The sequence below is a fragment of the Panicum hallii genome, chromosome 5 (genome assembly GCF_002211085.1).
Source record: "Panicum hallii strain FIL2 chromosome 5, PHallii_v3.1, whole genome shotgun sequence".
NCBI lineage: Eukaryota > Viridiplantae > Streptophyta > Magnoliopsida > Poales > Poaceae > Panicum > Panicum hallii.
The window spans coordinates 48945288-49016239 of record NC_038046.1 but is presented as its reverse complement, the minus strand read 5'-3'; the positions used below and the strand labels follow the sequence as shown (position 1 = coordinate 49016239).

The 70952-nt window shown below is 44.7% G+C and overlaps 5 protein-coding genes across 9 annotated transcripts; 3 read left to right on the top strand and 2 right to left on the bottom strand.

The window, feature by feature from the left end:
* The first annotated feature begins 1303 nt into the window (after nt 1–1303).
* Nucleotides 1304–2538, top strand: LOC112894564 (formin-like protein 7). Its single transcript, XM_025962314.1, has one exon. It carries the CDS (start codon nt 1502–1504, stop codon nt 2057–2059), a length of 558 nt encoding a protein of 185 aa, XP_025818099.1. The 5' UTR covers nt 1304–1501; the 3' UTR covers nt 2060–2538.
* A 15586-nt stretch (nt 2539–18124) lies between these two features.
* On the bottom strand, nt 18125–52389 carry LOC112893134. 5 transcript variants are annotated; one of them, XM_025960306.1, is made up of 15 exons: nt 52282–52389; nt 36038–36658; nt 35080–35294; nt 25118–25188; nt 20788–21183; nt 20467–20711; nt 20182–20382; nt 20016–20108; nt 19827–19925; nt 19412–19747; nt 19169–19324; nt 18847–19086; nt 18728–18776; nt 18594–18626; nt 18125–18408 (listed from the first exon to the last, which is right to left on the bottom strand). In XM_025960306.1, the coding sequence occupies exons 5-14, from the start codon at nt 21173–21175 to the stop codon at nt 18619–18621; spliced, it is 1815 nt and encodes a 604-aa protein (XP_025816091.1). In that variant the 5' UTR covers nt 21176–21183; nt 25118–25188; nt 35080–35294; nt 36038–36658; nt 52282–52389; the 3' UTR covers nt 18125–18408; nt 18594–18618. The 5 variants fall into 5 exon arrangements, with proteins under 5 accessions (XP_025816091.1, XP_025816092.1, XP_025816093.1 ...); XM_025960307.1 differs by lacking the exons at nt 36038–36658; nt 52282–52389 and having other exon boundaries at nt 35080–36020; XM_025960308.1 differs by lacking the exons at nt 35080–35294; nt 36038–36658; nt 52282–52389 and adding an exon at nt 26646–27388.
* LOC112892702 lies at nt 42998–46051 on the top strand. The gene has a single exon (XM_025959829.1). It carries the CDS (start codon nt 42998–43000, stop codon nt 46049–46051), a length of 3054 nt encoding a protein of 1017 aa, XP_025815614.1.
* Nucleotides 46763–50509, top strand: LOC112892701. Its single transcript, XM_025959827.1, has 7 exons — nt 46763–47322; nt 47491–49154; nt 49416–49589; nt 49673–49879; nt 50020–50110; nt 50191–50289; nt 50390–50509. The coding sequence occupies exons 1-7, from the start codon at nt 47320–47322 to the stop codon at nt 50507–50509; spliced, it is 2358 nt and encodes a 785-aa protein (XP_025815612.1). The 5' UTR covers nt 46763–47319.
* Nucleotides 51952–55587, bottom strand: LOC112893135. Its single transcript, XM_025960310.1, has 6 exons — nt 55434–55587; nt 55209–55294; nt 53022–53078; nt 52869–52916; nt 52705–52761; nt 51952–52567 (listed from the first exon to the last, which is right to left on the bottom strand). The coding sequence occupies exons 2-6, from the start codon at nt 55254–55256 to the stop codon at nt 52514–52516; spliced, it is 264 nt and encodes an 87-aa protein (XP_025816095.1). The 5' UTR covers nt 55257–55294; nt 55434–55587; the 3' UTR covers nt 51952–52513.
* Nucleotides 55588–70952: the final 15365 nt, after the last annotated feature.

Genomic DNA, 70952 nt, shown 5'->3' with positions numbered 1-70952 from the left:
ACCCACCACCACCGCCACCTCGAATCATCTGCTCCCATCTCTACCACATTGCAGAGCCTGCATGCTCGGGACTCGGGAGGCCGGGAGGGGATGGGAAAATTGGGAGCTAGCTGCTGACCTCACCTGCCGCTTTGGCAGCTACGCCTACGGGCGTACACCGGGCACGATTGCGCCATGTGCAACGCGCGTTCTGGAAGAAGGTGGAGGATCCGGAATGTATGGGCTGTAAAGCTTTGCTCCAAACAAAAAGGGATCTGTTCCGAGGTGTAAATATTGTCGCGTTTTTCATGTAGTAGGATGGAGAATCGATTTATTTAACCTAGTATACTACTAATAACATAAGAGTAATCTTTCTTCTTCTTGTTGTGGGCAGTGATGAAGATCTATCTATGCATGGCTGAATCAATGTCGATCCGCTGATGGCCAACGGGTCCGTTGGCTGGTCTCGTTGAGACCGTGTTTTCAACCAACACGTACGCTATCATGCTGAGTCGCGTCCTTTTCTTTTTGTGTTGTGGATGGAAGACTACTAGTCTGCGTAGGGACAACTAGCCGAGCACCACCAGGCTGGACAGCGCGCACATGCGTCCTCCCGGACCCGCGACTGTAGCTAGAGGCCGAGAGCATCTCTCCCAGCCGCCGACCGACAATGCTCCACGCCACGCGTGCCCGCCCGGCCGGCGAGACATGGCACGCAGGCAGGAATGCCCGCGTCGTCCCGTCCGCACGTGTAAAACGAACAAGGCTAGATTCCATCCTGGTGCGGTGGTGCCTCCGCGCAGCTTCCGACCCGCCCCTGCCCCGTGGGGTTCGTCTCCTGCCAGAGTCTTTGCCCCTGCTTGGACTCGCCATCCCGCAGCTTCGACACTGGAGGCGGAGCACATGTCGCGGTAGAGTAGCAGTTGGTCGCAACGCTGGGTGGTCTGGTCTCACGGTCTGACAACTGAGCTCGCGCCATCTGGAGCTGGAACTACTCTGGTAGGGCCATGCGGAACATGCATTACTCGAAGGCAGTTCTAGCGAGTCCAATGTTGCAAGTATCCGTTGGTTGACTGGAGACTACGTTGGTTTGATCCCCCATCAGGTGTTTCTGAAGATTTCTGGGAAGAGCTGTCACAAAACCAACACAAAAAAATAACACACCGTATAGCAGCCAGCATTGCATCGGCTTTATTCACCTGGAAGCCTCAGATTTGTCCAGTGTTCAATTTCAAAGTTGAGGCCTGAAGAGAGGCCGGCCCCTAGGTTCACGAAACAAAAAGTCTCCAGGCGAAGCCGCCGCATCTGTTCTAGCCAGTTGACGCACGCAGGCGCGAGGAAGGGGAGGCCAAAACGAACGTGCGGTTACGTGAAAGTGACCAAGTGCGAGCGGGGACTAAACAAAAGGCAGCCAGCCGACCACGCCATCCTCCTTCCAAATTAAGTACCCCGTCACTCCACTCCACACACTCCCGTCCCAATCACCTCTCCCTTTCTCCCCCCTGTCTCCCGCACCACCACCATGGCCGCCGCTCACCTCCTCCTCCTCCCAGTCCTCCTCGCGCTCCTCGTCGGCGCCAATGCCGCCGACCCGGCGCCGGCCACCATCGTGCTCAAGGACGGCACCACCTGCACCCTCTGCGCGTCCTGCGACAACCCCTGCAACCCCTCCTACTACCCGCCGCCGTCCCCGCCCCCGGCGCCCGTCACCACGCCTTGCCCGCCCCCGCCCTCCTACCCCGCCCCCTCCGGCGGCGGCGGCGGAGGAGGCGGTGGCGGCGGCCCCATCGTCTACTCGTCCCCGCCCCCTCCTGCGTCCACCGGAGGTGGCTTCTACTACCCGCCGCCCACCGGCGGGTCCCCGGGCGGCGGGGGCGGCAACAACGGCGCCTCCCAGCAGGGCGGCGGAGGCGGAGGCGGCGCCTACCCGACCCCGCCGCCGCCCAACCCGTTCCTGCCCTACTTCCCCTTCTACTACTACAGCCCGCCGCCGCCGCACTACTCCGCCGCCTGGTCGCCGGCAGCGACGCTGCTGGCAGTGATGCTCTCCGGGCTGCTGCTGCTGCTGCTGCAGTGGTAGATCTGCCGAGTGAGTTAGTGAATTGTTCCTTCACTTACACTAGAGGTGGTGGGTGGGTGAACTGAACTGGTGACCGATTCGTCTTGTGTATTCTAGTAAATTTTAATTGTAATTTTGATTCCATTTTATTTACCCCTTCTTCTTTTCCTTTGTGATTTATATGTGTCGGTCGGTACAAAAACTTCTAGTAAATTGTACAAGGAGGGCAACAAAGTAATGATCTATAGCATGACCATACTCTCTTCTAGAAGATCTAACTGCTTTGATCATGCCAAAGAATAACCCCTTTTTTTTAAAAAAAAACCCACAATGAACCTAAAATATGCCAATGAAAAGAATGATGGGTTTCCCCAGCTCGCTTGGTGATTGTTCTGGAATTTGTCCATTGAGGTGCTTGCCAGTAGGGAAAGCCGTCCTGTGTTGATGCCTGTCAGCCTGTGAGATAAATAAAAATTCAGAAGTCCATGCTTATTTTTCCCTGTGCCTCTCTTTTACCGTTGGAGAGACCATGCACATGTGCCTCGTCCACCGACAGTTGTGCACGTATATTTTTTTTTGTTACCCATTTTTATTTTCATCGCGAGGTGTACTGTTGAGGTCCGTAGATCTCTGTGGCTGAGAGGAAATCATGTAAATCTGCCGCCTCGGCAGAGGAAGGAAATGTCTGGTCCCGGAGAAGAAAAAATTGAAGTGGAAGACACAATAATCTGGCCGCCTACCCACTTTGCCAGATGCCTCGAAGTGCGCGAGCAAGCATCTAAGGTCCAACCTGTAATCTCCGCCGCCCAGGCATTTGCAAGCATCCATGGGGAAAAAAAATTAAAATACTGTAGTGCACTGTTCTCTTATCTAAAAGGTTTAGATCTAGAGGAAAACATTAGATTGGGCTGACCAGACCATGCACTGATTGATGCCTACGCCAGCCTTGCTTCCACGGTGTTCATTCCTTCACCTGTAGTGCACGCATAAAAAAGGAGAAGAAAAACGTTGGTAACGCAGTATCTTTTTCTTTTAAAAAAAGGTGTATACCTGTAGTGCACGCATAGAAAAGAACGTTGGTAGTACAGTATCTTTTAGGTCCGAAAAGCTGCCTTAGCAGTAAGGTGAAGAAAAGGAAGAGGGAGGCTCAGCCTTGGACATGCCTTCTTTCTTTTTTCGTTTCCATTATTCTCAAGCGTGTAGAACAAAAGGATCTGGTTTTTAGGGCCTGTTTAGTTCCACCAAAACGTAAAAACGCAAAACGCAAAATTTCACTGTAGCAAAGGAATCTTGCTAATTTGAAGTACTAAATGAAGTCTATTTGCAAAACTTTTTGCATGGATGGGTTGTAAATCGCGAGACGAATCTAATGAGCCTACTTAATCCATGTTTTGCAACAGTGATGCTACAGTAACCATCCGCTAATTATTGCTTAATTATGGATTAATTAGCATCATTAGATTCGTCTCGTGATTTACAACCCATCCATGCAAAAAGTTTTGCAAATAGACTTCATTTAGTACTTCAAATTAGCAAGATTCCTTTGCTACAGTGAAATTTTGCGTTTTTGCATTTTGCGTTTTGGTGGAACTAAACAGGCCCTTAATGAAAAGGATTGCATTGTTTATGCATTTAGTGGAATTAGCCATCAGTTTAGTGAAAGAGGTTTATATGCTACTGATCTCTTGATACTAGGCCAATGCACAGCATCACATGTATGGGTGAATGCTTGATAGATCAATCAGCCTTTCTATGAAGCAAAAAGAGAATAATACGTCTGACCAACATATTAATATGTGATTGCTATTTACATTGTTGATATTCAGATATGATGTGTTTTAACTTGTGTTAAATTAATTCACTGGAATTAACTTGTGATTGCTAACTTGGAGTTTCACAAAATAATGCAAAAACTTAAAATTAACTGGTGAGACTTGGTGAAATCTGTGATGTTCGTTGTTTGCAACATTTTTATGCCCTTTTTACATAACAGTTGATGTCAAAAATATGTAATGAAAATATAACTTCGAAGACACTGCTTTTGTTTAAGGTCGTAGCTTCAAGCATGTGAATGTTATGTAAAAAGGCCATAAAATGTTGCATACAATTAACGTCACAGATTTCACCAAGTCTCACCAGTTCATTTAGTTTTTGGATTATTTTGTGAAACTCCAAATGTGTTATATGTATTATTTATAATGCCCCTCTTCTTTCGTTATTAGTACAATTTAAAACCAATGCTAATACCCTGTTTTATTTTCCCTACCCTACTGAATTTTACACTTCTTTCCAAATAAAGGCTCTTTATTTAATTTACACTTTTTAACAAGACTTCTGCAATATATATGTTATGAATGTTAAACTATTGTACATGATGTTCTATATATTGTGAAATTTTTCTGATTTCTACTAAAGGGGTTGAGAAACCTAGATGTTGCTTTCCCAAACATAACATGATGGTGTCAATCAATTTCTCGGAGGAGAGCGATGCTGGAAAATAGACCCGTGATGAGACCCATTTCAGGAATTCCAAAGGATACATCATGGGCCTTGCTTTGGAATTCCTGAAATGGTCCTCATCATGGGCCTTGCTTTGGAATTCCTAAAATGGGCTTCATCATGGGTCTATTTTCCAGCAATCCCCCACCAATACTAAAGTAAGAATAAGAAGGATACATGATTAATGTACTGTAGTATTATTAATATACCAGCGTTTTAGCATAAGTCCTATATGGGTTGAACTTACACCTCGAACATCAAGATTCATTTTCCTGCGACCGGAGAATGGACTAAGCCTTGAATTCCCATCTTTAGTGCAGTTAAACTTCACGTGAAGTCATAAATGATACTAGGCTACCAAAGTATCACCTAACCGGAGCGTTAGAGGTCTGCTCCCATATCTTTTAGTGAGTTTTCGATGAGAGCGTCCTGTCTCAAGAACTGCGACCTACAGTACTCACGTAGGTATTCCCCTTCAAGAATATCCTGCTGTCTGATATCTTTTAATGAAAAATATTAAGGCTTTATGCTAACATTCCAAGCAGTAAAGAGTACTATAGTTGTCATTTGTACATGGGTACATTCTTTATTATTTTAGTGTACTCTTTGAGTTACGCCCTCAACTTGTTCTTCCTATTTTCTTCTTTACGGGATCTCCGATCACATAAGGATAGGTTACCATTGTGGCGTAACATACTCAAATGGGCCTCATACCCATGTCCTTAGACATCACAGAAATCACAATCCTTTGATAATCCCTTTGTAAAAGGGTCTGCCAGATTATTTTCAGTTCTCCTATAGCTCAGCTTTTACTCCGGAGTTTCTCAATTTTCTGACAGTTTTGAGCCTCCGCTTAATATGCTTGTTGGACTTGGAATTATCCTTTGTATTTGTAACCTGAGCTAGCAATGTTTGGTTATCGCAATACACAATGATTGGTGGTACTGACTTCTCAAGCAAAGGCAAGTCCATAAGTAGCTCTCTAGGCCATTCAGCCTCATTAGTGGCAGTTTCCAGTGCTACAAGTTCTGCTTTAGCCGTTGATTTTGTCAAGACTGTTTGTTTGCAGGACCTCCACGCAATTGCAGCACTCGTTAGAGTGAATATATAGCCACTAGTAGCTTTGATCTCATCCTCATCTCAGATCCAATTGGAATCACTATACCCCTTTAACATAGATGAGTATCCCCCATAATCTCAAGTACCTCTCAGATAGCGACACACTCGCTCAAGTGCTTTTCAATGATCATCTCCTGGGTTTGACGTGAACCGGCTCAGTTTGCTCACAGCATAGGAGATATCTGGTCTAGTTGCACCAGCTAAATACATAAGGGATCCAATTATTTGTGAATATCTCAGTTGATCTCTTCTCTATCCTTCGAATCTTTGAAGTTTCACACTTGCATCATAGGGAGTTGGAGTGATCTTACATTGTGCAAAGCCAAAGTGGCTAAGGACCTTCTCTGTGTAATGGGATTGACTCAATGTAATCCCATTCTCATTTTTCATCAATTTAATATTTAGAATTACATCTGCTGGACCCAAGTCTTTCATATGAAAGCATCAAGATAAGAAAGACTTGATCTCATCAATCATAGCGGTGCTAGTCCCAAATATAAGTATGCCATCGACATACAAACACAAGATAACACCTTCACCCCCACCATAACAGTAGTACACGCACTTATCTACCTCGTTCACGCTGAATCCTGCATATGTTAAAGTGGTGTCGAATTTTTCGTGCCACTGATTAGGTGCTTGCTTTAGGCCATACAGAGATTTAATTAATTTGCACACTTTGTTCTCCTCTCCAGGGACCACAAATTTATCAAGTTGCTCCATATATATTTCTTCCTCTAACTCTCCATAAAGAAAAGCTGTTTTTACATTCTTTGATGGACATGTAAACCATAGGAAGCTGCTAGCGCTAGCAGTACTCTAATTTTGCAATCCAGGCTACTGGAGAGTATGTATCAAAGAAATTCTCTCCTTCCTTTTGAGTATAACCCTTGGCCACAAGCCTTGCCTTGTACTTTTCAATAGTACCATCAGACCTCATTTTCTTTTTAAAGATCCCATTGCATCCAACTGGTTTGCACCCGCTTGGACAATCAATGATCTCCCAAGTCCCATTGGACATGATGGAGTCCATCTCACTAATGACCGCCTCTTTCCAATACTCTGCATCAGAAGATGCATAAGACTCTGAAAGTGTTTTTGGCACATCATCCACGAGATAAACAATAAAGTCATCACCAAAGGATCATCATCGACTTTATCATCATCTTCGTCGGAAGTAACCGGTTCACTGTTTGGTTCTGGTGGAGCAATCTTTTCAGGTTGAGTGTAAACCTGAGTTTCACTTGATTGCTATTTTTATAGGATACACCTCCTCAAAGAATGAAGCATCACACGACTCCATAATTGTGTATACGCTCACATAAGGAGAATATAATTTCACAACTAAAAATCTATAAGCCGTGCTATTTTGTACGTAATCTAAAAACACACAATCTACTGTCTTGGGTCCAAGCTTTCTCTTTTTCGGTGTTGGTATATTAACTTTCGCCAAACAACCCCACGTGCATAGAAAATTGACATTAGGCTTACGCTCTTTCCATCCCTCATAAGGAGTGACATCTTTGTTCTTTGTCACAACCTGATTAAGGACAAAAGTTGCTGTCTAAATAGCTTCCCCCCACCATTCATAGGACATATTGGAGCTCTCTAACGTGGCATTAACCAAAGTTTGTAAGTGTCCGATTTTTCCTCTCAGCTGCCCCATTTGATTGAGGTGAATATGGTGGTGTGACCTCATAGATTATACCATGTTCATCACAGAATTGAGAGAACTCATTGGAGATGTATTCTCCTCCACGATCGTCATGCAAATGATTAATCTTCCTCTCAACCTCGGCCTTAAAAATCTTAAAGTAGTGAAAAGCTTCATGTTTTGTTTTCAGCAAGTAAACATAGCAGTAACTTGTAGCATCATCTATCAAGGTCATAAAATATCTCTTGCCTCCTTTAGTCAACAATCCATTCATCTCGCATAGATCTGAATGAATAAGATCTAATGGTGCCAAATCCCTCTTTTCCTTTAAACTCTTAAAAGGTTCTCGAGGTTGTTTTGCTTGCAGACATGATTGGCACTTTGATCCTTTGACTACTTCAAATTTCAAAATTAACTCTAATATGGACATTCTAGAAACGTGTCAAAATTGATATGACAGAAACGGGATTGGACTCACCAATTTTATTCATAGATGCAATATTCAAATGGAAATTTAGCTCAATAGTATTTAAGTGGAACAAGCCACCGCTTTCATAGCCTTTACCAACAAAGTTGCCGAATTTAGAAATTATAACTTTATTGGACTCAAACACTAACTTATAACTATCTCGACATAACAAGGACCCACTAATGAGATTCCTATTTATTGACGGAGCATGTTGCACATTCTTTAAGTGGACAATCTTCCCTGAACTGATCTTCAGTTCGACCGTACCAACACCAAGAACATGCGCAACTGATCCATTTCTGTTGTCGGTCAAAACCCACCGGTGAGCAGCGACAGGCAACACGAGGAGCCGGGAGGCTCCCCGGACTATTGGTGGGCCCCGGTCCCTCGGTCAACGGTCTAGTATCTAGCACACGACCTTGCGTCTGGGTTTGCTAGGCGTGCCACCTGACCTATACCTGATCAGGAAGGTGTAGATGTGGTTTCAGTTAGTTTCCTGCGTACACAAACACGTTTAAACGTTAGTCGAGCCGCAATCGGCTCATCGGGTGATCCCCGATATCGGCTATAAAGAGCCGATTGTCTCCCAGTATCAGATCGGATGTGTATATCTGAACAAAGTGCATATATCTGATACTAATATAAATTTGCTCTGTAATCAATAAGCTGATTCAATCTATAACGGTTAAAACTTTCACCACATAACCGGAACATTCTACGCGTAGTTAAGCCTAACAAATATGAAAGATAACAGAATAGCAACCTAAACAGAGGCCTAAAAACCAACAGAAAGCCAATTCCCGGAACAATCCCTCTTTAGATCAATATAAAGCATCGAACGTATCGCCGGAACATTTAACCCGTTTGAAGGGCCTAACCAAGCGGATATTAAGCCAAATCTTTGATGAACAAAGACTAACCATAACATATTGGATCTACTAATCGAAACAGAGCAAGGTGCTGCCCTCACGCCCAGGATCGAGCATGAGGACAGCTGAACATTTACAGGTGATGAAGATACAATATGAAAAGCCGATGCATCCCTATAAACATTAAGATAGCTAGTGTTACTCGCCATCAACAATGCTTCAGCACGAGAAACACAAAGATAAATAGGTAGGAATGATACTGCCCCAATCACACGGAGCGTGATCGGGGCTGTATAGCACTTACCTGAAGGAAACCTTAAAGCAGGGGTGGCGATGCGCCGAGAGTTGTTTGTGAATGGTTGTTATTCTTTCATTCGTAGTCTAGGGTACATATTTATAGTATGGAGACTTGCCTCTCCTAACCAATCCCAACTGACTACGACACGAATCCTGACTATCCATATCTAACCTAACTTAACTAGATACATGGCCAATCTAGCCTTAAACCGCCCGCGCAGGAGCCGATTCGCAAGCCCATTATAATTATCCTTTGAGCCCATCTTGCTCGCGGCCCACCTTCTGGCCCAGCCAAATTATGGTGATAACACATGCCCCCTGGTTTCGGCAATAATAATTTCAAAACCATTTCTTTTCTTTCCATCGCCTCGCCTCTTCAACTTCCAAGATCCGTACACGGATGCCACTTCCACCTTCACGGGTTGTGACTACTCTGCATCTAACTCCTTGGAAACCATCCCGGTGCCGATTCATATTCCACTCTTGCCTTTATAAGCTTGCCCTAGTAGATTTCTTTTCACTCATCTTCTTCCTTTAACCATTAGCAACCGCACTAACTCGCCCCTCCTTCTCCTGCAGTGGCTTCTTCATCCTCTTCCTCCTCCATCATCTCCATCGAATCTGAGTCAACTCGAGAGGTGACCCTGGAGTTTGATCCCATAGCAGCGTATGAGGCCTACGCTCCTCTGCATTGGGACGCAGAGGAGTGGGATTTCCATGTTTGGTCAGAGGATGATGAACCCCTGACCGATGGCGAAGACCTTCAGTTCCTCTTCAACGGGGAGCTGGAAGATGAAGATGGCGACGATGATATGTCCTGGGAGGGGGACTTCTCCACCTCGGAGGAAGAAATCGATGATGCATCAATCGAGAACGACTCGGCTGCAGGAGGCTTCAGTGGTGACAACGGCGGAGACGATAGCAGCAGCGACATCGACAGCGGTGACGACGACAGCGACATTGGTGCAGCCCCTCCGATCAAGCGCCGCAAGGTCTTAGGCACCTACTGGTGGTAGATCGTAGGATTAGTATTAACTGCCATGTACTAAGCTGATAGATCGGCTTTAGGAGCAATCGGCTCCCCTTTTATAATGGTTTTCCCTGTGAATGAAATCTTTCATTTTAGTCAACAACTGTCAAGAAGCCGATTTACCGGGAGCCGATGGCAACGCATCGTTCCTTTCCCTCAAAGTGCCGATCCGGATCTGAGTCGATCCCTTACCCAATTCCATCTTCTGCTTAAATCTGGAACCTTCCCGAAACTGATCTACACAGATTCCCCGAATCCAAGTTGCGCTTCAAAACCCTTGCTCACGAATCCAATCGCAAAACCCAGATCAAAGCCTCAGAGCGCAAACTTCGAAACTCGCGAAGCAAACCGTAGATCCAGTTTTCGAGCCTTCGATCTCCGTTGGAGCTTCAGATGGCGAACTCTCTAATGCCGATGCGGGCGTCCTTGGTCTGAAGGTAAAACTCTAACCTTTTGCTACTTTAAGTCCGAACCTTCTGGTTCATTCTAGAACTTGCCGTATGTCTCCTAGGTGTCCCTCAACCGATGCAGATTTAACCATGACATCGTCAATGTATATCTCCACCAATTTGCTGATCAGATCGTGAAAGATGTAATTCATGGCACGTTGATACGTAGTGCCAGCATTCTTCCAACCGAAGGTCATGACTACATACTTGAACAATCCTACTGCCCTGGGTACTCTGAACGCGGTCTTGTGTATATCCTCCGGAGCCATGAAAATCTAATATAGCCGGCGTTTCCGTCCATGAAACTCAAAATCTTGTGACCAGCTGGCACGTTGATCAATATCTCTACGACAGGCATCGGGTATTCATCCTTCGGTGTAGCTCTGTTGAGGTCTTTGAAGTCCACACAGAAAATAGCAAGTCATCACAATTCAAATAAGCATCACACTATCATTTGAGCCTTAGAACAGTTACAAATGTGACAACCAAATAATTTTAAACACAGAGTAGCACACATTACAAGTTTTCAATATAATACAAGCCCAAAAGAGTATATAAATGGTCATTTTCACTCCCCCTTTGTCATCAAGTGCCAAAAAGGGAATGAAAAGAGCAAAGAGGTCTACTCCTCATCATCATCTTGGGTGCCATCATCAGAGGTGTCTTCATCCTCATCCGAGTCAGGGATTTCACTGTAGTCGTGGGGTTCTTCTTCCTCGATCTCCTCTTCTTCATCAAAGATCTCTTGGTCACGAGGAGGAGAGCAACGAGAGCGAGTAGGTACATGAGTGCGTCGACGTGGGCGAGAAAAAAGGAGCATGAGCAGCAGCAACAGCGGCCTCATCCGCAGCATCCCACTCGGCGAACGGGTCATCAAACTCGGGCAACTCATGGTAAGGATCCGCAGGAAGTCCCAAGTGACTCTTGATCTCAATAATATCATGGCGGTTTTCATTGATTTCTTGAGTAGTGGTCTTGCAGATGCTAAAGATGCTCTTGAGTGCCCGCTTGATGAAAGAATCATGGTGACCATGGCGAGAGGAGGAAGAGACACCAGAATGGGATGGAGCGGGATCAAATCTTGGATTCCTGGTAGCACCGGCATGAAGAGGAGGTGCATGCGGTGCATCACCGGAGCAGGACGAAGGTGAAGTGCTGCATGCTTGCAGTCCTTAGGAAAGGTGACCTTCGTAACCCTCTGTATCATATACATGAGATATGGAGCAGATGGTAGAAATTTCTATGGATCATTCATCGTCCTCCTCAACTCATTCCAAATGAAATCCATGATTGAGAAGGGTCTTCTACTGGGCATGACACGAGCAAGAAGGTTGCAAGCAAAGTATCGAAGTGCCGTAGCATCTCCATCCTTAGCATCAATGGTAGCACGAAAGAATTGATTCATCGTGTAGTTGAAGGGTTGGAGGGTGCTTGCGTTACCGGCTTCGGCTAGAATCGGATTGTAGAAAAGGGCTGGTAACTGATTTGGCTTCAATTGATGCTCCACATGAATGGGATCTCTCTTCTCATCCTCTGAGCCAAGTCCAAGAAGCCTAGAGAAGGTCATGTAATCCACTCCATGCTTCACTCCCTCGGTTGTCCAAAAGAAGGCAATCTTCCTTGCATCATAATAGAGAGATGAGTGAAATTGAGCAAGGATCTCCTCATTCCAATCATATCTAAAGCCCATGATGTCATAAAGCCCAAACTCCTTGCACTTTGCAATTGCTTGATTGAAGAATGGATGTTGAGCTTCTCAAAGTATGCCCAATCCACATACTTGCAAGGAACAATTGGAGCCTTGCCCTTGCGCAAGACTACAGAGGAGTAGAAATCCTGATGCAACTGACACCAAAATCTTCTTTCCAAATTTTCTACCTTCTCATATTTATACACGTCCTCCTTGCATGCATTATTCAGTGCCACGGTTTGTTTGAAGTAATTTCTCCCCGTTTCAACCGCATACCCGGGCAGAATTTGAGGACGGGTGAGCTTCGGGCATCTGGGATATTGGCGTTGATCTTCTTGAAACTATATTTGAAGACGTGGAGGTGTGCGAGGGCAGATTTCCCAAGGAATTCCCTTTCTAGTTGGATTTGCCCGGGAAGTAGGAGGCACAGCCATGCTTGGCATCATGTAAGGAGCTTGTCGAGATGCACAAGATGGAGCTTGGCTGCTGCTAGCAGGTTCCTTGCTGGGGCGACGGTTAGGTCGTAGCTCCCTTGGAGGAGGAGGGCTCGGAGGGGAGTCCTCTTCTACTTGAAGTAATGGATCATGGCGACGCTTTTGCCGTCACTGCTTGTAGGAGCATTCGCACGGTCTCTTCCCATAGCCTAGACATAGGCTTGAGCGATTAGGATCAATCTAGAAACAACAGGAGAGAAACATGCTGGCTGGAATTCTTGAAATCCGGAGAGTCTGGGTATATATCCGGATATTCCGGGCACATTATCCGGAGTATCCGGACAAAGTATCCGGAGTCTCCGGGCATCGTGGTCCAAATCCTAGGTTCAAGAAATTGAAAGATTGCACCATGGGATTTGAGTGAAACTTGGGGTATGAGTTACTAGACATGAGTAGAGATAATGCCCTAAAGGATATTCAATTTTATCAACTACATTGTGAGATCAGACGATTTGAAGTTTGAATACCTTAACGGAAGTTGAACACGCCGGAAACTTCAAATCCAATTCTTCCCCGAAGTTTCCAGAGGGGAGAATGCCCTTCCTTCAAAGATTTGCAAGATTTATGTGCTTGGATGGTGAAAATCACCCCTTGGGCGAGATGGAGGGAGAGGAGAACGAGAGGGAGGCGGCATCGGTGAAGAAGAATGAATGAAATGTTTCTAACCGACCCCCTCCACGGTAAATAAGGGATGGTTTTACCATCCGGAGTATCCGGACAAATTTCCGGAGTATCTGGACAATGGACCCGAGTATAAGGCTCTCCCTGAGCAGAATTTTAATGAAGGATAGGATTGAATTTCAATAGAGAGATCTCGTGATGTGAGAGGCTCACTTAGCTTAAGACTAGATAACAATCAACAATGGGAACAATAGTGTCAAGTAAGCAACAAAAGATTCAGTTTTTCTTGAAAATTACTCTATAGCAATCAAACATGTGCATGATCTCAAACTAAATTACGAGAATCCAATATATTCAGCTCACTCCTCAAGGTACAAAACCTTTGCTCATCAAGTGGTTTAGTGAAGATATCGGCTAGTTGTTTATCGGTGCTTTCATGACTCCAAACAATATCTCCTTTGGTCTCATGGTCTCTCAAGAAATGATGTCTTATATCAATGTGTTTGGTTCTTGAGTAGTTTACAGGGTTGTTAGCTAGCTTCATGGCACTCTCGTTATCACACAAGAGTAGAATCTTACTAAACTTGCAACCAAAGTCACTCAAGGTAAATCTCATCCAAAGTAGTTGCGCACAACAAGCACCTGCAGCAACATACTCGGCTTCGGCAGTGAATAAAGCAACGGAATTTTGTTTCTTCGAACTCCAAGATAAGGGACCGACCAAGAAATTGACAAGTTCCCGATGTACTCTTCCTATCTACTTTGCAACTGGTATAATCCGAATTGGAATAGCCAAGTAGATTGAAAGTGGAGCCCTTGGGATACCACAAGCCAAGGTATGGAGTGTAAACCAAATATCTTAGAATTCTCTTAACATCCATAAGATGACATTCCTTAGGATTAGCTTGAAACCTTGCACACATGCACACACTAAGCATGATATCGGGCCTAGATGCACAAAGGTAAAGAAGGGATCCAATCATGGAGCGATATACCTTTTGATCTACGGCCTTACCATCTTCATTTAGATCAAGATGTCCATTAGTTGGCATGCGTGTCTTGATAGGCTTGGCATTCTCCATGTCAAACTTTTTCAACATATCTTTAGTATATTTGGTTTGACGAATGAAAGTATCTTCCTTGAGTTGCTTGATTTGAAATCCAAGAAAGAAAGTTAACTCACCCATCATGGACATCTCAAATCTCTTTGTCATGATCCTACTAAAGTCCTCGCACCAAGATTGATTAGTAGAACCAAATATAATGTTATCGACATATATTTGGTATATAAAAATATCTTTATCAACTTTACGAGTGAAAAGAGTAGGATCGGCTTTGCCTATCTCAAAGCCTTTCCTTAAGAGAAAATCCTTAAGGCATTCATACAATGCTCTAGGAGCTTGCTTGAGCCCATAGAACGCCTTATGGAGCTTGTAGACGTGGTTAGGAAATTTGGAATCTTCAAAACCCGGTGGTTGCTCAACATATACCAATTCGGAGATTGGTCCATTAAGAAAAGCGCTCTTCACATCCATGTGGTATAGCTTGAAATTATGGTGTTGCAAAGGCAATCAAGATACGAATTGACTCAAGCCTAGCTACGGGGGCATAAGTCTTACCAAAATCCAAACCTTCGATTTGTGTGAAGCCTTGAGCAACCAACCTTGCTTTGTTCCTTGTCACCACGCCATGTTCATCTTGTTTGTTTCCAAAAACCCACTTCATTCCAATAACATTTTGCTTGGGTCTTTCTACTAAGGACCATACTTCATTCCGTATGAAGTTGTTCAATTCTTCCTGCATAGCCATCACCCAATCCGGATCATCCAGAGCTTCTTCTACCTTAAGTGGTTCCAAGAAAGAAACAAACAAGTAATGTTCACAAAAATTAGCCAAACAAGAACGAGTAGTTATCTACGGGATGATCCTTTTGGATATTTTGATGGATGCTTGGATGAGGAATTTGAGCTTCATGTTGTATTGGTTCAACTTCTTGTTCAACCTGAGATTGATCTTGATGTGGAGTTGAGGGTTCAACTTCTGTAACCCGGATAGTCCGGTCCACAGTCCGGATATTCCGGATAGGGGATCCGGAGTCTCCGGACGTATGGCCGGAGTTTCCGGGTTGCGCGGCGGAGGTGGATGTAGATGACCCTCTCAACATCAACATATCATCATCATCTTGATCTCCTTGTTCTTGAGGCTTTATTCACCAGTGGCTAGCTTCTTGATTGCCTTGCTTGGTGATTCTTCCATGCCTAAAACACCATCAACTTGCTCCCCTTGAGAGCCATTAGATTCATCAAATATCACGTCACACGCAACTTCAACACAACCGGAGGTTTTGTTAAAGGCATGATAGCCATGAGTATTTGAGGCATAACCAAGAAGGAAACCTTCATCAACTTTAGGTGCAAATTTATAGTTTTTGGGCTTCTTGTTAAGAATGAAGCACTTACTTCCAAAAACTCTAAAGTAAGACATGTTCTGCTTTTTACCAAGTAGAAACTCATAGGCTGTCTTGTTCAAGATCTTGTGTAGATAAAGGCGATTAATGGCATGGCATGCCGTGTTGATTGCTTCCGCCCAAAATTGAACCGAGACCTTGTATTCATCAAGCATTATCCTTGCGGCTTCAATGAGAGTTCTATTTTTTTCTTTCAACAATTCCATTTTGTTATGGAGTATATGAAATGGAGAACTCATGACTAATGCCCTCTTCATCTAGGAATTTTTCAATGTTGGTGTTCTTGAATTCGGTGCCATTGTCACTTCTCACTTTCTTGATCTTGGTTTCGAATTCATTTTGAGCTCTTTTTGCAAATTTCTTGTGTATCTTGCACTACACTTTTGTCATGCAAAAAGAATACCCAAGTGAAACGAGAATAATCATCAACAATGACAAGACCATATTTATTACCACCAATACTCATATAAGCCACCGGGCCGAATAAATCCATGTTTAGTAGTTCCAATGGTTTGACGGTGGTGACAATGCTCTTTGATGGATGAGGAACACCAACTTGCTTTCCAGCTTGACAAGCACTACAAATACGATCTTTCTCAAAAGAGACATTGGTTAGTCCTGGAATGTGACCACCCTTTAGGAGTTTGTTGAGGTTTCTCATCCCAACATGGGCTAGTCGGCGATGCCATAATCAACCCAAGCTAGACTTTGCCACCAAGCATGTATCAAGTTGAGCTTTTTCTTGTGAAAAATCCACTAGATAAAGCTTTCCCTTGAGTACACCCTTGAAGGCAACGGAGCCATCGCTTCTCCTAATGACGGTCACACCTTCGTTAGTAAATAAACAGTTGAAGCCTGATGCACAAAGTTGTGATATGGACAATAAATTATACCCAAGTGATTCAACTAAGAGAACCTTTGAAAGAGAGAATTTTGAGTTTAGATCAATGTTACCGGTGCCAAGACCTTTTTCCTTTTGATTTCCGGCAAAGGTAATGTAATGATCACCATCGGATTCTTTCAAAGATTCAAACATACTTCCTTCTCCAGTCATATGATTTGTACATGCGCTATCAATCACCCATGTGGATCCACCGGAGAAGTATTCCTACAAAACAAGATTATTCCTTCCTTTTAGGTACCCAACAATATTTGGGTCCTTGAGTGTTATTCACAAACACCTTGGGTACCCTCACATGGCTTTTCACCTTAGTGTTCCATGAGTGGTGACACACAAATATAGCAATCACTTTACCATGATGGTTCCTAGTTAACACATAATCCACATAAAAAGATATTTGAGAGGATGACTCTTGTACCTTAGGAGCTTGGAACTTGTCTTGCTTTAATGAAGATGCGACAATTTTGGCACATTCATCACATGTTGTTCCTCTCTTGACAAACTTGATATGACTTGTCCCTTGTGTCTCACCAATTCCCTTGCGGATGGGAGTAGGCATGTTCACTAGACCTCCATTTGCTCCTAAGACGGCCTTCTTGTTGTTCTTGACATATGAGATGGTTTGAGATGCACCATATTCATTCTTTCCAAGTCCCTTACCTTTCTCAAATCCATACTTGCTCATGTACTTTGATCCAAATCCCTTGGTATGCTTCTCAAACTCACCTACCCTTGGTGAGGGATTTGTCTTGAGTACTTGTTTGTGTGATGGTGCTTCTTCTTGCACTAATTGAGTGAATCTAGTAATTTCTTTCTTCATGGCATGCATTTTGGCATGGTTAGTAGCATAAGTTTGAATATCAATATTAAAGCATCATGCACAACCATTACTAGTTGAAGGACTAGATGACTTTGATGACTTACAAGCTTTAGAGGAGCTTTCCAAAAGAGTATTAACTTTAACTTCAAGTGCCGTGTGAATGGCTTACAAGCTTGTTAAGCTTTCTTGAAGTTTCTCATTCACTACACCACGACACACTTTGGTCCACACATAGAAATGTGGGCAAAAGGTACTTGTGCAGACAAAAAAACTGTGGGCGAAAGTTTTCCCGACAGAATTATTACCGTTGCGGTAGAAGCTGTGGGCTTAGCCTTTGCCGACAGTTAGAACTTTTGCCGACAGCTAGTATGTGGGCAAAACAGGGACCTACACCGACAGTTTCTACCTTTCCCGACAGTTAGGTTTTCCCAACAGTAGAACTTTCACCGACACATGATATGTTGGTTAACCACATTATCTACAGTAAGTAGAACCATCAGGGCACATGCACATATATATGTATATATCCACCACAATCACATTTTCTGCATTAAATAGTACCGGGGTACACCTTCCATCATCTTTTAAATCACAATTCCACCGTATACGCAATCACAACCCAAATAGACATTTCAACTTGCAAAAACTGAGCAATTTACACAGCACAAACATATCCATTAATATGCATGGTTCCATAGACAATTAACTCAGGATCCACCAGGTGGCATCAGCATAGATAGATGTCAAATACAGTACCAAAATACATGTCCAATATCAAACTGTTAGGTCATAAGTTCCAGCCTATTATATGGTGCCATATGCATATGACCCACTGGGAGAGAATATACAAGCTTCTCTCTAATAAAAAAAAAATCTAACCACACAATCACACAAAATATATTCTTGTTGCACAAAAGGTCACTCCAAAGCTTGTAACATGCCTTACTGCCAAAAGATTACTACGTACTCCACCAGCTAGTTGCCTGTTCACCTATCATGATAAGAAAGAATAATGAGCACACAATGCAAGCAAGAGAACATTAATCTGTATATATTGTTGCACTAGTGATACAACAGCAAGAAACATGGACATCATTTATAGAAGTGTCAAATTTAGTCATTGGATTCATAATTTTAAATCCAGCTAATACTAATACCAATGCAAGAATGTATTACCTGTGATTGCATGGGCAATTAGTACTTAAGTACCTGTCAAAGAAATGAATTGAAAGTTAAGCAAAGTAAATAATATAAAACATATATAAGTGGAGATGTCAATATAGTTTGGACTGCTAAGGTTGCAATCGTACCAGGACCTGGACCTTTTGACAGCTTTGAAGACTTCATGTCCTCCTTGATCTGTAACAAGTAAAGTTGTTGAGCAAGACTAGAACTTTCTTAGAATTATATATGTAAGCTAAAATATTACTCTGTCATGTGGCCAAGCAATGGATCTCCCACGAGCATCTCCAACAGACTTTAAGGCTCCATAAGGGCGAGGTAGTATAGCTTCTCTCATGAAAACATGATTGACAACTACCTCACAGTATTGAACGCCAAGAGGAGTGCCCCCCACTATAGATGATGAGTTTGTTGTTTGCATAGTTCCCTTAGCCACAGGGAGATTATAGGGCCTCACAACATTATACAGGATCACATCTCTTCCACCCTAAAGCATTAAAAAGACAACACAATATATCAGGTATGTTATGGGCATAAGGTAAACAATAATTTGTAGATTTAGCAATTACCTCTTCATGATGTGGTTCCTCTGGAAAAAAAACAGAGTGCCTAGTCATGAGCAAGTTTTCATCATCACTCAAGTGCATGTTATCTATTTCATCCTCAGCACGTGATCCCATATCATCATGATGGTTCTCTAGTTGTTCCCCAATAGTAGGTCGATTCTGCATGTTGCAATAAAGAATGCAACTATGGACCAATTACTGCATTAAAAACAAAGGTATATATAATACAAAAGAATGACCAGTTACCACATGAGCGGAACTGTTTGATCCATTTGGAGTGCTAGAAGGATTTATTTGCTGCTGAAGTAACTTTTCTAGCAGCTGTTGCATATTGTCCAAACGGCTTTCTAAAGCTTCCACTTTCTTATCAGATTGTCGACGAGCTTCGATTTCCATTTGAAGCCTGGTTGATGTGCATTTTTTGGCCCCAGGCATCTCCAATTCAGCAGGTGTTGGTCCTAAGCCAACAACACGAACATATCCATTCTTCTCTGGCCCACAAACATGGAAATAGGCATCACCTTCCCCTATACTCTTCTCTACTAGTTCAGGATGATCTCTGACTGCATCTTTCAGTGCATTCTACAAAAAATAAAGATATTAGCATACAATTGTTGTTTCAGCTCCAAGTGAAATGCACTTACATATCTCCATGACTTACAATTGTTGTTTCGGCTCCCTTGTGAGGTACTCCATTTTTATGTGTGTGTGTTTTAATAAACAATTCATCTCTACGTGCTGGACGTCCTAACTCTTCACACTGTATGACAAAACATACAATTCATTCAATTATCATATTGCAGCTAAGAAATCTGAATAACGGATACAAAATTACAAGAATAGTGCATACCATTTCAAACCCAACACGTGCATGGCTCTTGCTTCCAGATGTATGGTTTTGAGTCTTCTTTGACCGATTTGCTTTCCCTCTCATTGAACGAACCTATCATCAAGTGTCATTTATAGTACTCATGATTCATATATAATAACTCTAGAAGTAGAGAATTATAGCTTACAGCTCCATCTGGAGACATCCAATGATCAATTAACCACTTCCAATCCTCCTCATGCACTCTTTCGTCTCGCAATTCAAGCAGTTCTTCGTATTCCATATCATCATGAAAGACCTTCCTCAACTCTGCTTTGAACTCCCTCCATTTTGTAGCTGCTGTTTTCATAAACCAGTTGAAGGACCCATTGTCTATATCCCAATAGAGCTGCACAGAACATATAAGCATATAGGGTAATAACAAATCACAAGCTGAAAATGTTCATAAATCATTTTCATCCAATATCACTACCTGAGCATCTGTCCACAGCTTATATTTTTTTTGTGGGCAAACCTTCCTCCAATCATCATGTGCCATCGGAAAGCCCTTTGTTCTCACAAGTGCACCAATAAAGTTAGCAAATTCAGTGCTTGAAGGTCCACAAGGCTGGCCACAGTCATTTATCTCTAGTTTGAGTTTTGGTTTATTTTGTCTTGCAAATATGTCAGCCTTTGTAGTTGGCCCTCTAACTTTTTTCTTCTCTTGTTCTCTTAACTCTACATCAAAACAATGGACCTAATAAGACCAACAAAATACAACAATCTGTTTATATAGATCAGCTAACAAGCATACCTTCATTCCTTGGCTGTAGATGAGCACTTGCTCCACTACTCCCATTCTCTGGCTGTAGATCACCACTTGGGCCATTCCTTGCCTGTAGATGAGCACTAGGTGCACCACTCCCATTCCCTGGTTGTACATTAGCCCGTGCAGCACTCAATCTCGAGCTTGTTCGTAAGTTGTGCTGAATTGTAGCATTAGTTGTCGTCCTCTTTTCTTGATGCCTCACAGCTTCCACCTTTCTCTTTTTTCCTGTCATAAGTGATGAGGAAACTTCCTGTCCAAGCTCTTGAAGCTGCAAAGCTTTGAGCTTCATGTTATTGGCTAGGACATTTGCATTTCTTTGTGCTTCATATTCGCAAACTGGAACATCCTTTCTTTTTTCTCCTGCAGTCACCATCTTTCCTCCTGAAAATATATACTAATAATTCAGTAATTGAACAGTGTAGAGGTGTAAGTACTAAGTATAGGAGAAAAGAAAAGTACTAGAACATGTAGAATTTGTTAATGCACCACGAAATTGTTACAACACACAATTGTGACTTACTTCCTCTTTTTCTCAGCAACAATAGTCCCATCAATGTCTGTCCTGACATGAACCATATCTTGAAGAAAATTCTTTAGGTCATACACTTTTGTATGCAGATCAAGAATTGGGCTATGGAACTTATTTTGATGATTTGCTTGTTCACTATCGCTTGCTGTCATGTCATAAATTTCTCGTGGTTTTGACCGACCCACTGCACTCCATTCTCTATCAACATGATCTTGAACATAGTAAACTTGTGTGGCTTGCGATGCTAAAATAAAAGGCTCATCTAATAGTCTTTCTCCTCCATTATATAAGTGATTGAAATTAACAATTGTGACCCCAAATTGATCAGTTTTCACCCATTTATCTTGAATGCGGTTGTCAACCCAATCACATTTGAAGAGCACAATATTTCCCTTATTGCGATAGTTTAGCTCAATGATTTCTTTGATCCTACCATAATATGTCTTGTTATGCACTACCGGGTCCGTGTTTCCATTTTCAAAGCAAGAGGTTTGGGCAACTAGAGCTACTCCACTATTTTGATACGGTCTACCCTCATCACTAGAGTATGTATGGAAATCGAATCCATTTATAGTATAGCTATTGTACATTGTAGCAATCATGAATGGCTCATTGGCTAAAATTTGCATCTCTTCCGGTACTTCAATACCATTTTCAACTAATCCTTCCACCTGTGATATAGAACATTCTAATCAACTTAAATTTCAATCAGGTCTAACAAAAAGAATTGTAAAAACTAAAGTTAGGTCATGTAAGGACTTATATGCTTTCTAAACCACTCAGGAAACATTTCATGATGAAGATTATTTATTTTTCGCTGATTGTGATTGCCAATTGAGTGCAGGTAATCTTTATGCTTGCTGAAAATATTTTGTAAAATTAAAAGACCTATAAGTATATATATGCATAAGGGGGGGTCCAATCTATAAAAGAAGCTTGAGGATCTTACTTCAAATATGGTTCTATTTTGTCATAGTTGAACAACACGTATCTATGTGCTTGCAGCCATGTCTTATAGTCCAAAGATATAGTGCACCTGCCACTCAATCCTCGCCCAAGGCTTCTGAAGAAAGGATTAATATTGGACATTGCATTATCCAAATCCTCCCCATTTCTTACTTGCCTAGTAAATCTGGTCTCACAACCATGTAGAAATTGTGAGCAGAATGTAAGACTCTCATCAAATTTATAGGACTCACAGATTGATCCTTCTGGATGCCTTTTGGTGCGAACATACCCTTTTAACCTCATCAAAAACCTAAGAATGAAATTTTTTTCACTATATAAGCTTAGCAATAGTCTAAAAACTAAAAATATATACTACTAATGGAAATAATAGTATAGTACCTCTCTATTGCCCACATGCTACGGTACTGTACTGGACCACCAATTCTTACTTGAGAAGGAAGATGAACCATCAAGTGTACCATAGTGTCAAAAAATGCTGGTAGAAATATGGTTTCTAGAATACTTAGTGTCTCAGCTATTTCAGCCTCAAGTTTCTGCATATCGCTTACTCGAATAGTAGATGAGTATATTTGTTTGAAGAAATTGCTCACACGAATTAGTGCTGCAGTTACTCGTGTTGGTAATATCCTTCGTATAGCAAGTGGTAGTAATTGCTGCAACAAAACATGGTTGTCGTGGCTCTTTAGTCCAATCAATTTCATTTCTGAAACATGGACATTATTCTGAATATTTGACGCAACACCATCTGGTAACCTCACACTCTTCAATACTTGGCAAAATAACTTCTTCTCCTCTGGACTCATTGCATATTGTGCTGGAGGCATGTAGAACCTATCTTCAACATCAACAGGATGAAGATCTTCTCTAATGCCAAGATTTTTAATGTCCAAGCGAGCATTTAAACCATCCTTTGATTTTCCATCAATGTTCAGAAGTGTATTCACAATGTTATCACAAACAATTTTTTCAATGTGCATAACATCAAAATTATGTCGAAGTAATAGACTCTTCCAATATGGTAACTTGAACCAGATAGATCTTCGTTTCCAAGTAAGTGGTGCCTCATTTTTTCCTCTACGTTGTGGGTTTGTTGGCTTCTTTGTAGTTGGATCCTTTCCAAAAATTGTGTGCATGTTTTCTGTCATCTCAAAAATTTCCTCTCCACTAAGTGGGGTAGGTGCTGGCCTATGCTCCTCAGTACCATCAAATAGTTCTTTAGCAGACCTCAATATGTGATTTTCATCCAAGAACCTCCGATGGCACATGATGACATACTTGCCTCCCTTTTTTAGTTGGAGAGAACACTCATGTGAGTGGCATTCAGGACAAGATACTTTACCAGAGGTAACAACTCCATGCAAATAGCCTAGGCCAGGTAAATCTGTGATGCTACATAATATGGCAGCACGCAATTGGAAACACTCATCCTTGGAAGCATCATATGTCCTAATACCATCAACAAACATATCTACCATATCATTGACTAGTGGCTCAAGGTAAACATCCATATCAGCACCCGGTGCCTTATGACCAGGAATTACTAGAGATAGGATAAAATTTGTTTGCTTCATACACTTCCAAGGTGGCATATTGTATGGAATCAAAATAACAGGCCAAATGCTATATTTTGAATTGTAGGTCCTAAAAGGACTAAACCCATCACTAGCTACAGCAAGTCTAAGATTTCGACTATCAGAGGCAAACTCTGGATATGTAGAGTCAAAATCCTTCCAAAAAGGAGCATCTGCTGGATGCCTAAGCAAACCATCTTTGGTGCGTTCTTCATCATGCCACCTTACATCAGCCGCTGTTTTGGAAGACATAAAGTACCTTTGAAGCCTTTTCTTTATAGGAAAGTACCGAAGTACTTTCATAGGAACCCTATGCACACGTTTTCCATTAGGACTTCTCTTTTCTGATTTCCACCTTGATGTCTTGCACTTTGGACACACATTAGCCTTTTCATGTTCTTTCCAAAATAGTATGCAATCATTATCGCAAGCATGAATATTTGTGTAACCAAGACCAAGGCATTTTACCATATTTTTAGCTGCATTGAAATTTTTTGGAAGTGATGACCCTTCTGGCAAAACATCCTTAAGTAACTGTAGTAGCATGTCGAAACTTTTATCACTCCACCCCCAAGAAATTTTATATGCAGCAATCTAATCATGAACCGAAGCTTCGAAAAGTTTCTACAGCCAGGGTACAGTTCTTTGCCAGCATCTTCTACCAATCTGTGGAAGGATTCCATATCCTTATCATGTTCTTCTTCATTACCTTCTAAGTCACCCATGTCATCTAAACCACCAGCTAAGTCTCTAAGTAAATCAGAAATGTCATCTTCTTCATTGGACTTCTGCACTTCTACTCTATCAGGTTGTTGGGTATTTGCAAAAAAGCTGGAGCTTGGTTCTCCATGATACAACCAGGTTATGTACCCCTCCGAAAACCCCTCACAAATCAAATGCTCACGTACTACATCGCTAGCTCTCCAACAGCTGTTTTTACATACCTTACAGGGGCACAATATTGTGTTTCCTTTAGCTGACTTGCTAAAAGCATACTCTAAAAAACTGTCAACACCTTTTATATATTCATCAGTTTGCCTTGGTAAATCCATCCAATTTTTATCCATGACGCTCTTGCTAGAAGCTGAGTAAAAATCTCAACTATATGAACAAATCCACCTAGATAGCAACTCCAAACCTCAGATATATCTCATTTTGCCACATTCAAACGTCTATAGCACATATATTACTTCTGAACGAAAATTCATCTCACACAATGAGAAAGTCTAGAAGAAAAGGAACATACCAATCACTGTTCAATAAAAATGAGAAAGTTGCTCCTTCAGTCCTTGGTCCAGTCCTCTCTGAATTTTGCCCCTGAAACCAAACGTAAATAAGACTATGATTAGATGAGAAAAGGTAAGAAAGAACTGATAGCGCTCTCACTAAATCTTTGGTTTCACAGTACCCTTCACCAAAAAAAAGTATATCTTAAATCAATAGGATTCCAGCAAAATAATAAGTGGAAGGTTCTGGATATATAACAATTTAAAACTGCAGCCATATATATAACAATTTAAAACTGCAGACAATATAATGCAGCACACAATTTAATCTACCACATAATATATTAAAACTGGAGCAGTTAAAAGCATTAGACACAAAGTAAAAAAAATAGTGAAACACATCTAGCAGAGCAGCTCTGTTTAGAAGACACAAAGAAACACATCTAGCAGTGTGCATCATAAGCAGCCTGGTCACACATGTTCGATTAGTAGACCTTGAAATCCAACAGCTAGCGGAGCTAATTCCATAAGCAGCCTGGCAGGCAGCAGAGGTACTAATTCCATCTCATGCGCAAGAACAAATGAACCAAATCCAACAGCTAGCTAGCAGAACCAAATCCAATCAATTTCTATGGAAGAACAGAATCAAGACAGCTAGCTAGCAGCCTAGGGTTGAGGCTGCAGTGCCTGCCCGCGTGCAGAAGCTGCAGGAGGCTGCCGTGGGTGTCTTTGCGCCGAGATGAACGAGGGGGCAGGGGCAGTGGGGATTCACAGCTGCGGTGAGGGAGAAGGAGGTGGGGATTTGGGGATACGGTGAGGGAGAAGGAGGTGGGGATTCGGGGATTGAAAGTTTTGTTGTGTGCGCGGTACTTTTTTCCTTTTCCCGCGCAGCTGAAAAAATGGGCGCCAATGATGTTTTTCGCCAGCTTGGACACCCCTACGCCGACACATAAACAGTAGGTGATTCGGCCTACGCCAACAGTTGAGCTGTCAACATTTTTTCCCGACACATTATCTGCCGTCGTAGAAATGCCGACACATAAGGTGTTACTTAATACTTCCATTGCCGACAGATAATGTGAGGGTACAAGGTCTCACTATTACCCACAGATTATATGTTGCCAATAATAACCTTTTGCCCACACATCACTGTAGCCAATAGTGTACCATGGTGTAGTGATTGTCTCTCTTCAAGTTAGCATGAGTATCTTCAACTAAGGAGAGTTCTTTAGTTAAATCATTCACTTTCCTCTTTTCACTAGTAAATGACTCTTCTACCTCAAGAAGTATGCTATTCTTGGCTTTTTGGAACTCCTCAAGTCTCTTGTTTTCCTTCCTTTCATTGGTAAGGTTCTTTTCAAGAGTTTCGGATTTTTCTCTCTCAAGACTAAACAATTTATCTTGTGATTCAAGAGTCTCATCTAGGTCATCTAGTTTCATTATTAGTTTCATCATTCTAGTTGCCACACTCTTGCCATATTGTTTAATGAGACTAGCAATTTCATCTTCCTCATCTAGTTCATCATCCAATGAGTTTGGGGATGTTACCTTTGTGTTATTTTCCATCAAACACATGATTGGACCTTGATCTTCATCATCGGTTAGATCTTCAAACAAAATTGGTTGATGTGAAGAGGTCTTGAATGCTATAGTTGCAACATCTTCATTGTCAGAGTTGCTCTCTTCATTTGAATCCCATTCTTGACCAAGATGAGCTTCACTGGCACGCGTTTTGTATCTTGGCTTGTCCGCCTTGGATGAGATCTCCTTGGTTTCCTTGTTCTTCTTCTTTTCATCCGGACAATCCGCAAAGAAATGCCCAATTTTCTTGCAACCAAAACAAGGCTTGCTTAATCTTCTTCTTGATTCATACTTGTTTTTACCAAGGTTTCGGAAGTTGCTCTTCCTTAGAACCCTTCTAAAGTTCTTGATGAAGAAAGCCATTTGCTCATCGTCAAGCTCATCATCTTCATTATCACTAGAGTCATCATCCTTTGAGGATTGGGTAGCCTTTTCCTTACCCTTTAACTTTGCTTGAAGAGCCAACCCATTGTTCTTTGTCGCTTGCTCTTGGAGGTCGGCCAAATCTTGATTGATCTTGACTCTCTTTAATTGATCATGGTGAGCTTCTATTCTTTCAAGAATATTCTCGGCGGTGAAGTGTTTAAAACCCCTTTCAGCTCTTATCAAGCTAGATAGTGTGACATCCCTAGCCATGTAGACGGTCAAGAGCTTGTCCACTATCTCATGATCACCCCATTTATCTCCACCAAGTGACTTGATTTGATTGGTGATCTTCTTCATTCGATTGTACATTTCTTTGACGGTTTCATCTTTCTTCATGGAGAAAAGACTTAGTTCATCTTCTAATATTTTGATTCTTGACTCACGAACTTTTCTTGATCCTTCATGATTCACTTGGAGTGTATCCCAAGCATCCTTGGCGGTGAGAGCATCTTCAATCTTGTCAAACTCTTTGGTACTTACGGAGGAGTGGAGGATGTTCAAAGCTTGGTAGTTGCGTTGCAAAATATAAGCTTGAAGCAGTGTAGGAGTCTCGTCATCATCTGGAATATCACAACCAACTTCCACAATCTTCCAAAGATCCTTGTGAATAGCACTCAAGTAACCAAACATCTTTATCTTCCATTGATTATAGCCCATGCCATCAAAGTGAGGTGGCTTTCCCATATGAATTGAGGCATTGTGTTCACTTGGAATTTGAAAGGTGTAGTCATGACCCACTCGGTGATAGTTGGCTCTTTTCTTCGCTTTTGATGAACTTGAGGATCATTTCTTGTAATCGGTGTCTGAGTCATCACTTGACTCGATTACGATCTTGGTGTTGAATTTCCCTTACTTTCTTTGCTGTTTCTTCTTCTTCTTCCATGCCTTCCACTTTTGGAATGACATCTCATCATCGGTTGTTTCCAACTCATCTTCTTCTTCTTCTTCGTGTTGACCATTCTTCTTCTTGTCCTCAGACTTTCCCGATGACTTCTCCTTGTCAACTTCATCGGTTGGATCGACAGGAGTCTTTGATGATGTATCACGAGACATCTTGATTCTCCAAGCGGTTAGGCTTCAAAGATGGAGAACCTCGCTCTGATACCAATTGAAAGGATCTCAAGATGCCTAGAGGGGGTGAATAGGCTAACCTGAAACTTAAAACACTTTAAACACTGTCAGTAACACAGATGTCCGGATACTCCGGATATATATATCCGGAGTTTCCAAAAATATTATCTGGATAGTCCGGGTATGAAACTATGTACACACTAACAAAGATATTGAAGCTGCAATTTAGATCGAGTAAATTTAGACAAGCTAGTGGTACCATTGGAGCGTTTCTTACCGGTTGTCTTGCTCTAGAGACTCGTGTAATAGTAGATCGACCCCAAACCCTAAAAAGTTAGTCTCACAAGCAAATAACTAATAAACATAAGTAAGGAGCACAAGAGAGAGATAGAATTTGTTTCCCGAACTTCACTCCCAAAAGAGCTATGTCTCCATTGAGGAAGGATTCAAGAGACGGTGGTCAAGAAGCCCTATGCTCCTCTTCCAAGGGTGAGACCAACGTTCAAACCCAAGTTTACTTACTATGTATTCCTTTGGGAGGAATGACGATTACAAACTTCTTATGGTGCTCACAACTTGCTTGAGCACACACAAGCGATGCCTAGCCGTCTAGAAGCTTGAAGCTCCAAGAGTAATAAACTTGAATCCACCGGCTAGACAAGAATGTTGTGCTCAAGAGATGGAATGGAAGCTTACTAGTACAAATCTTTGCTCTTGCAACAATCTTACTTGAATCCCTAAAGAAAATCACTCAAGAATGAAAAAGGGGAGTGAGAGAGCTCTTCTTTTGCTTGCAAGTGTTTTCTGGTCGAAATGAGCAAGAGAGCTTTGATGAAGGGGTATGGGGGGTATTTATACCCCCTCTCTCACAGAAAACTAGCCGTTGGGTAAAGGATACCTGGATACTCCACGTATATGTCCGGATACTCCGGACACTGGGGTCCGGAGACTCTGGTCTTAGAGAAACCACAGATGGGGAACAGTTACCCGGAAACTCTGGGTGTTTGTCCGGATACTCCGGAACACTATGTCCGAACATTCCGGACTATGAACCGGACAATCCGGGTATAACAAGGAATTTCACAAGAAAGCTGTTTATAGTGGTAGGTTTGATTCTTATGGTTTTTGTAGGTTCTCTTGAGCACAACTACCACATCAACACCTGTGGATCAAAGTCCCGCTTGATAGTACGGCGTTTCTATACTCAATTTCAAAATAAAATCTGATTCTTCAAGTAAATTTGAAACACCGCTTTTCATTTCCCTTTTGAGGGGTCATGTTTTGTAATACGCTTTGCTTCATCACTCTTAGCTCCTGCACATATGCTTGATAACATGATTAGATATACATGTGCTTTGTCATCTACCACTAAAACCCACTAAGGGGCCTAGATATCTTTCACCAAGTGATGCGGCATGCCAAATGCTTCAATCGAGAAGTACTCATGATTCACGCCGATGAGTACTGTGAAGGCCTAGAGTGGTTCCAGCTAGATGACTATGATGACTACCTCCTTGATCCACTTGACGAAGTGGTGGACATAACAATGGATAGGGAATCCTCATCCAACATCAAGGTGGACGACGTAGATGACATCCAAAAGGATCGCCGCAGGCTCATGAATGCGAAGCGCGCCCAACGCAGGCACCGCACCATCAAGACGAACCAGCAGGGAAGCCGTAACCTCCAAGACTTCTCCATGGGTGACCTTCGAGCCATCATCAACACTGGCCAGGACGCCCGCAATATCATCATTGCCAGGTGGCAGGAGCGTGAAGAAGTGGAAGCCTACAGCCCCACCCACCATCAACACCCTGTCGACTACTTGGAGACTACTCAGAAGCCGAAGCCAGAAGCCGTGGAACAATCCACCTGCAGGAAAAAGACTCCCAGTTCAAAGAAACGACTCGAGGAAGTCCTCCACAGGCAATGCCTGTACCACCTGAAAAGCAAGCATTCTACTTTTGAATGTCAAGCCCTTCGGAGGGCCCTTGCAGCGACGTCAAGTCCACGATGAAAGGCGACGGGACTACCCGACTAATGATTTACTTATAAATTAAGTACCCAGCTCAAGAAGGTTTTCTGAGGGTCTTTTTGGTGTTTCATTGGTTTAAACCATTGTTTTGGGACCTTATCTCGAAACAACATGTTTCGTACACCTAAAAGCACCCCTTTTTACCACTTAGTGAGGGTCGCTATTTATGTTCATTTACTCGGGTTAATCATGACTCCCTCGCTAACTCAGGGAACCCTGTCACAGCCGAACCATGTGACTGCCAAGAGCGGTTGCCTCGTTTGGCAATGACCAGTGGAACCCGTTAATCTGCAAAATAAAGCACCCACGTGATTATCTATCAAACACTTCCAGTAACGCACAGATTACTAGTTCTTGACTAGTTTGCCGTGTTACTAACGGGGCCTCACTTCCAAACTTCTAGTAACACTCCGTTTACTAGTTTCCGACTAGTATTATGCATAGTTTACTGAAGGGGCCTTACTCCCGCACAACTTTGCCAACGGTTTCGACGAAATTCAATTTTTCCCGACTAAAAGCATCATGAAGCAACCGTACCACTTGCATGGAAGAAATCAACCGTGCAATTGATGACTCGATTGATGACTCGGAACCCTTCGAACCAAATCCCCCTTAGTTGGAGCTCCTCTACTACAAGTCGGAGGAGGATTTGGATCGTCTAAGACAAGTCGGGGGAGGATTGGGATCGCCTACTACAAGTCGGAGGAGGATTCGGATCGTCTACTACAAGTCAGAGAAGGACTATCCAACATCTATCGAAAGGCTCCTGTCCCCCTCCCGACTACTCGGACTTCATCATCAATTCTGATCTTGGTAGGGCGGGCCTAGGCATAGGAAGAGTACGAGTCCTCCAAGCTACCCAGCTCAGCCCACCTTTCTTCGGCTACGACTTGGTTGGGCGGGACAGGGTATTGGAAAGGCACGAGTCCTCCAAGCAACCCGGCTCAGCCCACCTTTTTGCGCCTCAATCTTGGTAGGGCGGTCTAGGGTACCGGAAGGGCATGTGTCCTCCAAGCTATCCAGCTCAGCCCACCATTTTGCACCTCAATCTTGGTAGGGCGGGCCAGGGCATCAGAAGGGCATGAGTCCTCCAAGCTACCCGGCTCAGCCCACCTCCTTTTGCGCCTCCACCTTGGTAGGGCGGGCCAAGGTGTTGGAAGGGCACGAGTCCTCCAAGCTACCCGGCTCAGGCCACCCTTTTTCGACTACAACTTGGTCGGGTGGGCCTGGGTATCGGAAGGGCACGAGTTCTCTAAGCTACCCGACTCAGCCCATCTTTTTGTGTTTTCAGCCTAGTCAGGCAGGCTCGGGAATCGAAAGGGCACGATCCTCCAAGCTACCCGGATTCGCCCACCTTTTTTGCGCCATCAACCCCGACAAGCTGTCGGGCCTAGCACCATTCCAGAAAGGCAGGATCCTCAATGACTACTTCGCCATCGCTAAGGCACTCAGCGACCCGCCGACGAACTTTGACTACACAACTAGCCTGAAGCAGGACTCACACCACCAATGACTAGTTGGAATTGATTCCGACCAGTCGGGATCTTCAACAAACCGGCACAGCTTCATCAACAAGTGACACGACTTCATCGGCAATCACCAACGAATCAAGATCGCCAATCACCCATGAGAAGACTAAGACCTGATTCAAGGAGGTTTTGCGAAGATCTTTAGGGAATTTGATTAACCATTGTCTCGAGTTTTATCTCAACACAAGGGGTTTTTTCCCAAAAAATTCATTCAAACCACTCGGTCAGGGAATCAAGGAGTATACCCAAAACAGGACATGTTCATTCATCCTTCCTTGAGCTCCGTATGACTTGTTTTGGCCTGCCCAAGGTATTCCTTTGGGCTAACCGAGACATTTGCACATGGAAAATTACGGCTTGCCTTGGCCCGCCCAAGGACTCCCTTCGGACTAGCTGAGTCATCCTTGCTCAACGGCTACTTCTTTTACAACGCACGTATAACTCCGTTTACTAGTTCACTACTGGTATACATGTGAGCTTACTGAAGGGGCCTTACTCCAACACTTCCAGTAATACACTACTAGTCTCTGCCTAGTATGCTATGTTATTGAAGGGGCATCGCTCCCAGACTTCCAGTAATACTTCATTTTACTAATTCTCGACTAGTGCTATGCGCAGTGTACTGAAGGGGCATTGCTCCCATATTTCCAGTAATGCTCCATTTACTAGTTCTCGACTAGCACTACGCGTAGTTTGCTGAAGGGGCATTGCTCCTATATTTCCAATAACACTCCATTTTACTAGTTCTCGACTAGTACTGCGCGTAGTCTACTGAAGAAGCCTCGCTCCCATACTTCCAGTAATACTCTGTTTTACTAGTTCTCGACTAGTACTATGCATAGTGTACTGAAGGGGCATCGCTCCCAACTTTCAGTACAAGTCCGTTTCACTAGTTTTCTATTAGTACTACGCGTAGTTTACTGAAAGGGTCTCGCTTCCATACTTCCAGTAATGCTCTGATTACTAGTTACTAACTAGTATTCTATGTTGCTGAAGGGGTTTTCCCATACTTCCAATAACGTTCAAACTACTAGTCTCCGACTAGCGCTCTATGTTATTGACGGGGCCTTGCTCCCATACTTTCAATATTTCTCCATTTACTAGTTTTCAACTAGTTATACATGGAGTTTATTGCAAGGGCAACGCTCCCAACACGGTTTCATGTCTATCAGTTACAACATATTTTTATGTCTACCTTGGAGGAAACCTGATTTGGATAGTGCTGCTGAGCGAGTCGGATTCAACTCCAATCTGTTGGCTTCATCGCCAATGACTACTCCGATTTCACGAGAACGCTCGACTACATGTCGCTGATTGCAGAGACTACTCGTCGGATTCAACTCCGACTTGTTGGGTTCATCAACAACCGTCGGCGACTACTGGACTTCGTGAAGAATGCACGGCGACACGCTAGCGACTACTTCGACTACTCGTTTAGCCTACAAGATAGTCAGAATTGACTCGGCTCGGAGTTACGCTGGCGACTACTTCGACTACTCATCACGCCCACAAATCTAGTCGGAATCGACTGTGAATAGCCTGCCTCATCGACAGTTCAAGCAGCAACTTGGTCAATACCTAGGCTAGGGGGCTGGTGCCACTGACTACTAGGCATATCCTATGCGACTCATCTAGCTCCTAGGCTCAGGGACTAGATACGACACGGCTCTCAGCAATGAAGATTACATGCCATGATTCTTTGGACTCTTTATTCCAAAACTTGGGGATTTGGATTCAAGGCTTGGGGACTGCGGGACACGTGTTATCATCGACTTATTTTTCAAGTCTGCTGGAAGATAAGAGCAGAAGACTCAAGATTGAATTGACCCTCAGCATGATTCAACGAGTCAACCTAAGACTTGGTGGCTACTCCATATGGAGTGCGAGTTTAATCGCACCCCATATAAAAGAAGACAACTACTCGGGGTATGAGCACCTCACAGCCTCGACGCAGCCAAGGAAGTACTCGAAGGACATCCTTAAGATGAAGTTCAGGAGAACTCGAAGACGCCTGCAGAAGTACTCGGATGCCTGCAGTACTCGGCTACGAAGAGCTCGGGGGCTTATTAGACCCGTGTACACGGGACTGTACACGTTGCATACTTTTCCTAGGATAAGGGTTAGGATATAGCCCACACCTTACATCTATTGTAACTACTCGTAGTCTAATAGAACTGCCCCTACAGTAGTCAAACTAGTCGGATACAGTAGGGAACTACCGGAAAAGTACTCTAGTAGGACTCTAGGTCATGTATCCGACTAAGACTTCCATATAAACCTATCTCCCAGACTATATAAGGGCAGACAGGACCCCCTCCTGGGGACAACGCAGGAGATCATCCAGGGAATCACCCATAAGATCACCCAATCACCATCAAAGGCAATACAAATCACACAGAACGTAGGGTATTAAGCTCTCAGCGGTCCAAACCTATCTAAACCTTGTGTTCCTTTGCTCCTTCGAGTTTCTGATCTCAGCGACACCTACCTACAAACTCACCACCTCGGGGGTATCCCTCGGTAGGTGTGGCGGTAAAACACCGACACACCTGCCCCTAAAAATATTTTTCTAATTTATTCTAAAAATTTATTTAAATCTTTACATATAGCAAAACAAATAAAAAAAGTGAAACTTCTATGCTATTGATTGTTATTGTGACAGTAGATGAAAAAAATATGCCACATATATTTTAGTGTATATAAATGTTAAGATTGTGGAAATCTCAAAGTATGACTTGAGTTGTATGAGATATTATATAATCATAGCTATATATAGGGTACAGCTATTAAATGATCTTTTGAGTCTAAAAGGTTATAAATATATAATGTATAAAATATAAATTTTAGATTTTAGCAATACAACTTTGATATGGAGCTACTTTATATCCGAGGTTGTTTGAGAAAAATCAAAACTTTTAGATTTCAAAATTAGAGAACTTATAATAATTTTTTAAACCATTGAATAATCTTAAATGAAAAGGTTACCAACTACAATATTTTAGATCTCGTCGTTCTCTTCATTTAATATTATTGAGGAGTCAATCTATTGATTTTGATTTATTTTTTGAAAGACCACGTACTTTGCAGAGAGAAGCAAGGTTCCTTTCATCATACCGTATCTCATTTATCAATTATTTAGATAACATGCTTTCCCTATGATAGATTGTTCATAAGTAAAATGAATATAAGCGAGGAATAAAGAATATGCAAGCCAACCATATGAAAGGCATGTTTAACACGAGGAGAATGGAAGAGTTTGTCGAGTTTAATTTTGGTGATTGTCATAAAATTCATTTGAAACTCAAGTAATTAGGGAGCTAGAGGGTTGTGTTTCACAAACCATCATTGAAGAGGAAGAAAAGGAAGTCAAGCGCAGTCAGAGGCGGTTTGGTCAACCCAAAGGTTCGTCCATCCCTCTCTGGAACCTATCTGTCCTATTCTTCAGTGCGCTGGACCGTAGTGTGCTGGACCGTTCGATGTTATGCAACATGTTGGGGGAGGATCTTGAATGAGTGTGCACTTGGAGAGCTTGAGAGATGTCCCCCACAGCTATTCCTGTACATATTTTTATTCAACAAAATAGACAAAGGATGGAAACAAAAACTCTACCACTTTGAATATCGGGGAGTTCAAACCTTTAGTCACTCAAGGCGTATGGAGTGAATGGGGCATCTCAGTTTCTTTTTTTTATTATTTTTATTATTTATTTTTATATTCTTTTTATCAGGGCAAACTGGGCAAGATGGGTAACTTAGCAGGATTGAAACATGAGGCGAGGATGCATGAAATATGTGGGATACTTTCCTGACCGATCTTCCGAAGCGTTGAACAAAAATGCAAGAGTAAAGCTTTATATGCATGGAGCAAAGCTTTGCATTTGTTCAGCTTGGTTCCTCATGCATGTATCTTCCCATGGGACCAGGGAGCGTTGTATGAGTGTTGGAGTTATTGTACAATGCTCCTTGATTGTTTATTTTATTTTCTGCAAAAGGTTAGTGCACTACAAATACTTGAAGGACACTTAAAGAGTTTTGAAAGGACTTTATTATTGTCTTGAGATTAGTTGTTCATATCCACGCTTAAGGAAAAAAACACATTCAAAGATTCGATTAGCATGGATCCTAAAATGCTTGCCATGATTTTATTTCATCATTTTCGAGAGAGATTCTTTTATTTCAAAAAAGTTTTTTTATTATTATTCACCAAATTTTTATCTTTTTAGCATAACTCAAACAAGCCTGTGATAAAATTGTATGATCGTAACAAAGGAGTATTTTGACAATTTACTCACGGTGCACCTTGAAAGATGATTTGTGCCTTCTTTGTATGTTGCGGAATTTTTTTTTGTGAAGTGCGTCACGAATCTTGGTTTATCTCCAGTACAAATTTAGCTTGAGGACTTACCCATCTATTTGAAATCTTCCCTGCAGGGGTTAGTCCGCAAAAGAAATACATCCAATGCCTATGGAGTATTAACTCTGGCAGTTCATTAATCAACTCAACACCATGTCTTATTGATTAAATTAGGCTATTTTAATCTAAGCACCATGCTTAATTTAAAAAGCATATGGATGCATTAGCTGAAAGACATCCAAACTAGAGCATATGAGAATAAACAAGGGAAGCATGAACTTGGAAGATCAAGCTATGTTCTTACGGAAAAAAAATATGAGTGGAGGATCAGTGAACATTGAGTTACCTTGGCACGTACCTGAGTGTTCTTACCGGCAGTGTATATGGATGGAAGTTTTGAAGTTGCCGTAGTCGTAGCATGATCACATATGGTTGTTGATGACTCCTCCTTTTCGATACGAGCTGAAGCGGAGGGGGGCACTTTGACCACGTCGACTCAGGCGAGCAACAAGGCTACGTCATACACATGGCTAGTACGTAGGAACCATGAGCCTTGGTGGCATGATCTGTTGGCACAATGCTTTAGTATTGGAGGCACAAAATACATCTCCTTTCGGGCATGCGAGCAAGTGCTAATCGGAGTGGAGCAGCAAAGGTCTAGAAAGGAAGAGGAGCATTCCTCTTGCTTTATGCGTGCAGGAGCTGCTAGAGCGAAGCCACGCAAAGCAAAGCTGGGAGCGGATAAGAAATATGACAAGACATAGCAAGCGCACGAGAGAGCAAGGTTGGGTGGCGCCAGGTGGTGAAATATTTTCTCCTGAAGTATAATACCACAGCTTGAAGGCACCTACACATGGTGACCTCTGATTTGTGTAGAGCTTGCTGGTTCAGTCTCACTCTCTTCCTCTCTCTCTCTCTCTCTCTCTCTCTCTCTTTCCTTTTTTTGTCTTTTTTTTGTTTTTTATTTGTCTCTCCCTTTTTTTCTCTCTTTTTTTTTATTTTTTGTCTCTTTTCTCTCTCTCTCTCTTTTTTCATTTCTCTTGTCTCTTCTTTTTTCATCTACCCTTTTCTCCCTTTTTTTAGCAAGATAGAACCAACACCAGCCTTGGTACGGATGGATCTTATTGTGAGGTGCTCGCCAATCTCCACCACACTTGGACTTTTGTGCCTCACGACACCAAATCAAGTGTGCATTGCTGGTGCCTCCTTTAGAGTATCCTCTATCACAAAAGAATACCAAGGTGTAGAATTGATGCAGCTCCCATATTCTTGGTTCGTTCTTTTTAATCTCATCCTAAAATGGTTAGCGACCAAAAGTACCCGAAGGTGCATAATATCCTAAAAACATGTTCTTGCTCTTATTTTTTTTAAAGAAGGGTTTATATAAAAAATGTATACCATTTTTTTATTACCCCGGCTATCTCCCGGCAATACTTCGTTTATGGTCACAAGCTCGACCAGGGGGCTTCATCCTGCACCTCTCAATGGTGTTGCAGTTCCCACCTTCACCACCATTCAATGATTGTGCTTAAGCTGCAAAGTTAGTGCCACAATGCATCCACAAAAATTACAACGCTTATGATAAACATATGCATCTACAACCTTCCTTCTAAACATTTTGCTAGAGAGGACCTTAAGGTGGTTTTAGCTCTTGAAAGCATTCACAGTGCAAAGCGTGGCTGACTCTGGAGGGGTGCTAAATGGGCATGGTGGTGGTGTTTCAAGGGTAAAGCTTCCATGCTCATCTACAGGATCCTTTTCTTCGGACTCCAGAGTCAGTGCCTCACTGGATTCCATGGCCCATGGGTTTTCTATCTCAAGAGGTTCATCATGGAAGATCATGGTTGTATCCCGATCATGATTGAGAACATCATAAAGTGGGCCAGTGGGAAAATGCTCAAACTCGATTGAGGATGATGAGGATCGCTCGCCTTCATAGAGGTGAAAGGTTTCACCTGAGTCGTACTCTTTGGGGGTGGCAGATTTTATGACCTCGAAGAGAACATGCTCGGATGAAATGAACAGAGATACATGCATCATCTCCTCGAGCGGGTTTTGCTTGGGAAAAGGCTTCACCAGAGGATTTCTTAAGCAAGGTGTGGCAGAAGTCATTTTCCCGAGCTTTTCATAGAGGCTCTCTAGAGGTGTATGATGAAGATTTTCTAAAGGGTAGCCTATGAGGAGATCAAAATCAAGGATAGGATAGATGTGGAAGTCTAGGTGAACCTCAATTTTGTCTATCTTGATCGGCACTGCCCTTGCAATACCTCGATATTCAAAGATAAGTCCCGAGGGACTTTTGAAGAGTCTATCGGTCGGGACTAGAGGCATGCTTCCAATGAGCGTGTCCATAAGAAATTTGAACATGACGCAAGCCTCAGCAGTGGGATCATGAAGGGCTTCTATGGCAGTTCCTCCTATAGAACAAAAGATGGTCGTGAAAGGTGAGCTAATTCGAATTGCTTCAGAAGAACATCTCACTTCCTCCAACCTTTTCTCCTTCATGGCCTTCTTGAGAAAAGATTTGATGGGAGAAGAAGGGGGTGCTGTAGGTCTCCTCTCACAGAGGTAATTCGTAGTGTGTCTAAGGATTTCATAAGGATCATCCTCGAATGGGAAAGAGAACATCGAAGGTTGAATTTCTTCTTCCTTCGATGTTCGTGGTTCGGGAGAAGGCTCAACAGACAAATCTTGGGATGTGAAAGGTAAAGGGTTGGATATGGCTGTTGAGGGGCTCTCAAGGCTCAACTTGGACTCCTGCTGGGGCTCGCAAGGATAGGTGAGAAAAGAAGAGTTCCCTAAGATGTGATCTAGGATTTCTTTTCCTTCCCTTGGAGTTTTATGTGCGAACGAACCTCCGGCGGCAACATCGAGATCTTTGGCAGAATCCATGTCCAAGCCCATGTAAAAGATGTGCAAATATATATCATCGGGTATAGACCAGTCTGGGCTTCATGCCAAAAGGTGTGAGAATCTAGCCCATGCCGAACCTATGGACTCATTCTCTAATTGTTCAAAAGCAAGGATGTCACTTCGGAGAGAGACAATGTGGGATAAAGAAGAGAACGAGTGATAAAAGTCATCTCGAAGCTCTTCCCAATCACCCTCCTCACATTGTGAGTGTACCATTTTTCCGCCATCGCCCTCACTATTCACACTCCTCACGTCATGCCTGGGATTACCAAGCACGAACACAATTCCTCGAACTCTTGCAAATGACGATGGGGATCTTCATTTTCTAATCCGAAGAAGGATTGTCCCCGCACCATGGCAATGATGCCAGGATGAAGTTTGTAGCCAGAAGGTGTCATAGGCTTTGGAGAGGGTGATGGCTCTAAGAACTCATCCTTGGGAGCAGAGAGTTGATGGATAGAAAGGTTTTCCATGGTATAAGGATAAAAGAAAGGATACATGGGCAAACTAGGTTCGAAGACAACTACAGCAACTGTTCCCTGGCAGTGGCACCAGAAATGCTTGTTGGTATTTCTTAATGATTACGAATAAATCCGCAAGCACACGGATATACCGCTGTAGCACTTCACTCGGAGAGTATTTAGGGTATCGTATTTTCTTAGGGAACGGAGGTGTAAGGTCTTCTAACTAGTTTACCCTGAACAACAAGAGGTAGAATGGCCTTGGGTAGTGTGATTGGTCTAAAGGAAAGAATCAAGGAAAGATAAACTTAGGCTGCTATTCGTTTACTTCAAGCACTAGTCTGACCCTGGTCTGCGAAGGACCTCCAGCTATTAGCTCTACTACGAACCCGAACGTGGGGGAGTTCATAAACCATGAAAAGTTCGTGGCGGACGGACAGGGTTGTCACCACCTGCCGTCTACCCCTAAACACCGTGGGTCTCACAGCAAACAAAGGTAATCTAGAGCATAAACACCATGTTTATGCCGTCGACTACTACTCTAGTGTTGCACAGGGTTATTCCATCTCTACCAGGGGCCCTCTACTACAGTATCCGCTACAAGAACGGACGATAAACCCGCAAACTAATAACAACATAAGGGTAACTTTACCAAGAATTCACCAGTAGATGAACCCGGATACTTACTCAAATGGATCGTATCCATCGAGATACAAGGTCGGAGAGAGGCTGACAAGTCTAGCTCTCCTCCACACTTCCTCACACACTCCCTATCCTAATTTTACAAAAGGTGGTGGAGTCCCTCTACTTCTTCTTCTCTAAAATGTGTTGTTTGAATAGAGGGCTCTCCTCCTCTTTATATAGTCCTCCAAGGTCAGTTCTGGTGGGTATTATGTATGGAAATATTATGAACCGCCTTGGGGGAAGAGTGGGGGTTACTTCCCGCCAAAACTGCCAAAACCGAGCAAGACAGGAGGCCGTCCAGGTTCAGCGAACCTGGGGTTCAGCCGACCCCTGGATGCCGCCTCTCGCGCCGCCTTTCGTCTGGGACACTACCAGATGGGTCCCCAAGTGTGTACATGGTGTTTGGCGGTAAGTTTAGGCAGTTTTCTCGTATTTATGGGCTCTTGAATCCGTCTGCCAGCCTCTGATTGGTCGGAGGTGTGATACTTGGCTTTTTGGGTTGAATTGCTTTAGGATATTGGCCCTCCAAATCTTGTGCTCGCATGGAATTCTCTGAAACATACTTTTCCCTTTGTTTGAGCATGGTTTTTTCCCCTATGCAGACATAGCCTCCTGAAATCAACATTTCACCAAAACTTGTAGAAATGGTTAGAATTAAACTCCTATCTTTAGTTTGGTGTGGTGTTTGTTTTGTCACTATTCTTTACAAGGGGTTGAGGGTCGGATTTGGTACCTAAGGATCGTCAACACTTTTACATCTAGCCTGCATCAAGCAGGCATGAGGACTTCAGCGAGCCTAGATGGCTAACTCGTCGAACGACGGTATGTGTGCATGAATTTGTTTTAGTTCATGGTGTTCTAGCTAGAGTTAGCGATTCTGCGAATCTAACACTGGATTGATGCAATGGCATGGCAATGTTGAAAGGCACTCACTCATAGATTTAGAGAGAGATTCCTGCTTGCCAGGGCAGAGCAAAAACATGAAAGAGCGGGGCGCATATAGTATATATATGTAGATCAGTCGTAGCAGGTGGTCACTGGCCAGGTACACAAAATTGTACATGTAAAAAGCATGACCTGAACTAGCTAGTGGAGTGCGATGAGTATGTGAGTTGCAAGCTTACCAATCAGATAAGCGTAGAGCGGCTTGTGTCTTGCTTGCTGTACACTTGTATACTGTGTCCATCCAGCTAAAAAGCTTGCGAAATGCAAATGAAATAAACGCTGCAGTGCCCTAGCCGGTTTTTGTCTCTGTACCCCGCCAGATCAAAAAGTCTTTGCAGCTGCAGGGTTGCATGTTCACGGGAGTTGTTTTTTTGCGGCGTGCTTTTTGCCTGCCTGCTCGACAGCCCGAGCCATGCTAAGGGACTAGACAAGAACGGCACGCGCGTCTTGCCGGCTGGCCTGAGCTGAGCTTCGAAGATACAGCGGCATCGGTCATCTTCTTCTTGTGTATATGTAGCGGGATAATAATTGTTTGTATGCCCCCCAAACCTTGCACACTTCCACTCAGTGGCGGACCGCAGTGGCGGCAAAGCCGGGCTCCGAACCCTCCTTGCTCCACGCGCTGCTGCATGCATATGTGCTTGTCAGCTATTGTCTCACTACGTGAAAACCTCAAATAGGTCACGCAGCATTTGTAACGGACACTTGTAGCCCGTTACAACCCGCAACATCTGTAACGGTTGTTGTTTGGCACCCGTTACCCATAAGCGCTGCAGGCTTGACCCCGAACTCGCCACCACAACGCCCGTTACCGATGATGTCTTCTGGTATCGGCCGTGATGAAGGACCGTTACACCAAAACTTTGTAACGGTCGTTAAAGTGCGTCCGTTACGAAAAGTGTACTATCGGTAACGGTCCCTTAATGTCCGTTACCGATCACTGTCTTATCGGTAACGGTCGTTTAAGGACCGTTACGACCTGTCGCCTTTCGTAACGCGCGTTACCGATGACCATTTGATGCCCGTTACCGATAGAGCGGTGTTACTTGTGTGATCCGTTGATGCCCATTACCGAAGTGACAGGCGCAGCAGCCGGGGGGCGTCCTCCCGCGCCGTCGCCGCGACCGGCGCTTCCTCGGCCGCGCTCCTCCACCGCCGTCAAGCTGGAGCGCGGCGGCGCTGCTGCTGGACGTGTCCTGCTGCTGCTGCCTCCGCGCCGGCGTCACCGAAGGTGCCGGCGGACGTCGACCGCGGTGTCCTCCGCGCCGTCGCCGTCGTCCAAAGCAGCAGCCCTTCTTCCACTCCATCGCCGCGGCCGCGGCCGCGACGCCGCCTCCTCCTCGGGCGCGCTCGTAGACGGTCCTCCTCAAGGTGGAAATTGCCCCGTTTTATTGAAGTTTGCTGTCCTAATCCTCTTACTCATCGGTTTTGGTGATGAATTATGCTCATTTGATGTATGGAAATTGCCCTTGTTCATTGAACTTGTAGATGGCAGCTGCTGATCGGGTTTGGATGTACAGACAGCCCCGAGATTGGGACAATTTCATAACCGGGGTCAATGGTTTTCTAGGTCAAGCAGAGGCGGATATGAGAAACCGTGGTGTTCAGGCAATGTATTGCCCCTGTATAGATTGTCTCAACCAGAAGAAGTTCGGACAACGGGACAACATTTTTCATCATTTGATCACACGTGGTTTCACAAAAAATTACACGTGTTGGAACAAACATGGTGAGGAAGGCCTTAATGAAGTCGAAGCAGGATGCCTAAATGAAGGTGAAGCGCGACACCATGGTCAAGGCCTTAATGAAGGGGCAGCGCGATGCCATCATGAAGCCCTTGATGAAGGTGGAGTTTTTGAGGAAAATGAACCATTCCCACCCTTTGTTAGGAGGCCTGATGATATGACTGATCAAGAAGTTACGGGCTTCGATGATGGTGAGGTGTTGCAACGTGTGCACAATGTTGATCAAATGGTGCGGGATGTTGAGTTTCAAGGAGTGTACACAACTTCTGAATTAGCGAGGCTGAAGCAGTTCATTGAAGATTCAAAGAAACCCCTCTATCCTGGTTGCCAGAAGTACTCTCGCCTTTCTGGTGATCTAAAACTTCTGCAGCTTAAGGCAGATCATGGTTGGAGCAACAAAAGTTTCAAACAACTATTGGATCTGCTTAGAGACATGCTACCTGAGGGAAACCAAGTAGCCGAGTCTGTCTATGAGGCAAAGAAGATAATCTGTCCTCTGGGAATAGAGGTTGAAAAAATTCATGCATGCAAGAACAGTTGTGTATTGTTCCATGGAGACTATGCAGACCTTGACAAGTGCCCCAAGTGTGGGTGTGATCGGTACAAGAGGAAAAAAGATGGTGGAGACGATAATGCTGATGACGGGAACGTGCCCGTGGAGATCGGAGGCAAGAAGAAGGTTAACAGAGGGGGTCCTGTGAGGGTGGCATGGTATTTTCCCATCATTCCCCGGTTGAAAAGATGGTTCGCCACAAGAAAGGAGGCCCAACTCTTGCGTTGGCATAAGGAAGGCCGAAAGAAGGAAAATGACAAGCTTAGGCACCCCGCAGATGCAGCACAATGGGGTAACATTGATTCCCACTTTAAGTGGTTTGCTGATGATTGCAGAAACCTTCGGTTCGCTATGAGCACAGATGGCGTTAACCCTTTCGGTAACCAGAGTTCAACACATAGCACCTGGCCTGTCGTGCTGTCAATGTGCAACCTTCCACCCTGGCTATGCAAGAAACGGAAATACATGATGCTGACAATATTGGTCTCTGGGCCAAAGCAACCTGGCGACCGTATTGATGTCTACTTGAGGCCACTAGTTGATGACTTGAAGACACTTTGGAAGCCTGGTGTGAAGGAGGTTTGGGATGAGTTCGGGCGTGAGGAGTTCACATTGCACGCCATGTTGTTCACCACCATCAACGACAACCCGGCTCATCGCAACCTCTCCGGCCAGAGTAAAAGGAAAGGTGCAGCTTGCCCGCACTGCTTGGAAGAAACTTGCTCATTGTGGCTAAGAAATTCAAAGAAATTCGCATTTATGGGGCACCGTCGTTTCCTCAGCAAGAAACATCCCTACCGGGAGATGGATTGTCAGTTTAATGGGGAAAAGGAGCATCGAGCGGCGCCTCTGCATGTGACTGGAGATCTGATCCTCTTGCAAGTCAAGGACATCAAAACTATCGAGGAGTTACCCAAAATGACTGAAAAAATCCTTGTCAAAAGAAAGAAACGAGATGGTGAAGAAGAAGAAGATGGGAAAGGAATTTGGAACAAGAAATCAATTCTATGGGAGCTAGAGTATTGGGAGCTGTTGGATGTGCGTCATTCGATTGACAACATGCACGTCAAGAAGAATGTGTGTGAAAGCATTTGTGGAACATTGCTACAACAGAAGTTGAAAGGAAAAGATCATAAAAATGCAAGGGAGGATCTTAAAGATATGGGCATTAGGCCGGAGCTCTATGCAGAGGAAACAGACACGGGGACGGACCTTCCCGTCGCTGCAACCACCTTGTCAAAGACAGAGAGAAAAGAATTCTGTGAGTTTTTGCATGGTTTGAAAGTACCTTCAGGCTACTCATCGAACTTCAAGAGGCTAGTGTCGGTGAAGGACATGAAAATGAATTTCAACTTGATGAAATCTCATGATTGCCATGTGTTGATGACAGCTCTTCTTCCTGTTGCACTTAGAGGTATCAAGACAGTACAGGTTCGCGACACGGTCACGAGCTTGTGTTTATTCTTCAATGCAATAGAACAGAAGGTGATTGATGAGGAAGAACTATTGAAGTTAGAGAGGAGGCATTTCGAGACCCTATGCATGCTTGAAGCTACCTTCCCACCAACATTCTTTGATCTCATGATCCATCTAACAGCACACCTCGCGAGGGAGATTTGGTTCCTTGGCCCATCTTACCTTCATCAGATGTTTCCATATGAGAGGTACTTTGGATTCCTCAAATCATTGGTACATAACCGGTCATTTCCGGAGGGAGCCATGGTTCGTGGCTATGGGACCATCGAAGCAGTGGAGTGGGCCATGGGTTATATGGACCCCCAAAACCCCATTGGTGTGCCTCATTCACGGCATGAAGGTAGGCTTGCAGGTGTTGGGACCATGGGGAAAAAGTCAATCACTCCGGATCCAGATGCCTTCAACATGGCTCATTTCACCGTGATACAACAGATTGACCTGATTACACCATTTGCCAACGAGCACATGCAACAACTACGTGAAGAAAACCCTGCCCGTAGTGAGGCTTGGGTTGCAAAGAAGCACATGCAATGCTTCAGCTGGTGGCTCCGAGATTATGTCCAGAGATGCAGCGCAGCTGTAACCGACAATCTGATAACGAAACTAGCAGTGGGGCCATTATTCACTGTTACAACATACCAAGCAATGGATATCAATGGATACACGTTCTACACCATGGCCCAGGATGCCAAGAGCGTCTATCAAAACAGTGGTGTGCGTGTACGGGCCGTCGACAATGACATGCAGGCAGCCACATACTATGGTCAAATAGAGGAGATATGGGAGCTTGATTATGTAGGTTTCAAGGTAGCCTTGTTTCGGTGCAGATGGGTCAATGGGAAGAGAGGTGTGAGCAAGGATAAATATGGGTTTGTTAGTGTTGATCTGCGGGTCTTTGGTTACAAAGACGAACCGTTTGTTTTCGCCAAGGATGTTGAGCAAGTGTTCTATGTACCTGACCTTGCAAGGAAGAACTGGTGTGTGGTTATGCCTGGAAAAAAAAGGATTGTTGGGATTGCCAATGTTGTTGAGGAGGAGGAATACAACCAGTTTGATGAAATTCCATCCTTTGACACTTCATACATGCCCCGACTCGTGGCAACTGACAAAACACCGTACTTGCGAACCGACCATCATGAAAAAATCCATATCCAGAAATCAAAGAAAAAGCCATCAGAGTGATGTCTGCTGAATCCTAATTTTGTAATGTAGGATGTGTGTTGGTGGAAGTTCAATCCTTTTTGTAATATAGGTTGTGTATTGGTGGAATTTGAATCCTTTTTGTAATATATGATGTCTATATATTCTCCTGACATACTATACATGTTGTGCACTAGATATATATAAATTCTGTACATATTCTGCATCAGTTCAGCAAGAGAGCTGTAGTCTGCTGAATTCTGTAACTGCAATCAGTAACGGACGTTACCAAAACGCCCGTTACTAAATATACGTCAGTAACGGACTTTACTGCAACGACCGTTACTTCTCACATCAGTAACGGACGTTACCACAATGCCCGTTACTAGGTATACGTCAGTAACGGGCTTTACTAAAACGACCGTTACTTATGGTCTGACATCAGTAACGGGCGTTACCACAAAGCCCGTTACAAAATGGTCATCAGGGGACAATACATATTTCAAAGAAATCCCTTTCGCCGCTCTTTCACCTGCCCTAGCCCGCCGCCACTCTCATCGCTCGCCGTCGCCGCCATTCTCCTCGCTCGCCGTCGCCGCCATTCTCCTGCCCTAGCCCGCCTCCGCCAGTCTCCTCGCTCGCCGTCGCCGCCATTCTCCTCGCTCGCCATCGCCGCCATCATCCTGCCCTCGCCCGCCGCCGCCACTCTCCTCGCCCGCCGTCGCCGCCAGTCTCCTCGCCAGCCGTCGCCGCCATTGTCCTCGCTCGCCTTCGCCGCGACGGTCCTGCCCTAGCCCGCCGCCGCCACTGTCCTCGCTCGCCGTCGCCGCCATTCTCCTCGCTCGGCAACGAGGCGACGCGGATCCAGCCCCTCCCAACCGCCATTCGCGACAGAGGTTACTGCTGCTTCAACCCCCAACGCCCTCTCTCTGCTCGGCCACCCAATGTGCTCTTCCTGTCAAGTTCGATTAGGGAGATATGCTACTTTGCTGTTGTTTAGAGTCAATGCACATAGAATTATTCTCCTGGAATTACCTGCATTAGTTGAGCATGCCTTAGTAGTTCATTTTTATTTGATGGACTGTGGTTTTGATGGATGATTGTTGATGGCCACATTCAGTCAGCCATGGAATTGTTTGAAGCTTATTTACAGTGTACATTGTTTTTTGCTGTGATAATCATACTAAGTGATTGCTTTATCCTCTTGTTGCATGTACACATGGAACCCACAATTCATTGGATCTGAAGTTGGACAAGGAAGCAGTTGAAGGAACTTGCTTCATACATAAGCATTGCTCCACCCTGTCAAAATGGTTTGCACCTATCCCCAACCTCTATACTAAGTAAAATTTTACCTGTATGTCTATGCTGATTTTATTTAGGACTTGTACTGATTTCTAGTGTAATATTAGCTTTTTTGGTTTACAGTTTTAGTCTAGCTTATGTTGCTCTACTGACAACCTGACATATCATCTATGCAGTCTCCCACACCAACAAACTCCTGTAGTGACAGTAGTGCATCATCACAGCGCAACGACGGTGAACGTTCTTCACAGGCTCACTCAGCGCAGACTGCTGCGAGTAGTACTCGAACCCGCGGGTCAAGGACACAAACCAAATGGCCAGAAGACAAGTTGACTGCAACTGGACTTGATGAAAAATTTTGGCCTACCCCAGATGCTGCAAGGGAAAGATTTGTATTGGTCTGTGGCCTCATTGCTCGGGAGAGGGTGTCAATCAACAGGAAGCTTGAGGATCTGTCACCAGTTGAGAAGGAACAGCTATTCGAAGCATTGCTGGAAAAGCTAGAGTACCCAGCCAATCTGGAACCAACTGTTCGCAACAAGGCAATTAAGGCAGCTATGTCAGAGATTGCAACCTTGCAACGGCGGTTCAAGGCCCATTTAAGAAGAAATTATGTGAGGCAGGAGGAGTCTCCCTTTGAGAAGCATGGCTTTTTGAAGCCAGAAGACTGGGAGGTGTTTGTGCAGGAAACCAATTCTCCTTTTTTTCAGCGAGTGAGCCAGGAGATGAAAGATAAGAGAGCATTGCATAATAAGCCACACAAGACGGGAAGAAAAGGTTATCATGGTAAAAGGAAAGAGTGGGAGGAGGAGGATGCAAAGCTAGCTAGAGAAGGAAAAGAGAACCCTTGGGACCAATTTCCTGGACGTTCGAGGTCATATCTGCGGGCAAGGGCGGCGAAGAGGATGACCACTAGTGAAGGCACTAGTGAAGGAAGCGGGGACATTACATTCAGTAACCCTGCGGTGGTGGGGCTAGCAAATAAGGTGAAAGACCTTGCATCTAAGGCTAGTGATGGTTCTTTCACTGGGGTTAGGGAGAATGATATCCTCACCGCGGCACTTGAGAATCCAGAGCATCGAGGTCGGGTCCGAGGCGTGTCTAGTTCAGTTGGCTGGGGTAAAGGGTTTGGTGAAGAGTTTGCTGGAATGTACAGGAAGAAGAGGAAGAAGACGAAGGAGAGGTCTGATGCGGAGAAGGAAAAGATAGTTGGTGAAACAGCCATCAGAGTAATCAACATGCTAAGACAAGCAGGCGTGGTTATACCGGATGCTTTGTGTCCTACCCAACCAACACACACCGGTAGCAGCGAGCAAGAAGATGCGAGTGTCAGTGCGGAAGAAGATGTGCGTGGCAGCGGGGAAGACCATGGGCCATTCAACGAGAACGAAGCTGACAGTCGATCATCTATGCTGGACACAATAGATAAGCTGACAGAGCCAACCAAGTGCAGCCTTTTGGATGGCACCGGGCATAACTTGGAGCTCGCAGTAGCCACTGTCTATCCATATCAAGAGACTTGCCATTGTGTACCGGTGCAGGAAGGGTATGCAGTGGTGCAACCTACTTATGTGTGGTCCAATACGAGTCACTTCCGTCTGCCTGTGCCAGTAGGGGGGGATGAGATAACAACCTTAGGTGAGGCTCTCGGTACAAGGATCCAATGGTCAAAGCATAGGATCCTTATACCACCCAGGACGAGACAGCCCAACTCTAGAACCGCATCAGGTAGCAGGGGTACAGCATCAGATGCAGGTACTGCAGCTCAGCGTCCGCAAGAGAAGGCTCAGCCGCAGCAGCAGCAGATCTGCAAAAAAAAGGAGCAGCAGCAGCAGCAGCAGCAGCAGCAGGAGAAGCAGCAGCAGCAGCAGCAATCTCCGCCTAAGCATCAGCCACAACCGGAGCCTCTACAACAGGAGGGAGAGCGCAGCCAATCTCAGCCTGAGCAGCAGTCACCACGGGAGGAGAAGGAGGCCAGGAAACCTCTGCCTAAAGATGAGCTTGTTAACGCTATTTGGACAACACAGAATCCAAAATACAAGCCTGGTGTGCCTATGTTGTCAGAAGCGGATTTAGATGCTGCTGGACCAAATTGTGCCAGGTTGCATGCTTACGTCATGGAAAACAGTAAGGATAAACTTGGCTTTCCAGCAAAGGTGCCTCAAGCCTACTTTGAAGGTGATGGTGATTTAATGTTAAACATTGCATTCGATGACGTGTACGACCTTATAACCCTAGGTGCTCTGGATGTTAGCTTCTTGAGGTTGTGGACATTGTAAGTCCCTTCAAAGCAAAAAAATATATTTCTTTAATTTTGACCACAAAGTTCATGCATGCTAACAATTGGATTATTTGTAGGAAAATGATGCAGAATGCAGCAGAGATGCAGTGCAGTGTTGCGTTTTTGGACCCACAGGTTTTCACCGCCACAGTGATTTCTCACCAGCCTAGCACTGTAACACAAGCAATTAAAAATGCTATGAAGAACGACTATGTGGTGGGTGCCTACAACACCGGTGGCCACTGGGTAACAGTGATCATCTCTATGAAGTACAAAGAGGTTTGGTATTTAGATTCAGCTAAACTATTTCCCGGTCGAAAGTTCACGGACGTCCGACATATTGTGAACTGGTCAGTATATTGTAGGTTTTGTTCACGAAATATCGATCTCTTACTGTTTCTAATCGGTATTGCTGATCATGCAGGGCCTTTGATGCGCGCATGGAAGAAATGATGAAAGCAAATAAGAAAAGGCCAAAAACCAAACCTAAACTCACGCACAGGATAGATGTTAAAGTAAGATTGAGGTTTTTTTATGGTGCCTTCCTACCTATTTGGTTACTGCATTAACTTGTCATATTGGTACCTTCTTGCAGTGCGCTCAACAGCCATCGGGGACCTTTTTATGTGGATTCTATGTGGCATTCAATATGCTAAGACTAGTCGGTGACATACCTATAATGAAAAAGGCTGCTGTAAGTATATACTGCTCAGCCTTGTCTCTGCTCATATTGTTCTTTTGATTTTAGAAACTGATTTGTACTTGTATGAGCTCATAATGATTGTATTTTGCAGGATTTCAACGCTGCCCTAACAGTTTCTATAGAAGATCTAAAGCCGGTCCGGGAGATGCTGTGCGAGTTCATTCTTAAGGAGACCCTCGACCCAAAGGGCAACTTCTATAGCGCCTTCTAAATTTATGATGCACAGTGAGTTCATTGTTAGCCACACACTTGAAACTTGTTGCATTCAGGGCTTCAAACTTGTTGCATGTCTGATGAGGAATGATGTGATCTTGTGTATATTCATGATATCTACTTGCTTGTGTATATATGCGATGAGAATGTGTTTGTGATGTGTACTTGCTGGTGGCTGCCAAATCCTGGCTGGTTCCAGGATGCAGCCAGAAAAGAACTGGTTACTGTAGGGGTGGCCTACGTATAGGTAACGGGCGTTAACTAAAGTGCGTTACAACAACTGATCAGAGAGTAACGGGCGTTAACTAAAGCACGATACATAGTGAGATCCGAGAGTAACGGGCGTTAACTAATGAACGTTACATACTGAAAGAACCGTTACAGATATGGTCCAAAGGTAACGGGCCCCGATTCAGGGCACGTTACGTGTAACATTTGTAACGGGCTTAGCTTAAGGACGTTACGGATACTTCTTAAAGGTAACGGTCATTACTTACAGACCGTTACAAATACTGACCAGTGGGCCCAGAAGGAGACGTGGAAAAATGTATTTGTAACGGGTAGCATGCAAAAGACCGTTACGTTTCTTTGGGTTCTGTAACGGGCTGTGTGTCTCTGCCCGTTACAAAAAGTCCCTGTGGGCCCAGAGAAACAGCCATTTAGGATGACCGGTAACTACATCTGGTAACGGTCTTTGTTAGACGCCCGTTACAAACACGTGTTATCAGTAACGGGCAGTTGCCCGTTACCTTTGTTCGATCATTTGTAACGTCAGATCGGTAACGGCTGTTTGCCCGTGACCAAAGGTCATCTATGCCCGTTACCAATATACATGTTTTCACGTAGTGTCTAGCTCTGTGCTGCTACAACCAACGATGAGGTGCGCAGTATGCACGACTAGTTCCAGTTCAACTGGCACTCCTTTGTTTGGCTCCACGTTCCGTCACTGCTTCACTCCTTTGTTTGGCTCCAAGCTCCGTCACTGCTTCCACTGATGCAAAGCTTCGCACGAGTTTGAAACCGTACGCCCAAGGAAGCCAAACAACTAAGCTTGGATGCAGAACAAGGTCTAAGCAAAGAGTGTTCACAGAAAAATATCATGCTATGTTTAATGTTCTACAGGTAAAGCGTTGTTTCTCATGCTCGTCATGGCATCATTATGCTGATTCTGGCTGTAGACCATATGGGAATACGGCTTCGTTTCAAAAAAAAATATGGGAATATGGCTCAATCCGTATCGCTCTGGTGACTGAGTTAGGCTGAAAGTGGTTAGGCCCATTACTAACTAGGCTGAAAGGTTATATATAGCCCGTTGTCGTCAATCAGTACCAAATGCTTATGGTGCGAGCCCAATAAGCTGACGGCCTACTAGGTGAACATAGCAGGCCGTGGTCAAATACTGGGCTCCTTTTTCCTAGGGCGGCGGTGATAGCCCATGGATAATGGACAAATGTTTTTTTTCTTCCGAAACGAGAAAACTTTTAGTTCATACACCAATAAGGGGCGGACCTGCCACTAGGGCCACCCGGGCCGTGGCCCTAGTCGTGGCCCAGTAACCACCAGCACCCCGCCTCGTTTTGGCCCAGAAAAAAGAAGCCCAGTCCACAGGGCACAGCTCGTTCCACTCGTTTGGCCCCAGTCTTCGTCAAAAGCTGGGTCCGCCCCTGACACCAAGGACCATCTAACTTAAGCATGATGCCGATAATTAATCCGTTTCTGATGAGAAACATAATAGAGGCTGCAACTGACAAGCTAGTAGCCAGAGTGCACCTCGAGCTTCTGATCCGTCCCTACGATTTCGGACGAACCAAACATTATCCAAGCTCAATCATGCATTCTCCCTTGCTTGCCTCCGATCGAGCACTCGCTCCAGCAGCTGCACTGCACGAACACAGAACCTGGTCATTTCTTGCGGTGCTTTTGCATGTAGCTGCGCGTCATGCTACTACGAGCTAAGTGCTTCAGGCTTTTGGATTGGAGGCCAGCCAGCTCACCGTGCGTCTCAGCTGGAAGCGCAGGTCGGCTTGCGAGGGGGGAGCTGGTGGTGAGGAGTTCTCTGGACAGGGCGAGAAGAAGACCAATAGTAAGTTTCTTTATACTGAAGAAATCTCATGACCTCAAGTCTGAACTAGCTGAAGTTTGGTATGAGGAGCAGTGGTTAGTTGAACTGAATGTTGAGATGGTCCAACTGACCTTCAGCTTGGGCTTCAGAGACTCAACAGCGGCCCTTGTGCTGCTATTGGCAGCTTGCTGCAAGAGGGACGCCAAAAGCCAGGATTAGAATGTTAGATACAGTCTGAGCTCTGACGGTGCCCATGCCTGAATATTGGTCTGACGATTTTGTTCACTTCTCTTACCTTTCCGAGCACCCAGTCTGCTGAATCGAAGTAGGCGCGCTCGTGGTCCTGCATTAGCAAGCAAGAACGCGGTAAATAAAATGATCAAAGCTGCCAGGTGCCTTGCTTGCTGCTACCACAGATTGTACTAGTGATGAAGTGCACTGCCCATACCTTGGATATCAAAGGCTTCTTGGGTGCAATTCCTCCGTACTTCTTCTCAACGCATGCCTGCAAAATCATTCGTTCAAGGCATCAGAAACTCCTGGGCAGGGCTGCACAGAATACGAGTAAAAATCACGGTCGAACATGGTAACCTCTTTTACGGCAAAAAATACTAGCGTAGAAAAGATCCAACCGTCCATTAGAAGGGGTACGGCTGTCATTAGTAACTTAATATAAATTAAGAATATTTTTTATAATTTTTGCAATTTTGTCTATTGCAACCATTTTTATCTATTGCAACACTTTTAGACCGTTGCATCACAGGTGAAACTTTGTAGTAAAATAAGTTTCCCATATTACTTTTATACTACCTAGGTATACTACCTCGTATTACTAATCAATATTTCAGTAGTATAGAAAAATCTCGGCCATCTAATATTTACATATAAGTCCTTTTCAACAGTAGTATATGGTTGTATTGTGCGCCGTAAAAATTCTCAACGTCTAATCCTCGTGAAGTCTCTAGACACAAAAGAAAGAAAGAAAATAAAATCGATTTCTGAAGCTGTGACATCCAACTTCTCCCGTTGAAAGGGAATCAGGGAAGGCCTTATCCGTTTGTTCGGGTCAGGGCCATCATGCCGGCACAGACGCAGACGCTTCTCGAGTGGACTGACATGACGGCAGGATAAACACACACTAAACCATGTGTCCAGGCATCCGCCCCATGCCTTCTTGCCCACCCGATCAACCATAATTTCACGGCTGAAATGATGATCGGCCGAAAGCACCTGTTCGCTCATGGGATCGCGTTGCGGCCGCGATGACAAAACAGGCATCCCTTTCGACCCCTCGCGCGGCCAATAAAATCATCCCGACGTAAGGATGCCGCTGCTCGGTGCGGCTGCTTTTGATCGACCAAAAGCATGTGACCGATCGATCTACTGACGGCGATCTCTGAACGAAGCCACGAAAACGACAGGATTCCGGAAACTGTTACCGGGTCGTTCGCTGCTCATGCGTAATCCATGCAGATGCAGTTGCAAAGCTGAGAGTGAGATTCCCCGGCTCCGGCGGTCAGCTAGGTCACAGTGAAAAAGCAGGAATGGTCGTGGTCCATCGTCGACGGCACCGAGGCCACATCTCCTCTCCTCATGGTCGCTCAGAACCTCAGAAGTTTCAGTCAACAGATTCTTGGTTGAAGAACAGGTTGCGTAAAGTTTAGTTTGCTTTAGATCCTTCGTTCATTCCTTCACGGTATATTAAACAACTAAATCTTTGGCCCCCGCGGTCAACAAAAGCAGTTTCTTGGGCGTAATCTATAGCTGTATTAGTACTAAGATAGTGCAGAATCTTTAAATGCGTTGGGCATGGCTAGTTTGTTTCTTGCTAGTAAGTAGTAGGTGCTGAGGATAGGTGCAGCTTAATCAATCTACACACACGTTAGGTGATGTCCTGTAATTACCTTTTTCAGTGGCTAACCCTGATTGTTTGCGTTAAATGCGCAATTAAGGCCAGCAAAGAAAACATCACTATGGTATCAAAAAGGGGGGGGGGGGGGGGGGGGGGCAAACTGAAGAAACTTCTTCACTAGCAAGTTACGAGTTCTTGCAGTTAGCACCAAAGGCAAGATATTCATTTGGTTAAAGAAACTGGACGCCGAAATGAGCAGACAGGGTAACCTCATGTTGTCCCTTTATCCTCTGATTTCTTGAACGGCTTGTCGGTTATACATTTTCAGGCAAGAAAGGAGTTAGGAAACGCTACTGCATCTATCTTGGGAAGTTGGATGGACATGGTTCAGAAACATCGGGATAGTTTCAAGAAAACCTTCATAAGCAAACTCAGCAACATTCAGAGTTGAAATACCTCAACACACTCAAAATCTATTCAAAACGAATCATGGGCCTTCATGTATTTCGAATCAAACCAAGCATCACTCTCCGAAAGCTGAACTCTGCCGATCTCTCTACTACAGTACGTTGTCAAGATCCCCATAGTTCCGGGGAGAAAAAAATTTTGTGATCAGTAACCAGAAGCTCTTCCGGGGAAAAAATCGTTTTGTGATCAAAGACCTCAGAAGCTCTAAGCAAGGTAAGAACTGATCCAAGTAACCATGTAGTGAAATGAACAAGGCACGTATAGACAATGCATGTTTTGTGCAGAAACCAATCCACTGAAATCATGCAAAATTACCTCTTCCTCCTTGGAGGCCGGTGACCTGGCTCCGTCGCAGCCTGCCATCTCCTGCTCTGTCCCTCCTATCTCCCCCTTGCCTGCAACTGCAAGGAATCAAACAACACGGCGCCGCGAGTTTCAGTGCCTGAAGAAACAGGAACGCAAGCGAAGAGCCGAAGAGGACGACGGTGAATCATTCGGCACGAAAGGGAGGGAGGCGTTGGGTAGTTGTTGAGGCGGAACCTTGCGGTGCTCTCTCTGCAGGGAGACGGAGAGGAGGCGAAGGCGAGGGACGAGGAGGAACGAAGCGCGTGTGCTGCGGAGGGCAAGCCTGTTTGTTTATATAGAGTTCGTACGGGGGAGAGAGGGTGGGGATCAGACAGAGCTCTCGCGCGGCAGCACGAAACGCTCGCGCAGCAGCTCGTCGATTCTCCAGCTGATACAGAGGATCCTCAGCCTTGCAGGATATACCCATGAGACCCTGTGGCGCTGCGCCCTCGATCCGACGGCCGTCCGATCGACGACGCGGCGCCGGTGCCGTCGCGTCGCGCACGGTCTCGGCGCGCGAAAAGCAGTGGCCGGGCGCCGGGCACGCGATCCTCGCTGGACGAGACGACGTGCCACCAACCTCTGCTGATGCGTCGACGTGCCTGTACGCATCCGTGTGCCTTCGCTCCTGGCATCTGTGAACAAAGGAGGGCCACCACGCCACGGCCTTGCTGGCGTGCGACGACAAGCGATCTGGCGAGGGACACGTGACGTGAGGCCGTCGTCGCCTAATCGAATTGGTGAGGCGTGAGGGTTTGGGCCGAGGCGCGTGCCTTGGGGAGCTCAGGTGAGGACGTCAAGGACTGGTGATCGGATTAGCGGGCAGGAATAACCGACTCAGGCAGGGTTGCTTAATCTGTTCACTAGCAATCAAAAAATTAATTCTAGACAGGCGATGTGAATCTGTAAAGCTTGATTTTGTTGCATGTACTTCAGCATGGCATAGAGACAACGGGTGTATGACTGGATAATTGCTTAGTAGCCCTGCTAAAAAAACTACTATTCAAATGTGGCATCGACTTCCCTGAATCCTTGTCCCCGGCTCCCCGTTGGGTTCTAGCAGTCAGCTGCTGCAGTGCTGCCCTCATATATTCTCCCCTCGTCCCGGCTCCTCGCGGCGATGTGTCGCCGGATGATTGGCTGCTCCCTGCTCCAGCCTCGCTTTACCAAAGCCCGCTGATCATGCAGCTGGCTCGCTCACCGGTTGCCGTCCCGGTCAAAATTCTGGTGAGTGCCTACCTTTTTCTCTCTCTTTTTTTATTTGAAAAAAGAAAGCACTGGAATACCGGTGACTGTGAGTGGCTATCTTGGCGTGTCAACTCACGTTGCAAATCAATCCGCTAAAGAGAACGTCATGATGCACATCTCACGCGATCGGCAGTAATGTTGTGTGTGGCTCACGTAGATGCACGGGTGGGTTGCCCATGCTGAGCTCCTGTGGTTCTGAGGACATGCTCATCTTGATGAACGTCGTCAGTGAGTAGATGTTTTTGTCCTGATGCCATGATTATCTTCCTTGCTGTGTGGCACCTCCAATATCCATCAGCAATATGCATTAGAGCGTACTTATGAAGAATGAATTTTTTTAAAACTAATAGTATTTTAATGGAAAATTGTAGACATAAATAGCGAAAAATAAAAATTACAAAATCTAAGTAGCCAGTCGGGTGGCCGATTTGGGGGCAATCGGCCATGGAAAAGAGATAGGGGCTTATCGGCCACCCAAGAGCCGATAGGCCTCCATGCTAGCGCCACCGCACGCTGACGGTGCGCACTCGGTGCCGATAGGCCTATTGGCCCGATAAGGTGGGAAATCGGCCACCCATGGGCCGACAAAGGCCCTTAACCCCCTTTTCACCGCATCGTCTTCATTTTGATCGGTGCCCTTTACCCCGGCCGCCACCCACCCGACTACTCCATCACCGCCCCACACCCGCCCGCCTGCCTGCCGCCACCCCATCTGCTCGCCTGCTGCCGCCACTGCCCCACACCCGCCTGCCCGCCTGCTGCGGCCGCCGCCCCACCAGTCCGCCGCCCGTCCCATAACACCCTAATTTTCAAACTAGAAACCTAAATAAATGTTGCTACATTCTTTTTACGACCCATAAGATTTTTTATTCAATTACTTTAATTTTTGAGCATTTACCATAAATTAATAGTAATTACTTAACTATAAAAAGAAATATAAGGAAAATATAGGTCATGCGCATTTCATGCCGCATTGCATTATTTTATTGCTTGTCTTCTATTTGAATTTAAATTTTAAATTCAAATTCAAATGCATTTGAATGCATTTCTTTTTCCCTCTCTTTCTTTTTCTCCACTTGGCCCGGCCCATCTTCTCTCTCCCTTTCTCTTTTTCCCTCTCTTTCTTTTTCTCCTCTTGGCCCAGCCTGGCCTTTCCCTTCCCTTCCTTCCTCCCGCACAGCCCTGCCCAGCTGGCCTTTTCTTTTTTTTTCTCCACCACACGGCCTGGCCCAGCCAGCCCACGGGCTCTCCGCTCTCTCCTCTCCCTTCTCTCTCGCTGACAGGCGGGCCCCGCCTGTCGGGCGCGTCTTCCACCTCGAGTCAGACTCGGGTTTGAACCCAAGTCCGACCGAGGCACGAGTCCCGGCCTCCCCCGCCGCGCGACGCCCCGGGCCCGCACAACAAGACCCCGCCGCCATCCTATAAAGCCGCCGCCCCGTGCCCTAGGCTTCGCACATCCTGCAGCCGCCGCCTCTTTGCCTCGAAGCCCTAGCCTGCGCCGCCTTCGCCGCCAAGCTCGGGGACGCCTCCGTCTCGCCGCTCCGCCGCCGCTCCGTCTCCCCCACCCACTGCCGAAGCTTCACCTGAAGGTGGACATCATCGCCGGCCCTTTTTCCCTTTGTTTCCCCGCCTTCTCACGCGCGCAATGCCTCACTGAAGTTCTGCGACCGCGCGCCGCCGTCGTCAGCTTTCCTCGGCCCCTAGCGCCTCATCCCAACCCCCTAAACGCGTTCCCCTCCTTGCTCTCTTCCTCCCAGGCCAAACTCGAGTTGAAACAGTGGCCGGAGTCATGTTTACGCGATTTCCCGACGAGCCGCCATCGCCCGTCGCCGTAAATCCTTGCCGCCGCCGCCCATGCCGCCTCAACCCCGCGCAGCCGTCCGATCGAGATCCGATGGTCTAGAATAGATAGACCAGGGTCAAATAAACCGATACCGGTCAACCCTAGGATAATTTGCACTTTAGCCCCTGAGTTTTATCGAAATCAACCCGCAGTCCACGGCAGTTCAAAAGTATTCATGAGTAGATCATTTTTCTTCTATTTAAGCCCCTGTCCTTTTCTAAAATAGAACCCACTGTCCCTAGCCCCTTTGTTTTTCAATCTAAACCCTATATTTAAGGTTTCATTATGTTCTAACCCTCGGTTTCTTTGCCCAGAACCCTTCTAATTTTAAATCTTCTACAAATAAACTCCTGGAATGATGTTATAGCCATAACTTCTCCGTTTTAACTCCGTTTTCATCGATTATTGCGCTCACGCGACCCTTGCGACATATATTGTAGCTTTATAATATCATTTTGCTATGTTTATATTGTTTGTTGTATTGTTTCTTATTTATTATACTTAGTTGTTTGTATGTACTTGTGCGTTACGATAGACGGTGCGCAGTTTGAGGGTCCGCAAGAGCAAGGCTTTGAAGACGTTCTTGAGCAGCAGCCGTACTTTGACGAAGGCAAGTGGTTCTTGATCATATTCCGGTCCTAATAACTTTCTAAATACACATATTTACTTTATTTGCATGCATGAGTCTATAATATGATGGATCCCAAACTAAGGATGTGCCTAGTTTTTTTTGAACTTCCTTGATTAAACCTGGGTTGTTATATTTATGTTGTAACTATGCTAGTTATTTTTACTTAGATTTTGGTTGAATAACCTGAAAATTATGCTACACTGGTTTAACTTCATGTTCTGGAATACTTTATTGGTAATAACTTCAAGATCATTGCATTAATTGGAACATGGAGAACCACCCAGAAAAACAGTGCAACCACAATACTACATAGCTCTGGTTTTGACTAATTAATTAGAAACCTTAGCTTGTAATGGTCTTACCGAAAGGGCAAGAGGGGAGTGCATTGATGGGGTATAGCTCGGTCCTCTTGGAGGCTTTGTTTATGGTCCTTGGCTAAGGTACCGCCTCATTAGGGAGGGTTATGACCACTGCAGCCTGAAACCTTAGCGGATCGTTGCAAGTTAGGGAATCTTTGTAAAGACCTCATAGTGAATCTCTGACACTAACCTTGGAAGTGTTTAAGGGTCTTGCAAACCCGGGCATTAAGGAAAACATGAGTTGTGGGTAAAGTGTAGAACCTCTGCAAAGAGAAAACTGATATATCAGTCATGCTCACGGTTAACAGTGACTTGGACCCTCACATGATAATTGAACTTAAAGTGATCTAAATTAATGTTCTTTATTTATGCTGTTACTTATCTCTTTTATTTATTTAAGGGTTGGTATATACTTACACTTAATTAATGTTTGCTAAATAAAACTAGATCAACTAAAAATGCTTATTGCAGTCAAACCATGTCAGCTTTTTCTTGATTTTGGCCTTGCATGTCATATAATTTACTCCACTTGCTAAGTACCAACCATAAGTGTACTCACACTTGCTTTATTAAAACCAATACTGCTCAGAACAAGATAATTGTCCGAAGTCCCCTGAAGATTTCAAAGAGTACTATGCGTATGTCTCCCAGTCATCTGCCTGTGAAGTTGAAGTCCGCTGCTAGTTATAAACGTTTATTTATTCACTTAAGACTTTCGGTCATGTAATAAAGTATTATGATACTCTCTTTCGTTATGACATTGTTCGGGTATACACTTGTATCGTCTATCATATGTGTGGAACTTAATCCTGGCGCACATATGAGATGTATTCAGTTCCTTTCCAAAACCAGGTGTGACAGTCCCCTCCGCCATCAGGCGTGTGGCCACCGCTCGGGTCCGGGCGGCGCCCGTTCGCCGGCCCCTCGGGGTCCTCCATCCACAGGTGCTGCTGCCAAGGCGTGCAGCCTCATCGAGGTCCTCGGGTGTGTCTTTTTTATGTAGATTTAGGTTGATTAGTTTAATCGTAGTTAGTTAGTTTAGATTAGTATAATCATAGGTAGTTAGTCTAAGTTAGTTTAAAATAGTTTATTAGATCAGTTAGTGGAATGTAGTAAGAGTAGGTCGGGTAGATTAGGTATTAGGTAGAGTGGTAGGTAGTTAGTGTATTTTTGTAAGATGGCGTATTTTGGATGATGGTTATATAATGGATGAGTAAGTAGTAATTAGAGTATTTAATTAGTTAGTTATATTCATAGTTAGATCGGTAAAAAGCTAGCTCTAACGTCGGATCGTATGATCTTGAATCAGGATAGATTCAGAAGTAGTGAATATCTGAGTTCATCATGGCAATGGAATCATCACATTTTGTGACCGGGATAGATTTAAGCCACTTTCAGTATGTCGATACAAGTATCTACAATCCGCTACAGATGCGCCATGCGGATGTCTTGAGTTGGGTGCATAACTTTCTGCAAGTGAACCCATTGCACTGGAGATTGAAAGTTACTGGTGTTATCCTAAGGAAATATGAGCATGCCTGGCGGTGGGAACTATACGAGATGAGGAACTCGAAGTGTTGGCGTGCATTTGTGGATATGGCTATGTACAAATTTAAATTTCCTCTTGTGGTGCTTGTTCAGGAAGAAATGGCTAACAGCAGTCACGGGGGAACAAATATGAGCCATGGAGTTGATGAAACTGAGGAAGTGGCTAAAACCAACTCGACCCATGAACAGGATGTGGAGAAGGAGCCGCAATAGGTGGTCCATGACCAACCTCAGCATGAAGTTGATGATAATGAAGATGAGGTTGGTGGTGAAATGATTGTTGATCACGGCGAATTGGATGAGACGATTGTTGATGAGATGGAGTTGGATGATGAGTTGTACAGAACATTCGTAGGAGGACGAGATGGTGGTTTTTTTGAAAATGAAACTACCATCCCGATGAATGGAATAACTTTTCAATATATTGGCTCACAGTTAATGACGGGCACGATAGTAATTAGGTGTATGATCATGTGGAGATCACAAGAGGTCAGATGTTTCATGACAAGGTGCACCTGCAGCATGGTGTTAAGAGGTGGGCTTTCTCAGAGAAGAAACCATTCAAGGTGGTAATTTCCAACCCGAGGACATATGATGTGAAATGTCTCTCCCTTGGTTGTCCATGGCGGGTTCACGGCTTTCTGCCGAAGGGTGAGAGTGACTTTGTGGTTTCCATTATTGTTGGTCACTCGTGCAAGCTTACTGAAATGGTTGTCAAGCACAAGAACATGACAACAGAGTTTGTGGCTAATGCTGCACGAGGAACAGGAAGAGGAGAAGCGCAAGAAAGAGAAAGAAGTGATCCAGAAAAGGATGGAGGAGGCGGAACGTTAGGAGGTGGAAGAACGTGAAGCTGATAGGAAGAGGAAGCGAGAGAGGGCACGCCGTGCCAAGGAAGCAGGGCACGATGCTACTAGGAAGGGGAAATATCCTTGGTGCACCACCATGTAATCCCGGCATTTTACATTCACTAGGGCATGTTAGGTGTAGTTCCAACACGAGGTTACCGTGTCGCATGCACATGCCACTGCAGTTCGTTGTTTAAGATTACCGTTTAGCGCAAAGGCCCGTGTGATGTACCGTAGTAGTAGAGACGCGATGTGCTGTTGATAGGTTATCATGACCTAACCAGCACTTGAAATTTGTAATGCACGCCGGGAATTTGTGGAGTGTACCAACTTTATCATAGACTGTTCGGAGCATTGACAGGTCACAGTACGCCTACATAGCATAGCCTTTCGAAGCTACTTGTAGCCTTTGCGAAAAGATGTGACTACTCGATGCATCTCCCTCCAAGTCATAGCCTTTTCAGAGTATAGACTTTTCAGACCAAAGTGACAACTCCATGACACCACAGCACACACCTTTGCATGTGGACATGACTCCTCCATAACTCACATGTCGGCCACGCCGAAAACATTAATAGACGACTTAGACATTTGTCCGTTCCTTGCGTAAACCATGCCAACGTAATAGAATTGAAGACTAACAAAGTAGTGCAGTATATACTTGAACACGCATAACACATGAAGTGGCATGTGAGGACCTATACAAAACAAGAGTAATAAAGAGATCCTGGACTAAACTTAACATGCCTTAGGTAATTAAACAAAACAACAAACACATGGATGTAGCACGTGAATAAGATAGGTCACTCCTAATAGTGTTCCCACATAGCAAATTGTATTGCCCCTTCTCAAGAGTATCCTCCCATTGTAGTTGGCGGTAGCGGCGGAGGCCCCTTCTTCTTGTTGTAAGGGTAGTTGCAATATGGATCATTGCACAGTGCCTCCTGTGAACCGGCACCACTGCTGTTTTCATCATCCTCGTCGACCTTGGAACTGTTGCTCAATTTTGTTTCTAGATCGAAGATACGATTCTGCAGGTACTCGATGTAGTCTTGATGCAGATGAATTGGAGTAGGATTGACCCATCTAACGAACCCACAATTTTGTGGAGCGTCGGAAGACTGAAATAAATATCTCCAGTAAGTTGTAGGAAAGAAGAGAAACATATTTAACAAACGGATAGGAATAACAATTACCCATGCTCGCGGGCATTTGAAGAAACGACTCCCTCCATCTGCCCCTCGGTCAACATCTACACTAAGCAGTCCTCACCATGCATGCATTTCGACCAATCTTCCTTCCGGTTATCATATCCTCTAAGTGGGTTTTTGTTGGTGAAATCACTTTTGCTCTCAACTGGAAACTCAAACACTGCTTCTAAATAGAAATTAGGACCAACAGACCCCTCCCACACAATGGGAGGTCCCTTCCTTCCCCCCTTTCTTCTCCCAGTGCCGAAATCCTTCCCATTAGACGACCCTCCAGACACCACCGAATTTCTTGTTTTGAAGTTACTACCAATGCATCCAGCAATGCGTATATATAGGCGGAGGCAAGTTTAGCACCCGTTCTGTGGAGGTGTAAATGTACCAGAAAAGGCTACACCCGAAGCAATGAAAAGGCTATTCCGAAGAACACTGAAAAGCCTAAAAGCCTATTCAGGTGCACTGGAAAGGCTACGCCCCTAGTACTTAAAAGCCTAGTACTGAAAAGCCTATTTTGAAGGATAGTGAAAAGCCTATTCAGACTAAAAACAAGATTCCATGGTTAAATTTATTGAAAATATGTTGACACGTATGTGACAACTACAACAAATTCTATAAAATAAATTCAGCAATATAAAAATATATAAAAAAACTATGAAATGGGACCTGTCAGTTCCTAAATAGCCGATAGGCCTATCGGTTGTCCAATAGCCGATTGCCGTGTTGGCACAAAGTTGCAGCCGACAGGGTCCAGTCGGCTAGTCATGAGCCGGCAGGTCTTGTCGGCACTGACAGCCGAGGTCCGGTGAAGCCCGGCGGGCCACGTCAGATGCCACAAGGGCTGTCGGCCTTCAAAAGCCGATAGATTGCCTATCAGCAATTGGGTAGCCGACATGCTACTAGATCTGCAATTTTTATTTTTTGCTATTTATTTCTGCAATTTTCCATAAAATACTATTATTTAAAAAATCCATAAAGAATCCATCTCTTGATGAGGTGGCAGGGTTTTTGGATAACACCAGGTCCAAACTCACATGTTTGAGGGTGTAAGGAGTAGAATGCACCTCTGCTTTGGGCCACGGCGTCGGTTTCTGAAAGAATTGGCAGTGTGTGTGTGTCTATATTAGAAAATGACATGGTCTCCAATGTGCAACTTTTTTTAATACAACATGGTAATAGTATGGATGTAGTTTTTATGACAAATCCAACTATGCAATTTCCATATATCAATCTAGGTATAATTTTACTCGAATCAATTTGCTTAAGTTTGACCCCATGTGTTCTAGGCTTCTTGCAAGGGCGCATAAAGGTAGTACACAATGAGCCCCGCTTAAAACTCAGATTTCCTTTTTTCTTTAATCTAGCAAATGGGTCTCTAGCTGAATTGGTTAAGTGGCTCTAGTAGCACTCGTCTGGTCCAGGGTCTGACTCCCTGTGTGAGCGAATTTTCAAGCAACGGTTAAAAAAATCCTCCTCGCTGGAGCGGCCAGGGTTCGGGGGTTAAGTAAAGCCGGTTGCTTCCTCGTAATGAAATACGACGGGGCCATCGTACCCCTGATCGAGTTTTTTTATTCAATCTAAATCGAGTCGTTGTAAGATTCTGTAATCTAACTATGATCTCAATAATTGATACCACTGATGGTTTGTATGGGAAGTCATTTTATAGGTACCTTCTCTTATGCTGGTCCTTCAAGTAAAGCTTGGGAGGTGCCTGGTTTGGGGAAATCTTCATTGATCGTACATTTCATTTTGGGTCTTGTTAGGCCAACCCCATCAATCATGCTGTAATGCCATTAACAAAAGCCATTTGCTCCAAGATTAAGATACGCACGTGAAGCAACTGATGTTGTGTGATCTTTGAAGCCAAGGAAGGAACATCGACCCATATATGTCCAGAGGAGGTTGGATTGGGTAAGATCATGACAATTCAGTAAGCCATTCTCTGAAACCCAACTGATCCAGCCTGCCGGGAATGTATCTAATGCAGAGCAGGGAAATGGCATTAGTTTGAGTGTGCGTTTAACACAAGTGTCTCCAACCAAATGATACAACCCAAATGAATAGTGGATCACTGCTCTAGTTGGATGTCACTGTCAGCGTTGTATCAACACCGGAGACTACTAAAGCCTGGCCGATCGATTGCTTGTCGGCACCGCATGCATACCGGTCACCAATCTGGCGTTTCAATGCAACGCAACGACAGATCCAAGGCTTCGAATCTCGCCGGAGCAACGTGTGGCGCCATGGGGTTTTGGTGGACAAAACCACATGATTAGAGTATGACTGGCTGAGACCACAGGATTGTTTGCAGATTTTGTTGCTGGGTTTCAGTCTAGGATCGGTGATCGCGAACGTGACAGCAAATGAATCTTATTCACAAGGTCACCTAATCATACCTCTCATCATCAACTTAAATCGCAAGCACATCTGTGAGTGTTCCGCTGAAGAACGCAAACAGTGTTCATTTTTGTTTGTGTACAGTAGGGTGCAGAAGCTATAAATACCTTCCTGTTGATCTTTTCTCAGTAGGGAGTAGGGACTAGAGGCTGAATTTTGGGGTACACTTTTGTTCATCTACTATTCCTTTGATGAGGAACATCATTCACTAAAGTGAAGAATCTTAATCTTTTTCCTCTGATGTATCTGTATGGTTTTGTCTGAGTCCATTCGTATCTTGCCGTATCCATGGATTGACCCGGCCGAAAAGAAAATTGATCGAATATGTTCTGGATTTCTGACGGGAAAACAGGAATCCACATTTGCTTTCAGCTTATTCTCAGCAACACATCATATCTATAGAAATCAGATACAGCACGTACGAGATCGCATGCCTGCAGCCTCGTATTGGATAGCCGTAATGTTTAATTTTGGGGCAGTTTAGATACCTGTAATCTTTAATTTCGACATCAAAGGTGATTAGTACTGAGCAATGACAGACAGCTGAGCAGCACCTATAGTTATATTTAGCCAATATTAATTAGAGCCTAGAAATCGGAAAATAATAGGATTTCCTTCACAAAAACTTACCACACCAAATAATAGGATTTCCAAACACGCGCTCATGTAACCTTTGAAAACAAAGATATGCGCCGATGTAGGTCTGGTATCCTTTTCCCAGGCTTTTTCATTTGTCACTGTGCCCCATGTGACGACATGGACCAACCCTGCTCTTTCTTTCATGATTGTTGCTGCGCCTGCGCGGTTTTCGGCAGCTCTCTGTGCTGTCGGGCTGCCAAGCACCCCACGTCTCCACGAGGGCACCAACGCCGCGTCCAGGCCAGCGGTGGCAAACTTTGCGTGCGTGTGCGTGCATGCCGATGCGACGCGATGCGGCGACGATGCAGGAGGCGCGGCATAAAAGAGAGCTTTGCCTTTGCACTTTTCCTAGGATGGCAGATAGTAGGCCTGATGGATGGATTCTGTCTGTTCTCGCGTTTCAGCCCAAAAATCTTCGCCTTGTTCGTTCCGGGCTAGCTGCCGCAGCTCTAGCTCTTAGGCCGGGAAGCAAATGAAGCTGGAGAGATACTGCTGTTCAATCAGCTTTCCAAAAGACCCAATCTTTTCAGATATCTTTCACTTTTTGTCTTCAATAAATCTTTTATGTGTAGTTTTAATGTTTTATGGTTTTACCGTAGTGACTGAGAATCTTGATCATCAATCTTTCACTGCTTTGAGGTCTTTGTAATTGTCTTGCCATTGACATACACTTGGCTTTGGAATTCAAGTGGAGTGGTACACGAACTCAGCTAGAAATACCCAGGTTGCCGGAGTGGAACCACCCGTTCTCGAACGCCTCGGCGTTCGCCTTCGGGTTCTTCAGGTACCCCTTCATGACGCCGTTCCCGCGCATGACGATTACGCCCATCGTGGTGCCGTCGGCCGGGACCGGCGCCATCGTCTTCGGGTCCACGACGTCGAGGCCCTCCAGGCGACGTACCGGATGCCCTGCCGCACATGGAGGCGGGCGCGCTCGGCTGTCAGGCTGTCCCACTCCGGCTTCCAGGCGCACACCGTGGACGGTCCATACGCGTCTCCGACAGGCCGTAGGTGTGGGTGATGCGGATGCCGAGCTTCGACATTGCCGCCAGGACGGAGGGTGGTGGAGCAGCGCCAGCAGTCATGACGTTGACGACACGAGGCAGAGGGAGAATGGTGTCTGCCGGAGGGGCGTTGACGATGGTGTTCAGCACGACTGGAGCCCCACACAAGTGAGTCACACCCTGGTTGGCTATAGCTGAGAAGATGGCCTTTGCTGAAACCTATTGTACAAAGTATACAGAAGAAAAAAACAAAATCAGTTGCTGGTGAGAATTAGGTGAATTAACCTGCTGATGTTTCCTCTCTCATATGCGAATTGGTTGAGTTGGGAAGAATTAATTATTTATCATGTGATTTGTATTTTTTTCAATTGCATTAATCAAGCTTAAATCTAAAGGTGATATCATTACCGAGTACTGACCTTACAAGTTACAACGAAACTTGCCCCAAAAAAATCAGAAACAAAACAATTGATTCAGAGGGCTAACTTTGCCGAAATTGTACTGATCTGCGCAATTCTACCTGTCAACAGCCTGTTGACGCAAATTCGGGGCCAACACACGAGAGCACTTGCGCGTGCAGCGAGCAGGAGCGCGCATTGTAGCGCCGCCGCTCAGATCCGGTTAGACCGGTTTGGGAGGCCGGTCAGATCAGTTTCACCGGGAGGCTGGCGAGGATCCGACGAACACTTACCCGGGAGGGACCTCGTCAGGGCAAGGGCATGCAGGGTTGCCTTAGGGTCGGCAGCCCACCTAGAACGCCTTCAAACACCGTCGAGACGCAGGAAGAACAGCAGATTGGGGTTGAAAAAGCTAGAATTTGGAGAAAACAAAAGTAAAGAAAAAAGATAAAGTTTGTATTTTTAATTGATCGGATACCCTCCATGAGCTGTGGCCCTTTATATTTATAGGGAGGGATGGTCTTATCCCATTAGGAGTCGAATCTTATACAAATCCTATGTCAAAATACAACTTCTAACTCGGATTGTACAGTCTGGACGGGTCTGACCGCCCTACTCAACCGGTCTGAACGGTCCGATCTGGGTCAAATCTTCCTGAAGTCGTAACTCCCTCATTCGAACTCCAAATTGAATGTTCTATATATTCATTTTGATCGTCTCGACGAGACCTACACAATGGTGAAGTCAAATTTGCATTTCGGCAAAGTCACCCAGACCAGTCTGACCGGCCCATGCATACCGGTCAGGCCAGTACGCCCAGCAATGTCAGTTTTGGTCGTCAACATATGCCTCCCTATTTTTTGGCAAAGCTTGCATGCCAAAAAACAATATTCTAGACCAAAATTGTCTAAGGACGATGACGAACAATACATCGGCCATATATTATTTCTAAGGATGATAAATGTTATCAGCCATAAATCTTGCTCCAACTCAACATGATGATGAAACAACTTGCTTTGGCCTCCATACCTGCTTAGTAGTCTCTGACCTTATCGGTACAACCTCAACCTGTTGTTCCACTTATTCTTGTTTGCGCATTCATTGTAGCCTTCTCTTTTGGGTGTGAGACAAGCCTGAGGGACACCACCTCGGCTGTAGATATACTGAATCTTGCTTCATGTTTCCCACCCTCTCTGTTATCAACAAAGTCTCCTTTGACCAGATTATTGTTAGCAACAATTGGCCCTTGTGATGCTCCACAATTTGGATATGTAGAAGGATATTGAATGATATATGGTTGCAAATGCATTCTACTATAATTTAAAGGTGAATAATACAAAGGATATGACCAAAACCATGGAGTAACAGATCCAAATAATAAGTACGGTGCAGCAGCACAATTACCATGATGTAGGTAAAAAATCCGGTCGCTCTTGAGGTTTTGGTGATGACTTTGTGCTTCTAACTTTACTTGGCCGACTCTTCCACTTCTCAATAGCTCCCTTCTTATATTTGGCCACAAGTTCTTCAAAACTCGGCCTCTCCTTCTTAGTTTTGGGTCTGCTCCCAAAACTTCCGGAAGGGCCGGTCGGACCGGTTTCATGACCAGTCAGACCGGTCTTTGTCAGACCCGAGCGCACGGGACTGTCCACGTGGCGTACTTCTCCTAGGATACGGGATGGGACATAACCCATGCCCCACATCTGTTGTAACTACTCGTAGTGCAGTAAGACTAATTCTATAGTAGTAAAACTAGTTGGACACGGTAGAAAACTACCCGAGGAGTACTCAGGTAGGACTCCTAGGCTTATATCTGACTAGAACTTCCATCTAAACTTGTCCCCCCAGACTATATAAGGGCGGACAGGGACCCCCTCAGGGATAATCACCATCAAAGTCAATACAAACCACATAGAACATAGGGTATTACGCTCTCGGCAGTCCGAACCTGTCTAAACCTTGTGTTCCTTGCACCTTCGAGTTTCTAATCTCGGCAACACTCTACCTACAAACTCACCACCAAGGGGTATCCCTCGGTAAGCATGGCGATAAAACACCGACAGCTGGCACACCAGGTAGGGGTGTTCATCGAGCATCCACCAGAGAATTTGATGGCATCTTTCAACTTCACCAGCGCTATACTCGACGAGGGCACAACTTTCATCTTCGGCTCCTGGATCTGCGTCGCCAACGATTTGGGTGGCTTCAACAGCCACCTAGCCAACTCCAGGAAGCCAGAGGCCTCTTCATCGACTCCAAGCACCGATCTCGACGAGTTCATCGATAACCTCGAGAGCTGCTGCTTCCCGATCCGGCCCTTCAGATCGAAAAGATGTCCTTTTTTACTCGATTTCCACTCGTGATGCACCAGATCTAATCGGATCAGACTCAAACCGATCTGAGTGGACCACACAATCTAAATCCCTCTCCGACTTGGAGGAGGATTTGGATCTGCTGCTCAAGCTCAAGGACGTGGGAGCCACCGCTTGCCGGGAGGGGGGGGGGGCGTTTTCGACATCTACTCGGACTCCAACGAAGAGTACTCCTCGCTCAGTACTTGTTATCGCCATATTTTAGACGGGCCAGAAGTGGGCCATGGAGCAAGATGGGCCTAGAAGACGGTTACGGTAAGCTTGCGGATCGGACCCTGTGCGGGTAATTGGGGCCAGTAAGGCCGTGTAAATTTAGATATAGGCAGTTAGGATTCGTGTCGTGTTTGGTTAGGGTTAGTTAAAGAGAACAAGTCCACGGACTATAAATATGTACCACGAATAAACAAGAAGAAGGAATCATTCATCAACAACTCACGGCGCATCGCCTCCCCTATTCCGGGGTTTTGATCGGGTAAGTGCCATGCGGCCCCGATCATGCTCTGCGTAATCGGGGCGGCATTACCCTTGCTCGTTCATTTCATGTGTTGCTCGTTCTGAAGCCTTGTAGATGGCAAGTAGCACTAGTTATCATAGTGCGCATAGGGTAACGTTATTCTCTTTATATCCCGATCATGCTCTGTTTGTTGCTCATGTGTGCTTCGCAATCATCGTGTTCGATCATGGATGCGATGGTTGCATCTTGCTTCGTTTTTATTAATAGATCCAATCTGTTATGGCTAGTTTCTATCTATTAGAGATTTAGCTCGATATGTGCATGATTAGGCCTTGCAAACGAGTTGAAAGTTCCGGCAGTATGTTAGTATCGGATCATGGCTTGGGTAGAGGTTTCTCTAGGAATCAGCTCTTGGGCTGTTTTTAGGATCTCTGTTTAGGTTGTCTGTTTCGATGCTTTCGTGTATTCGTTAGGCTCAATCACGTGTAGGATATTCCGATCGTGCAGTGAGGGCTTAGTTATCGTAGATTGGATTAGATTTATATTTATGAAGCAAGATTGATTTCATTATTATATATATATATTGCCTGTCCCAAAGATCCGATCCGGTATTGATGCAATCGGCTCTTCATAGCCGATACCGGGGAGGAGCAATGAGCCGATCACGGCTCGGACTAATCTTTACAAGTGTCTGTGCTTACAGGAATTTAACACATCACACCTTCCTGATCGGGTGCAGGATCAGGTGGCACGCCTAGCGACTCCAAG

Coding starts and splice junctions, on each gene's coding strand:
- LOC112893134 (XM_025960305.1), bottom strand. CDS start 21,371: ATGTCAGGACAGACATTGATGGGACTATTGTTGCTGAGAAAAAGAGGA. Junction 21,184..21,322: donor GTTGCTGAGAAAAAGAGGAA/GTAAGTCACAAT, acceptor ATATATTTTCAG/GAGGAAAGATGGTGACTGCA. Junction 20,109..20,181: donor GGATGTCTCCAGATGGAGCT/GTAAGCTATAAT, acceptor ACTTGATGATAG/GTTCGTTCAATGAGAGGGAA.
- LOC112894564 (XM_025962314.1), top strand. CDS start 1,502: ATGGCCGCCGCTCACCTCCTCCTCCTCCCAGTCCTCCTCGCGCTCCTC.
- LOC112892702 (XM_025959829.1), top strand. CDS start 42,998: ATGACTGATCAAGAAGTTACGGGCTTCGATGATGGTGAGGTGTTGCAA.
- LOC112893135 (XM_025960310.1), bottom strand. CDS start 55,256: ATGGCAGGCTGCGACGGAGCCAGGTCACCGGCCTCCAAGGAGGAAGAG. Junction 53,079..55,208: donor CGGCCTCCAAGGAGGAAGAG/GTAATTTTGCAT, acceptor ATGATTTTGCAG/GCATGCGTTGAGAAGAAGTA. Junction 52,568..52,704: donor CTCTGAAGCCCAAGCTGAAG/GTCAGTTGGACC, acceptor CGCCCTGTCCAG/AGAACTCCTCACCACCAGCT.
- LOC112892701 (XM_025959827.1), top strand. Junction 49,590..49,672: donor TTCTTGAGGTTGTGGACATT/GTAAGTCCCTTC, acceptor GATTATTTGTAG/GAAAATGATGCAGAATGCAG. Junction 50,111..50,190: donor CGCACAGGATAGATGTTAAA/GTAAGATTGAGG, acceptor ACCTTCTTGCAG/TGCGCTCAACAGCCATCGGG.